The sequence below is a fragment of the Gymnodraco acuticeps genome, unplaced genomic scaffold, assembly GCF_902827175.1.
Source record: "Gymnodraco acuticeps unplaced genomic scaffold, fGymAcu1.1, whole genome shotgun sequence".
Classification (NCBI taxonomy): Eukaryota; Metazoa; Chordata; class Actinopteri; order Perciformes; family Bathydraconidae; genus Gymnodraco; species Gymnodraco acuticeps.
The window spans coordinates 8,846,402-8,918,490 of NW_022990271.1; the positions used below are offsets into that span (position 1 = coordinate 8,846,402).

Here is a 72,089-nt window from a genome sequence, read left to right on the forward strand (position 1 = left end):
ACACACACACAAAGAAAACCTTTTGAATTCATATAGAGTTGTTTTTTCTATTTCTTCTGAATTGTAGAAATCCTTGGTGTTCCAATACCCTCGTAGCACATTGTTGCCCTGAGGCAACAAACCAACCCCTGGTTGAGGGGTGAGGGGGGGTCACATTTTATAATTTATATAATATCAGGGACCCCTAAGCTCCTAAAACACATGGTGAAACATTTGTTTCCTCCCAAAATAAAAAGTCATGCCATCGAGGGTTTGTCCTGAGTTTTACTTTGACCCTCATGTTGTTTTGATGTAGTATTTAAGATATTCTATTATATTCCAAGAAGGGACAGTGATACATAATAAAAGCCTACACATGGTAAAACTAAAATGCTAGAATTTACCAAAATGACATTTGTTTGAGGGCCCTTGGCCAAGGTTTAACAAAAGGCTTCCTAAAGTACTCCATAGTAAAACCTAAACTTGGCATGTCGTTTAAAATGCTTATTTGAATACGTCATTATTGGCTTAAACAGTAGAAGTCCAAATTAATAATTTTGACATTATATCTGATTTGAATAATAATAATAAATGTTATTTGTAAAGCACCTTTCATTGCTAAAAGCAATCCAAACGTGCTACAAGGTGCATTAAATACATACTTAAAAACACAAGTTTAATATTAGTTTGATTTGTATCTACTAACTCAAAATCATTTGACCCAGTAAGTTGCAATTTTGCCTTAACATCTAACTTATATTTTTGGAGGTAATGCCTCATAATTAACTGACATTTTGAGTGGCCTAACTGTGTTTCTGCAACCATAAGATTGATTAGGTAAGTTGTTAATATGGAGCAGTATCTGAAGTTTCTTACTTAGGCTACTGTCATAATTTACAAATTTACATTTGTTTTTCTTTATTTTTGTTTTTTTTCTTGGAAGCCAGATCATTTACAGAAGACCTATACCAATACCCCTGCTTTTGATAACTAAGTGAATACATGATGCAGTATAATAACAATTGTAATCTAAAACAAATAAACATCATAACAATCATTTTTAAATCTCTCACTCATTATGACTTGTTCATTTTATTTTGTAGGTTTAACCGGAAGTGTATGTTCCTCGTGCCGGGTACAGCTTCACGGCGGGGTCGGAGCGGGACTCCGGAGTCCGGATAACACAGCTGACAGTTGGTAGAACTGGGCTAGGTTAGTTGTCTGAACACTTTCACACTGTAGTTCATTTATCGATCGTCCTATATTCCCAGTTCAACACTCCGAGAGGGCAGATTCTTTATGAATCTAACAAAGAGACTCTGCCGTCACCATGCTGAACACATCCACACTTTGCCTTTGTTTGTTGACTGTGTTGGGAACTGTTTTCTTGGGAACTTGCTCATCGGAGGCTAACCTTAAAGGTTTCGGTAAGTAACGTTACCTACCTCACCCTACTCCGACATTTTGCTTTCATTTCGTGTGTCCTTTTTCTTAATTGCAAAGCCGTTTCTACCTCTCAGTTTTTCGGCTCTGCGTGATATTTTAAGTTCGTCCACAGAAGCGCGATAATGAGTCCGAGGACAATAGCGTCAAACCTGCCGCAGCCACACGGCACACACAAAACACAGCATTTAGTTCAGGACTTGATTAGAAGTTTGAATTTGTTCCCATCCCCCAGTTAGTTTTAAGCTTGGTCATGTTTTGACAGGTCTAGCAAATTGCATACTCATCCCTCCCTCCCCATAGTAGCTCTGTGGGAGTCATGTGTAGTCTATCATGTCGGCTGAGATACAGTTTCCAGTGTGTCTTTATGCTCCATATTGAGCTGTTATAACCCATATTCACCCAGGTTATTATATGGCCCTATTTACGGTTAATTGTTTTATTGATTCAAGTGACTTTGGATTACCCAAGCAAACGATGTTTTTTATTTTCATTTTCGTTTTTACGCGTCGTATAATAATATATCTGATACAAATATACAGAGGGTGGGTGTATGTGGCGCAACTGTAAAGCTTCCTTTTGCTTTTTGTTTCATCTGAACTGCTCACTGCATGTTTAAATGTGAGGTAAAACAGATTTAATGAAAACAACTACACCTAAATATGTAGGTTATCTGTATATTACATTCCAAATTGGAATTGGCCTTAAAACATGACCTTCAAGTGTGAGTTTTTAATATGTTTAAGTCAATTATTTCCACTGTTTTAGTTAAATCCTCAGATTGATGGGCAGTTTCTCCATAGAGTTTACTTTGTTGACAAACGCAGGCCAGCCATCATTGTCAACCTGCAGACATTTCCTTAGGGTGGCTCTAACATGTATTTTATTTTATGATGTCCACCAACTTCTATTACAAATAATCTTTATAATCTCTTTGGCAAGACAATCTCTTCCAAATTTAAAGGAAGTAAAAGACCATAATGGGAAATAAGAAAATTGCCATTAGTTGTGTGGTCTCCCCTCTTTACTGCTAAATGTTCTAAAATCCTCCTAAAATAAATTATTTCAATATACTTAATTGTAGCTGCTGTAAGTATTTAGAGTTTTTTTGAATTTGTATTATGGATCTCAGTATGTGATTGTGTCCTGATGGCCTTACACGATCACAATAATGCACCGATCACTATAGACTTGAAAACCAATCTGCATCTTCATGGTAACAAAATCTGTCTGATTTCAAACTGTAATGTTCTCAATTTATTTCCCATCACCGCAGACGAGGATGCTTTCTCCATCCAGCACTCAGACGGCTGTCTGGACACAGTTGCTTTGACACAATTGAGTCTCGCCTCCTGTGACCCAAAGAGCAAGTCCCAGCGCTGGAAGTGGGGTTCAGGTCATCGGCTGTTCCACTTAGACTCGTCCCTCTGCTTAGCGTTCCACGTGAGCTCCAAGTCGCTGTACCTGGCCGACTGTGGCTCCAACATCCTGCTGTGGTGGCGCTGCCTGGATGGGGCTGTTTACACCGTTTATCAGATGGGCCTGGCGGTCAGCGGTGGGATAGTGGTAGCCAAACGGGACGCTAATGACAGTTGGGTAAGGGGAGGATCCCAGGACAACATCTGCCAGAAGCCGTACCGTGGTGAGTGCTGGTTATTTTGTCCCATCTGAGAGAGAAGATACTTACAGACTATAGATCTGCCTAAGTGCTTCTTGCTGTCCATAATGGAGCTCTGACTGAGTTATCATCTGAGAGGTGAAAGATGTGTTGAAGGCAGTTTGTGTTGAATGTGAAACTCCATTATATTTTATCAGAATCCACTTCCTCATATGAACCTTGTGATATGTTACAGCTTTTACTGACTGGTTGAGCTTTTACTGACTGGTTGAGTCACATCAAACAGGCTCTTGTGCATTTTAATTAGCGTTCCTTTCAATTTGTACTACTTTATGCTCGGTAACAAGAATTTGACACACCCATTGTGTTTCAAATTCTAGGTTAAGGAACACGAATTCTTCTGAAACCGAAGTGATTCTGTGTTTGAATTTTTGGGGAATTTCTTTTGCAGTGCTTTATAATATAAATATACAGAGGGTGGGTGTATGTGGCGCAACTGTAAAGCTTCCTTTTGCTTTTGTTTCATCTGAACTGCTCACTGCATGTTTTAAATGTGAGATAAAACAGATTTAATGAAAACAACTACACCTAAATATGTAGGTTATCTGTATATTACATTCCAAATGATCATACAGGTAACGTTTGAGGGGTAATCATTTTATATTTTTGAAAACTGCATATTTTTACTATCAATGGTAGTTAACTGACTTTGATAGAATTGCTGAATTTTAAGTGACAGCTATAATAATATAAAAATAATTGCATCTTTATATTGCTAATTCTTTGTCAATAAATATCGTTTTTTGTTAAAATATTAAAGCTGATAAAAGAACTGAAAAAAACTCACGCGCAGATTTCTTTGTTTTTGAAAATATCACTTACAGTATTTAGATGTACACTAATTTCCGAGGACCCAGAATATGAGTATGATTATAAGTGGTGCATGTTCTTTATAACTAAACCTTAATACTGTAAGGGAAATTGACTAGCATGACGATGCATGAAAGAGACGATTCTCATTTCCTATTATTAGAACTCGGTGTGTGCAACAAGACACAAAGCTTCCCCTTAACACACTGTCCTGACATGTTTTAGTTTTTTCTTAGAAATTACACCCATACCAGAAGCTAGAAACTAGTGGTTGACTTTGCTCTTTGCTCCCCTCTCTCTCTGTGCAGTTGTCCACACCACCGATGGGAACTCTGCCGGCTCTCCCTGTGTCTTCCCCTTCAGACACAACGGCAGCTGGCATCACAGCTGCCTCCCAGATGCAGATTCCCCCGGACTGTCCTGGTGTGCAACCTCACCGGACTATGACCTCCAAAAAAAGAGGGGACACTGTCTAATACCTGGCATGTTTTTTATATATATATATATATTTCACAATTGTTGGCCTTTTTACTAGACATTGACTATAGAGAAAGTCAACAGTACTTAGATCTTCACATTGACACCCTCACTGTCTCTTTGACCCTGCAGAGACGGGTTGCCAGACCTTGTTTGCCGGACCGGAAGGGGATTCCTGCTATGAGTTTGTTTCCAGTGTGGCAGTGAGCTGGCATGAGGCTCTGGATTCATGTCGCAGTCAAGGAGCTGATCTGCTCAGTGTGTCTGAGCCCAATGACCTCCACTCCAAGACCCGTAAGAGTGATACGCTGCTCAGTGCTTCTTCTTCACCTTCATCATCTTTTCTTTGTCCACTTACAAGCTGAACAAATTCAGAAACTCAAAATAGTCAAAGCAATTGGCTCGTAATGAAACGCTCTGATATGAGAGGAATGCTTCCCCACAGATTTTGTAAAAATTATAAAAGATAACCTCCAAGCTGTCTGGGCTACAAACTACCTTACCCTTGGTGGTTTAAAAAAAAAAAAAAAATCCTATCTTATATATCTACTGGCCTCGATATGTCGAAGATGAGACATTATATTTATGGTTTCATTGATATTGTTTCATTTTGAAGGCAACCCCTCCCCCATCTGTTTGTCTATTTTAGGAAACAAAACAGAAAGAGTCAAATAGATCTACATATTTTATATTCAAACAAAACAGGTTCAAGATTAGCAATGATATGAGTTATAAAATGTATTGTTATTATTGCTAAATATCAAATTATCTCAGTGAATAGTCTTTCATTACAGTATTTCTTTACAGTACATCATGTTTTCCAAAAATAAGGTTAAATCTCTTTACCCACGTGTTTGTGTGACTTGAGTTTTCTTTTCTCTTTTGTCTTCTGTTCACTGTCTCACTCATCTGCTGAGAACAATTTAGATCGGTTGAATGTTTTAAACAGTGTTGTAGGCTGAAGGATACATTTGAATCATTAGTCATGTAGACTGTACTAGCTGTTTCTTTTGTTTAAGATCATCCAACATATCTCATGTTCTTAAGATAAAGCCCTTAACTGTTTAGAGAGCAGCAGCAGTTGGAAGCAGCATGCTCCATTTCCATTTTGCTGTTGACTTGTTTAAGGAAGTTGAAAACCACATGAAAGTTAATCCACAGCCGAACTAGTTCCCTTTATCAGGCTGTCTATCCTGAAGCTACATTTAACTCTGTGCAACCAAGTTTATTGAAACATCCATCAACAAGTGTTAGTTTTATGTTCTTGTTTGGCTTGTTAGCTGTATGTACTTTTCTCCTCAACAATCATCAGACCGCATGGTCTTCATGATTCATTTTGTCGAAGTAGACTAATCATTGTTTATGTAAAAATGTCTTTCCCTTTGTGCTGTGTGGTTGCATTGTGCAGTTTTGGAAGGCCTCGACAGAATGCCTGAGAGGATGTGGATCGGCTTGCACCAGTTAGACACGTCTCACGGCTGGCAGTGGTCCGATGGTTCCCCTCTCTCCACCCTGCGCTGGGAAACAGGTGAAGCTGGAAATGTCTATTTTTCTCTCTAAATAAATGTCATGTAACCACAGCGATCTAAGATGTACAAAATGAATAAAGAACGGATATAAAGGTCAACAGTCCTGCAAACAAGAACAGATGTAGCAACTTAACTTGTGGATATTACACCCTGCATTGTGTTGTGATGTGCTGCTGCCGATGTCCTTCTATAAACTGGGACTTGGTGTCAGTCAGAGAAACAAAGGGGCCTGTGTTGTAAAGCAGCTCGTTGTGCCTGGTTTTTGGGCGCAGTGTGGCATTGGGATTGTTACTGTTGCTGAATAACTCATTAATAGTACTGAATGGAAGGCTTTATAGGCCCTCTAGCTATTGTAATATGTTAGTGTTTTCTTGTCAAAGGGAAGATGTTGTTCTTACACTGCAGTGTGAACCTGAAGGCTACGGTAGCCAGCTGGTCTTCTGCTGATACGAGCACATTGTGGTTGAAACTTACAACGTGTCAGTTTCTCAACAAGCAGCACTGTTTGGGACCGTTATTGTGACATTTAGTCTTTTTTAATTCCACATCTCTTTGTGAAACACTTTTGTTTAAAAAAGCAAGATACCCAGATGTAAATGCAACTCCTGGGATTTTATTTGTATTCATTGTGTGTGTGACTGTGTTTTCACAGGAATGCCGTACCTCCCCATCATTCGTGAGTATGACTGCGGAGTCCTGAACTCTAAACAGAACTACGAATCTGAGTCGTGCAACCAACAACTACCATACATCTGCAAGAAGAGTTTCAACGCCTCTGGAACGGAAACCACAGGTGAGTAAGCTGCCACCCGCACTCTCTGTCTCTTCTGAATCATATAAGTATTATTAGGAGTCTACAATCATGCTAGTTGCTCTTTAAGGCTGTACTAAATGCATGCTGATAATGCTAATGTTGATATGTTAGGCAGATGTTATGTTCACCACCTTAGTAACACAAAGTGCAGCTGTTGTCCTGTTTGTGTTTTTATCATGTTCTGTTGCCTATTAACGTTTTAAAACAAAAAAAATGTTTAACAAATTGTACGGTGTCCTTGGGTGTCATGAAAGGCGCCTAAAAATAAAATGTATTATTATTATGTCTGTTTTTTCCTCGCAATCTGTCCAATAGTTCAATACAAATGTAATTCAAAGCCATAAAATGTCAACTTCATGAACCATCCAATAGTTATTTGAGTATTATACTGTCCAATACAACAGGGCCACTGTGTCAGATGCAGAAGTTCCATGCAGCTTGTAGCTATAATTCATCCAACATCACCAAAGTGGGTTTGTCCCCACATTCCCTGGAAGGTTAAGGGCAAAATTGATATGAATACTTTAGGCAATGCTGTTGTTTTGCTTCTCCTTTTTATTTTGTAATTGCGGGTGGCAATCAGCATATCAGGTGCAAAAAGCCTCCTGTATTTTTGCTCACTTTATATAGTGTCAGTGCTGCATTTTCTCTCTTTTAAATTCCATTATGTGCCAGTGACCGCATTTTTGCAATAGCTCTGTGACTCTTTTGTCTCCTTTGATCCAAATTTGTGATTTCTGGAGACAACATCGACCTGACTTCCCCTAACAGCCTCTATCTGTCTCGCTCCCTCTCTACAGGCTCTTTTGATTACAGTGAAACAGAGTGTGCAGAAGGTTGGGTCCCGTGGAATGGCTGGTGTTACAAGTTATTAAAGGATAACCCTCACAACTTTGCCGATGCCCAGATGCACTGCAACCACACAGAGGGGGGAGGCTCTCTGGCCAGCTTTCACTCAATTGACAGCAAAGAGATGATCAGCACTAATTTCAACGCAGGTACATTTAAACAAAATTCTCTATGGTTGGCTTTACACCCACGGCCCTATCAGAAACGTCGCTATCAGAAGCCATGCCCGATGTGTTTTGGAAGTAATATGGTCTTTATTTACATTAGCAAGCATCGCTAACACTCAGAGCTAACGCTGTACTGGAGAAAGTATGTGTAAAAATTATGCGGGTTTACTCGCCTTGTGGTAAACCCGTGAGAGTAAAAGCATTTGAGTTCCATACTGTTCCAGAAATAATCCTTGATGTGGTTTTGAACATGATTTTAGCTTTTTTTCAATTATGGACCCAGAATCAGCACTTTAGTAACAGGGCTGAAATAGAGGGGTATGAGGCATGGCTAGAATGGGTGATCTGTTTGGTATTTTGAGTAAAACACTTCATATACATGTTTTTTTATATATCTGAGACCTATAATACATGCCCAAAAATAGTATAATAGGAGACCTTTAATGTTGCTATGTTTGCATCAGGTGGCCAGATGTTGGATGTGTGGATCGGTCTGGTCGGTTCCGGCATGAACCCCACTGTGTTTAAGTGGATTGACCTGGCCCCCGTCACATTCACATACTGGGACCAGAACCAACCAACCCAGCCCACTGTGGATACCAGCTGTGTCTTCTACTCTGGACAGGTGTGTGTGTGTGTGTGTGTGTGTGTGTGTGTGTGTGTGGTGTGTGGTGGTGGTGGGTGTGTGTGGTTGTTGTGTGTGGTGTGTGTGTGTGTGTGTGTGTGTTGTGTGTGTGTGTGTGTGTGTGTGTGTGTGTGTGTGTGTGTGTGTGTGTGTGGTGTGTGTGTGTGTGTGTGTGTGTGTGTGTGTGTGTGTGTGTGTGTGTGTGTGTGTGTGTGTGTGTGTGTGTGTGTGTGTGTGTGTGTGTGTGTGTGTGTGTGTGTGTGTGTGTGTGGTGTGTGTGTGTGTGTGGTGTGTGTGTGTGTGTGGTGTGTGTGTGTGTGTGTGTGGTGTGTGTGTGTGTGTGTGTGTGTGTGTGTGTGTGTGTGTGTGTGTGTGCGTGTGATCAGGTTGTGCGTGTGATCAGGTTGTGCGTGTGTGTGTGAGATCAGGCTGTGCGTGCGTGTGATCAGGCTGTGTGTGTGATCAGGGCTGTGTGTGTGTGTGATCAGGCTGTGTGTGCGTGCGATCAGGCTGTGCGTGTATGTGATCAGGCTGTGCAAGTTTGTTTGTATAAGGCCTGCAACATGAAATGAGTGTCCGTGCTCCACAGGCTCATGGTTGGCGGGTCGGGGACTGCACACAGAGTCTACCTTTTATGTGTCAGAAGAAAGGGAAGTTCAACGAATCAGCGAAACAGGCCGCATGTCCCGAGGATGTGAGTATTGTCTAAATCAGTGATTCTCAAATGGGGGTACGCGGACCCCTAGGGGTACTGCAGGGTACGTGAGATTAAAAAAAAAAGGTTAATTAAAAAAAATACCATGCATGATTACAAAAATAATCTTAGTACAATAAGTGAAATAGAAAACACAATTGTATATAAAATATTTCTAGAACCACCAAGGGGGTCCTCATATAAACATGTCAAATGTGTGTATTGTATTTTATAGTTTTTCGTAATATATATAATTTTGTTCATTGGTTTGTTAAACATATATTACTTCAATTGAAAAACTCCTTGGAAAAATCGTTATGTATGTGTTCTTTTTTTGTTCATGCACAAAGATGAAAAAATCCTTAGTTTGTTGTAACTCATGCATGAAGGAGTTAATAAATCACACACTGATGGAACATCACTATATTGTAATTATGTATATAGGCTTTTTCTATCAAAAATGTTCGGGGTCGGTCAGGGGGTACTCGGCTGAGAAAATGTTTAAAAGGGGGTACATTACTGAAAAAAGTTTGAGAAGCACTGCTCTAAATGACTTGATGTCCCAAGAGAAGCCTGCTCTGTTTTTATGTAAATTGTTTTTGCTTGAAGGTAAATCTTTTGTTCATTTATATTGGGGGTGTTGCAGTATTTTTTTTTATGGTAAAAAAAAATGAAATATTGATATCATAATACTATCACATATACAGGTATAACATGTAAATCAACCAGCACTCCTGAAAACATAGGTAACAGACATGATCATAGTAATAGATGTATCCCTCGCTAAAATTCTATAAATTAAGTGTAATTAATTTGCCAAAAAGAGACAAACAGATATAAAAAAAAAGTTAAAAGTAAAACATTTAACTGATTGCCTTCTATTTTTTCTCTTGTTTTGTAAAGATATAGCAATAATATTGTTATCTTGGCCACGATAATGCTTTGAGGAAAATCTGATATCTGGACAGCCCTAATTCATATCCATGATGTTTGCAAGTGATATCTTTACTTCCACACATGAACATCTTGCAATTTAGGTGCAAATAATAATGAAGTCATGGAAAAGAATGGTGTGGCCATCCACAAGTTTATTTTAAGGATTACTTGCTGTCATTATGATATGACAAATGGTCTGTTTTTGAGTTATAAAGAGGCTATAGATAAATCTTGGCTGTATCAGCAGCTATTGCCTGAACGTAAAGAATGTGTTAAAGCGAAAACAAAACTATCATGGTTGACTATTGATCTTAATTATTACAGTCCCACCACCAGGACTGGATGTGAATAAGAACTTGTACTTTGCATGAAAATGTCGTGCTTGTAAATTAAATGTAGCTGAAGTCTTATTCCTGTCACCTGTCCCCAGGGTTGGAGTAGACACGGAAACTCCTGTTATCAAGTGAACACCAAACAGGTGTCTTTCAAAGATCGCTGCAACGTCACTATAAACAACAGGTAAGAGTTCAGCTGGTAACTCTACTGCCTGATCAAAAATGTATTTATTTCCAGTATTCTCATGTTTGTCTTCTCTTTCCAGGTTTGAGCAGGCCTTTATCAGCCGTCTACTTGGAGAGCACATCACCAAGGGTCCTCTGTTTTTCTGGATTGGGCTGCAGGACATTAAGAACTCAGGAGAGTACCAGTGGATGGGTCAGAACGGGTCCTCGGGGGTCGTCACATACACCAACTGGGGCTGGTTCGAACCAGGTTGGTAAAACTCGCTTATGCTTCTCTTGGTACATACTACATACATAGCACAAGACTGGAGGACAAGCCCTGGTTTAACAGAATAATGTTTCTTTTATTTATTCAACAGAATGTATTAATTGAAACTTAAAGGGTTTAGGCTTTATCACCAGCACTTACAATAGTTTGGCTTAGTTGAAGCAAATATTCCTGCATTATTCTTGTTGTTGTGAGTTTTTATTTTGTTTATTGCACTTATTGTAAATCACTTTGGATAAAAGCGTCAGCTACATTTAAATGTTTAATCAACAGAGGAATTTTTCATCTGCCTGCCCCCTCTCTCACCTTGACATTACACACAGAAGCTTTCCTCCATATTATCCTGCATATAGACATAATATTACTAAGTGTCGCTTTTGAGAGTCACATCAAATGTAACTTCTCACATTAGTGATTGCATAGTGAATCAAGTTGAAAACAAAGCAGATAAAGACAGAGTTAATTCTGGGTGTGTGAGACTCATGGCTAATGATATTATTATGTGCTGCATTTCAATTTGGAGCTCTCAAAAATATGGAGGTTCAGATTTACTCATACAATAAAAACCTTTTATCATTCTCTTTTTCACGTGCAGTATATTAACTGTAGGTATGTGAATGTCTGCTGACGCTCTAAAGCAGGGGTCTGCAACCTTTTTGATATGAAGTGCCATTACAAAAAAAAATTGTTATTAGCGTGCCGACGATCGTGAATTATCAACGGGGGGGGGGGTGAGGAGCTCGACGCTCGTGAACTGTCAACAGGAGGGCGGGGGAGCCTCGTTGCGGGGAACCAGTCTGTGGACCTGTCAGCGCAACTTACATGATGCCGAATTTAACAAACACATTTAAATAATTGGTTTAAACATAATAAGCATAATAATAAGGACGATCGTCCGTTCTGTGATTATCCAGGACACACATGTTATGATATTAGGGTCATGCAGAGTGAGATGAGATCGCTGTCCCTTTAAGAGAGAGATGTGTGTGTGTGTGTGTGGGTGGGTGGGTGTGGTAGAGCGAGAGTGTGTATGTTTCTGGAAGTGAAACGAGGCAGCAGAAAAACAGGTCTGTGATGTTTTTGTGAAACAGAACAACTAAATAAATGCAACGGCCTCCCAAGAAGAGCTCGCCTCTCTCTAGTCATTTAAGCTAAAGTGGGTTATTGAACCTGAAGCTTGTTGCTTCTCCCCTGGGAGACGGTCTGGGAGCCGACAGGTATGAAGTGTGACTTGTGCCAAAGAACAGATAACTATGAGGTGTGACTTGTGCCAAAGAACAGATACCTATGAGGTGTGACTTGTGCCAAAGAACAGATAACTATGAGGTGTGACTTGTGCCAAAGAACAGATAACTATGAGGTGTGACTTGTGCCAAAGAACAGATAACTATGAGGTGTGACTTGTGCCAAAGAACAGATAACTATGAGGTGTGACTTATGCCAAAGAACGAACTCACTGAGCTCACTAACGTGTCGATCGCCGTGACTATGCCGCGAGAGAAGTATGTTTTGCCGGTTTCTGGTCACTGTTGGCTTTTGTTGGCTTTTGTTGGCTTTTGGTTCCTATTTCGAATGTTGTAAATAGTTTTTTTTTTACATTTTGTTATTATCTGTTATAATATATAAAGTTATTTTTATTGCATAAAATTCAAGATGTTCTCTATCTCTCTTTGCTTGATATACTGAAACATAACACCCATACACTACACACATTACTGATTAAACTGATATCACAATTTAGTTACTTAAATAAATATACTGTAATTGGAAAATAATCATCTGTGGTGTCCTTGTGTTGTCCGTCCTTGTAGGTAATTCAGTAATGGTGTGTGTGTAACACAGAAATAATACATCATTGGATAGTGTTTCTCAAATGAAAATAAGGAAATAACGTTATGTATCAAGAGTCAGTGCGAGTTATTACTTTACTTTGCATTCTTCAAAAATACACAGACATTGCACTACATCGTGTCACGTCTTTGTACAGCCTTTCTCAGCAGTAGAGTGCAATGTGTTGGTGAACCTTTGTTTCCTCCTGACAGCTCACTTAAAGGTATACTCAATTCAATTAGCATGACCTCAGTTACATATAGTATTGCCAAAGCTCTGTATAGTTGCAACATCTATACAAAATATAAATATACAATATATATATATATATGTATATATATTAGGGCTGTCAGTCGATTAAAATAGTTAATCGCGATTAATCGCAAATTAATCGCACATTTTTGATCTGTTCTAAATGTACCTTAGAGGAATATTTTTCAAGTTTTTAATACTCTTATCAACATATGAGTGGACAAATATGCTTTTTGCTAATGTTTATTATCATTTGAACAATGACAAATATTCTCATGAATATTAAACACAACAACCTCTGAACCAATATTCGCCTCAATTCAACCTGGAACCTCTCGTGTGTGTGTGTGTGTGTGTGTGTGTGTGTGTGTGTGTGTGTGTGTGTGTGTGTGTGTGTGTGTGTGTGTGTGGTGTGTGTGTGTGTGTGTGTGTGTGTGTGTGTGTGTGTGTGTGTGTGTGTGTGTGTGTGTGTGTGTGTGTGTGTGTGTGTGTGTGTGTGTGTGTGTGTGTGTGTGTGTGTGTGTGTGTGTGTGTGTGTGTGTGTGTGTGTGTGTGTGTGTGTGTGTGTGTGTGTGTGTGTGTGTGTGTGTGTGTGTGTGTGTGTGTGTGTGTGTTGGAGAAAAAAATACACATGCGTTAAAATAATTAGGGGCGTTAATTTTTTTTGCGTTAACACGTTATTAACGCGTTAACTTGACAGCCCTAATATATATATATATACTCCCCCTTGTGGCCAAAGGCGGACACAACTCTTGTCTTCAGATGTATGCTTGAGTGCAGCAAAATGTAGCACAGTGACTAAACATAAAACAATACATATTTAAATATATATTCTTGTCTGTGGTTGTTTTTGCGTTCAGGGCATACAAGGGGTGTAACATTATTTTAATACCAAAACTATATTGAAATAGAGTCTCGCTTGAACAGCAACTGCGTAGCTGTAACATTACTGGGTTATTTGGTCAAAGTAACTTCAGACGCAGACGGGTGGCGACGAGAGTGTCACGTTACTTCTCTCGCGGCATAGTCACGGCGATCGACACGTTAGTGAGCTCAGTGAGTTCGTTCTTTGGCACAAGTCACACCTCATAGCAAAGTTCAACACACAGATGGCCAGTCTGCCCCTGTGTAGCATGTTATTTCGATGAGAGACGAGCAGATCGCCACTGGGCTTTCAACTAAATACACAGCCACGCAAAAACTGCGGCATTTGTACAGCTCCTTATGGGTACAGCAATTTGTGAAGTGCTTTCCTCTGTGGTGAAACGATCAGCACTGCACCACGGAGGGAAGCGGCAGAAAGTCACCTGGAGATAAAGGGAGCGGGGCTGCGATGCGTGCATGGCTTCCTTCTGCAGGTAACGGGGGGACGCGCTCTGGCGGCGGTCTCGTTCAGGATCCGAAAATAAAATTTAAATATTTTGCACACTTATTCCTAGTGTGCCTCTGGTTACGGTGCCGCGTGCCAATGGTGGCACGCGTGCCAGGGGTTGCCGACCCCTGCTCTAAAGGTTAACTTGCATCAGGACAACAGGCCCACAATTGAATGAGCTAAAATATGCATTATTTAGAAATCTTAATCTAGCAGTCAAGTGCTTTGATGGTATATTTTCAAAAATACATGCAATTCATATGGTCAGGAATGAACTATATTAGCAATATTACACACTTGATTTAACTTTCTGTGTAATTCAGATCGGCATGGAGGCTGTGCAGTGATTTCAACTGAAAAACCGCTGGGCAAGTGGAGGTCGATGAACTGTACCAACTTTAAAGCCGGCAGCATCTGTAGAAGAGACCTCAGTCCTCCTCCAGCACCAGAACCAGAACCAGAGCCAGAACCAAACCCCAATGCAACGTGTGCTAATGGATGGGTCTCCACACGAAACAGCAAACACTGCTACAAGGTGTGTGTACTGTCACAGTTCATGTGTGTTCACGCAAACATTTTATGCATCAATATCTGTTTAAAGATTTGCTGATGTGCAAAAAAAGGTTGTGTTAAGCCTTGTGATAAAATCCCTCAAGTGATGTAATTTGAGTCAGTGTTGTTTTAAAATGTACAAAGTAAGTAATCCTGCTCCTGTCTCTGCTCAAGGCTAGCAGCTCGAGGCAACATTAGCTGCTACTAGCACAATTCACCTTGGGGTTGCCTTGTGGGTAATGTAGTCAGCAGGTTATGACAAGACAGAAGAAGACTATATTTCTGACTCTAATGTTTCTAAATCTATTATCATGTGTTCATTGGGAACAGATTGTTGTATTCAGTTTACCATAAAGTCGTATATAAAGTACATTTTGAGTATGTTCTGCTTTTTCATTGGACAAATCACAACAATTATCTGTCTTGTGTTTTTCCCATGGTTTTCTTATCGTAAACATTGTAACTACACTCTAAATCACAGGAGCGGATCGTTCAATTGGCTTTTTTTACAATCCGGTCTGTCACTTTACTGGCACTGTTTTAGCAGCTGTTGTAAATATTTGTTTCACCTTGTCAGGTGTTTCATGAGGAGAGGCTGAGCAGGAAGCGCTCCTGGGAGGAGGCTCACAGGTTCTGTGAGGCCCTGGGAGCCCACCTGCCCAGCTTCACAAACAACGACGAGATGAGGGCCCTGCACAGCATCATGAGGCACAGCATCAGGTATACACATACTCCAGGGGCCTATACTACGAAGCTGGTTCAACCTAACCTGGATATGTTTGAGTTAGCCGGTTGGCCTAATCCAAAACATACGCGCTCTCGCTAAACGGTCCTACGACGCTGGTTATCAAGTGGATCGCTCAAGCCAGCCGTGTCCTATCTAGTTAGGTGCGCGTTCACATGAAAGGGGTGGTATTTGGAGCATTCGACCAATCACAAACATGGAGAAGCGTACTGACAGCTCAGCGTCATACTTCCTGAATGAAAAGTCAACTATAATATTAGACATATGAAGAAGTTAAACTTTAAACATCCATGACTTAAACACTTTATCCAGGATAAAAGCCACATAGTTGCACCTGCAAGGTGAATACAGCTGGCAAAAGAAAAAGTGTTTGAATGCGTACATTAACAGGTTTATGATATCACTGCCCCGTCTAAAACACGATCTGACTTTAATTACATTTGTCTCGAGTGTTTCATCAACTTAATGTGTTGCTTAAAATAATACTTCTGCATACAGTATGTGACACTGTGAGTGTTGCACGGCCAGATACGGCTCAGCTGACTCAGATAAGGAGATATATGATACATTACGAAGTGATATGCCGCGGACTGTACTTAATGTTACTCTGATCCGGTTACTTATGTTGTGGCATATATTTAAGTAAGCTTTCTTAACGCTAATGTTATAATAGTCAGATTGCTCTGAAGATGGAGGTGATATTCTATTAATGTTCACGTTCACACAGTCGGTGATTTTTGCCGGCCGTCTTTCCTGCGACGGCAGCTTTTCTGTATTTCCTTTGTCCTGTAATATGACTTGATCGCTTTAAACTCCGCACACTGAGCTCTGATTGGTCAGCAGGCAGTGCTTTCACTGAGTTGAGCTCTTAGCCTGCAACCTAACCTGGTCCCGACCAGGTTAGCCGCTAAGCATAAGTTACCATGGAGATCTAGCCTGCTAAAAAGAGAACCAGCTTCGTAGGACCGGAAAGCCGGAGTTTTCCCTGAATTTAGCCGGCTAAGCGAAAATCCTGCTTCGTAGTATACCCCCCTGGATTCAAGCACTATTAGCATTTATTTTTCCTTGTTTGTTTTTGGACATAAACACATACAAAGTCATTGTTGCTTTAATTTGGCTTCAACTTTTATACACACTTCATGAAAAAAAAACTGGAAAAGGACATCCCTACCAGTGACTTAAGTTACCAGTAAGATAATAATAATAATACACTGTATTTGTATAGCAGCTTTCATGCACAAAGCAGCCCAAAGTGCTTTACAGAAAACATAACAACAATATTAAAATAAATACAGAACAAGATAAAACATCAACAGTGATCCTAATGAAATTCCTGTGAATTGAAGCTGACAAGAAATACAAATATGTTAAAATAAAATTAAAATGTAAGTTAAAAGCAAAACAGAAAAAATACAGTAAAACATGGACTATGATACTAGTGAGAATTGAAAGTTAACCCAAATTAAAAGCCATATTAAAAAGATAGGTTTTTAATTAGCTTTTAACCATTTCAAGGGAGTTGGCTGTTCTAAGATCCACGGGTAAGATGAATGCTAAACATGCGATGTGTCTTCATAAGCGCATACCGCAGAGCTAAACCTCCTCTCATTGTTGGCATAAACATTTTACACTTCACTTGAATGTTAGAAAAAACACATACCATCTCCTGGATCAAATGTCACACTTGTTCAGTGGTGTCTCAAAATAAATGCCAACATCCCTTTTAAAAATGTTAGTGCTCTAAAGGATGTTTTATTACCTTGCGTGTTAATAATAATTGGTTTGCTCTGGTGTTGCAGTGATAATAGGTACTTCTGGGTTGGGCTGAACAGGAGGAACCCGAATGATCGCTCCTGGCAGTGGAGCGACGGCAAGCCTGTGAGTGTAAACCCAACCCTGAACGCCTCCCTTTTCTTTTCTTTTTACATCTTATGGCATACAAACGGGAAAGAAAAAGCTAAGACAAGCCCAGACAAATTAAAAATTAAAATGTGGTCAATGAGTCACTTTGGTATCATTTGTAGAGTTGAAGAGAAGCAGCCAAGCAGGGGAGTTGTTGCCATTCCAGTCTGTGTCTGTTTCTTTTTTGTATCGTCCTGTCAGATCAGTTTGTGTCAATATGTTTAGCCTGCCTAAAACTTTAAGAGAATATTATTATATATTTACAATATTATATTGTTGGTATGTCAAACAAATACATTCTGTGCTGGATTAAACAACTTTCAAAAGTCATAGTGTATAATGTTGGAGCTCAAACTGCACATTTGTTAATCTTAAAGCACATTGCTGATTTACATTTATATTCATTGCACTGTATAAATGTTTTCACAACAGGTATCTATGGATGTTTTACAACGAGATTTCCATGAGGATGATGCATACAGTCGGGACTGCACTGCATTCAAGGTGGGCTGCAAAGATAAAGGAGACTTTCAAGGGGACGTATTATGAAAAACATATTTTCACTTATCCACCCACGGCTTATGTTTTTCTTATCTTATATTTTTGCATGTGTTTTGTTATGATATAGTAATATCTGAGGCCTGTACTACGAAGCTGGTTCAACCTAACCTGGATATGTTTGAGTTAGCCGGTTGGCCTAATCCAAAACATACGCGCTCTCGCTAAACTGTACTACGACGCGGGTTATCAAGTGGATCGCTCAAGCCAGCCGTGTCCTATCTAGTTAGGTGCGCGTTCACATGAAAGGGGTGGTATTTGGAGCATTCGACCAATCACAAACATGGAGAAGCGTACTGACAGCGCAGCGTCATATTCCTGAATGAAAAGTCAACTATAATATTAGACATATGAAGAAGTTAAACTTTAAACATCCATGTCTTAAACACTCTATTCATGATAAAAGCCACATTGCACCTGCAAGGTGAATACAGCTGGTAACAGAACAAGTGTTTGAATGCGTACATTAACAGGTTTATGATATCACTGCCCCGTCTAAAACACGATCTGACTTTAATTACATTTGACTCGAGTGTTTCGTCAACTTAATGTGTTGCTTAAAATAATACTTCTGCATACAGTCTGTGACACTGTGAGTGTTGCACGGCCAGATACGGCTCAACTGACTCAGATAAGGAAACATATGATAGCCTACATTATGAAGTGATATGCAACGGACTGTAGGCTATTTAATGTTACTTTGATCCGGTTACTTATGTTGTGGCAGATATTTAAGTAAGCTTTCTTAACGCTAATGTTATAATAGTCAGATTGCTCTGAAGATGGAGGTGATATTCTATTAATGTTCACGTTCACACAGTCGGTGATTTTTGCCGGCCGTCTTTCCTGCGACGGCAGCTTTTCTGTATTTCCTTTCTCCTGTAATATGACTTGATCGCTTTAAACTCTGCACACTGAGCTCTGATTGGTCAGCAGGCAGTGCTTTCACCGAGTTGATCTCTTATCCTGTAACCAAATCTGCTCCGGACCAGGCTAGCCGTTCAGCATAAGTTACCATGGAGATCTAGCCCGCTAAAAAGAGAACCAGCTTCGTAGGACCGGAAAACCCCGAGTTTTCCCTGAAGAAAGCCGGCTAAGCGAAAATCCTGCTTCGCAGTACAGGCCTCTGGTTTTACAGCTTAATCTGTGACTCAAGCTGTTTGTATGAGTCTTAAGAGGGACTACAATAAAAAAAAAATGCCTCTATTGACTCAGTAATGTCATGCCCTACATATCGTCTTAATCCCCCAAAAGACAGCTAGTTAAACAGTGTTTCTTGTTCATTTGACTCTTCTGATTAACACAGAAAGTAGCTGTTTTCTTATCTCACTGCTCAGAATCTGACCTTTTAGGTTGTCTCAGTTAGTGATTGTGTTGTCAGAAGGAAAGACACTCTCTTCTCAAACTATCACTGAAGTCCAGGAAAAAACAAGATGTGCCATGTCACAGATATGAAACTGCTTTTGTTGTATATTTCCTTCTTGATAATGTGTGCAAACAATCTGTGTGTTCATCAGACATCGAAGAGCAGCTTGAAGCACCTCATTGTGTACCTGATGCACGACTTATCTCCCATACCCTTCTTTGCCACGCCGTTTCACTGTGACGCCAGGCTGGAGTGGGTCTGCCAAATAGCCCGCGGTAAGAATACACATATAATAAGCACCTCAGTGTGCACAATGCAAAGGCTGTTGTTTGTGAAGGCACCTCTCACCAAGGCTGCTTAACAAGAGGGATGTGTAATGTCACTAGAATTCTGTGGTCCAAACTGTATTTGACTTATTTATACAGGTTTATAAATCACAATAACAAAGTTTAAGAAAGCGATTTCTCCACATGGGATTGAAGAACTCAACATGATTTCCTGATGTGTGGGTTTACGGTTACATTCTTCCTCTAACTCAGTCTTTGTTAATGCTTGGACAGGAAAGACACCAAAGACCCCGAGCTGGTACAATCCAGGTAATGACCAAATCTTTATAGATTCTGTGTTGAGAGTATGAAATCATATCATCCTTGCATTTCTGTGTGTATGATGATGTTTATTGTCACGGGCTAAGATATGTCCTTGTTTTGAGGCATGTCTTTTGTGCTTTTCAGACGGACACCATGAGACATCTATCTTCATAGATGGAGCAGAGTTTTGGTTTGTAAAGGAGCCTAAGCTAACTTTTGACGAGGCACAGCTCTTTTGCAATGGCAATGGCAGTAACCTGGCTATACCAAGCAGCTCATCTGCTGTTGAAAAGATCCGGAAGCACATAAGCGAAGTAAGTTTTCAAACGTTTTCTCATTTCTAACTGTGGCTTTTGTACTGATACTATGCCAACTGTCAGGCACTAACCCTAAACCTAATCAACTGCAGACACCTAGCATAAGCTAACCCTAAAACTGTGGTTTAAGTGGTCTCCAGGTGATGTTTTGATATTTATTGTATAGTTATAAGAATGTACCCTCTTCTTCTGCCTCCTAGCTAACCTCTTAAAAAAATACTAATTTCTTAAAAGCATTAATTTCACATCTCGGCCTCAGCTGCATAAATGTTGACGTTTTTATTCTGTCTTTTGTGAGTCCTCCATCTAAATGGAAGTGCAATACTAAATCACTGGAGGGCTTCCAAATACGTTTCTGACACATACTTGAACTTCGGACAAGCAGCAAAATATTTGTTGAATACCATATGTTATATTGATGACATTATTTACTTTTAGTGAAAAAAGGTTGCTAGTAAAGCTTGTGTGTTTTCAACAGTTGTCAAGTTCTGCAAAAGAAAGCTGGTGGGTCGATTTGGAAGACTCTGAATGGATACTGTCGTAAGCCAGCATAGTCACACTATCATACAGTAATCTGTTATTGTACAAGCACAATAAAAAGAGAATATCTGCACATATCACTGTGTATGTGATGAAATGTCATGTTGATGCTAACTGATACTCTGTGTGTTCTAGGCAACCCTTTCACTTTTATCATAAAGCTTTCCTGGGCAGATGCTCCTACATGAGTTCTGAATCCTTATTTCAAAGTGAGTCATCATCATAGTGTTTCTAGACAGCTGTGGACGAGAAGTTGTATTTTATTATTTTTTAATATATTGTAACGTAAGAAAGCTAATTCTAACTCACTCAAACTTCCATCAGTTAAAATAATCTTACATATTGGTCACAGCTACTTTTGCCTTAGTTTTATAATACTGCTTATCAGACATTTCGGGAGTCATTGTTTGGTTTTAGTATCACACAGCTTCGGGAGTCAATGATATGCTTTAAACATAAGAGCAGGCAAATGTACAAATTCTTTGTTTTCTTGACCAGTTTGAAACTTTAATAAAAACTTGATTGAGTCAACATAAAACCAGAAACAAAGCTCCCAGCAGGTCTAATCCCTAAAATAACATAACCAGAAATCCTATTCTCCCCAATTAGTTTCTTACCATGACAGAAAGGTTCCTATGTGAAAACATAAATTAAAGTTCTATATTTCATGTTATTAAGACATTCCTAATATTTGAAAACACATTTTTAGGGCCATTACATTTGGATTTATTTTGACTGTTCTTTTGTTAGGAGTACCATGTAAAAACAAGGTATTGGTAGGTTACTGGGATAACAACTATGACATGAGAAATTGCTAAATAATTCAATATTTCTGGAATTGTATAGTATAAGAGTATCATTAAGTAAGGTAAAACTAACACGATTGTATCTGAATGGAATCCTTCAGAGAGCTCTGATGCACATACCTTGTTTGATTGATAACTGACATGCCCACAGACTCTTTTACTAACTTACACATTGACTGTCCTGTTTACCTGCAGGCCGCGAGCTCAGCTGCAGTCAGCGGTTTTCTTTTGTGTGTGAGAAACAGAACATCACGTCAGTGGAGATAAACCCTCTGGAGCCTCGGCCTGAAGGACTGCCCTGCGAAAATCAATCTCTGCTGTTCAGAAATAAGGTCTGATCCTTGAACACATTTGATATCTACATTTTAGTAAGTGCATGATGTTAAAAAACAAAAAAGATTAGGGCTAGGAGAATTTATTTCAAACTAAAATCAGCCTGGACACTCTTTCAACATAGACTGATTATTGTGAGTTTACATAAAAAAAGGCTGAAAACAGACAATTTGTACAGTGTGAGAGGTGTCAAATCATGTGCAGTTAAATAGAAGTTTAAGTGTCACTCGGGTTGTTTGCAAATTAAGAATAATATCTTAGCAAGATGAATCCACATTAAAACAAAAATGTGCTTGGCATCTGCCCGCTCTATATCTCTTTGTTAATTCTATTCAACCTCCATTTAAGTCTCTTGAGATACATTATCTCTGTGACAAGTAAAAACAGGGTCATTGAATAGCATGTTGTCCAATGACAAAGTCATATGAATCTAATAATGTCTTGTAGTGCTACACTCTGATGTCAAGCTTGAAGCCTGTGCCATTCGGATATGCCAATGAGGACTGCCAGTCGGTGAAGGGAACCCTGGTGACTATATCAGACCAGGTGGAGCAAGGTGAGGACCTTTAGTTGTGCTTCTGTTTAATCACCAAGACAACCATACATGCCTGTCAGATGATTATTACCGTGATCCTTATGTGTGGTTAAGGTCAAAGCTTGTTGTATAAGAAATGTAGCCCAAATGCATCCTGTACTGAACACAAGGCATTGTTGTACTAAATCTGTGTTCCTTTTAGACTTCATCACCACCCTTTTGCCAAGTTTGAGAAACATGGCAAAGACATGGATTGGTCTGAAAATGAAACATGACGACCCAGAGTGGGCGGACCAGTCCCCAGTTCACTACATCAACTTTAACCCCCTGCTCCTGGGCATGCACAGGTCTATAAAAGTCAACGTGAGTTCCCCTTAACTGCAGAATCAAATATGAATTTAACAGATCTAATTTCACAGGTCATTGGGGGGAAATATTGTATGTTTATAAAAAAGTTGTATAAAGCCTCCAGGGGGAGGTATACAACATCTGATATAATTAAAGTGATGTGTGTTAGGCCGAAGGAAACATTTGGAATTGAAAAATATGTGGATGTTCAGTTACAATCAAGTGAGGTTACCAAACGGCTGAAGCCTGTTCTTTACGGATAGCATTGGCCAGTGGTATCACAAGAAAAAAGCCTTTAACACGTTTAAATTCACAATTCTCTGTTTTTTTCTTGACAGAGATGGGACAAAGAGAGTATGGATTTGTGTGTGTTTATGATCAACAACCCAAACTCTGCCATGCTCGGAACCTGGGACTATTCTTCCTGCACAGATAATCAAAATCTGGCGTTTTGTCAGCACTATGCAGGTAAACCCCCGCTTCAAACACTTACAGTAATGCTACCTTTGTAACCAAAAGGTCACAGTGGCAAGCTAAGGTCCCTCTTAAGATTTTTTCTTGATTATCGTTTTATTAAGGGCAGTAAATAAAACATGGCTTAAACAACTTAAAGGGTGTTAAAGGGCCTACCATTGCATGTCATTCTCTTCATGTCCTACCCTCCATTTTCTTTCATAAAAAAAAAGCTAAGATTTTGGAGCAACATATTTCACTGGCACAATTTACATGACATGATGAATTTTGAACACAAAGGCTTACTCATTTCAGATAAAGTGGAGGGGCCCCACGTCCCAACAGAGCCCTTCCACGTCAATAACCACACCTTCCTGCTGCTCGCACAAAATCTCACCTGGTTTGAGGCCTTAGAGCAGTGCGGGAAACACAAAATGGACCTGGCCAGTGTGGCCGACACCTTGTTGCAGGCCACCCTCACTGTGCATGTGAGCCGTGCACAAACACCCATGTGGATCGGCCTCTTCAGTGAAGACGTGAGTGTGCCAACGAAGGGCTGCCGTAAATACAACAACCATTACAGCATTAGACTGAAATCGTACTTTTTTTGTTTTTAGGATGGAATCCACTACCGCTGGACGGACCACAGCCACACCGTGTTCAGTCGCTGGTCCTCTGATGTCACCAGCGGCTCGTGTGTCTACCTCGACACCGATGGCTTCTGGAAAGCCACAGAGTGTGAGGAGATGCTAGGAGGCGCTATCTGCCACAAACCGCATGGTGAGAGAAAATCTGACAAACAGAAATGCCCTGTGTTTCTCACCATGGCAGCTAATTCCTTCTAGTGGTGGCGTACCAACATTTAGAGGTTATGCTGTAGCTTTGCCAGTTCTAGCTCTAGTTTTATGGCAAATGGTTTTATAACCCTGCTATGGACTCCTCTGTGGTAACAGGATGCACAGTCTGTTGTAAAGGAACATTTAAAACATAGAAAATAAAGCCATAGGCTTCCCTATTCGGTCTGATGGCGAAACAAAGCACAAGCAACATTTGGCCGTTATTGTGGAAAGAGTTGTGGAGTTTTAGGATAATAGAGGCTTTTAATATGAAACTATGGAACATCAAGAGTTTTTCTGTTAAAAAAGAAAGGATACTGATTTTATGAAGGAATTATCTTTCTTTTTTTTCAAATCCCTTTTTGTCACCATTGTTATATTTTGTATTTAATCTTTCTTAAGTTTGATAACATAGTAGACTTCATAATAAATGTTCTTCTTCATGTACACCATTTTCTGTTTAGTCTTGTGGTTTCACAGGTTTCCTCTCCAGTTTAAATCTCTTCCTTCCCTTGTTGGCATGCATCGTTATTCTTGCAAGTTCAATCATTTGAAACTATCTTAAACTTATGTATTACAGAAGAGATCATCACCACACCAGAGGATGTCGCTGTGAAGTGCCCCCATAAGATTAATGGTCCCAACTGGATCCCCTTCAAGAACAACTGCTACTCCTTCCAGCTGGTCGCCACCAGATGGGACCAGTTTAACCAGGGACAGATCGAGGAAACCTGCAAAAAACTTCGTAAGAATTTCAAACAACATCGGGCATGCGCTGTTATTTGGAGATCTGTTTGGAGAAACGTTTCTATAGCAGATGATGCGTTTATGTTCCAGATGCAGATGCAGACATCGTAACCATTCGAAATGCAGAGGAGAACGAGTTCATTAAGCAGCAACTCATACCCTTTAGAAACTTGGTCCAGTTTGTTTGGCTGGGGATGTTCAAAGATGAAAATGGTAGGTCATTTATGCACATTTGTCTTTTTTCTTTGTTGCTTTTAAGGCTGCAAAAAGTTTGTTACGTTACAGAAGAAGACAATTCTTCTCTAATACAGATCTCAAAACCTAAACCTAAGCTAGATGGTATCGGCTGACACCAGAGAGATCTTTTTTGTCTTTTGTATCAAATTCCTTGCGTGTGTTCACAAACTGAGACTGACATCATCAGTACACTCACAGAGCTCGTTGATGTTTTTATGGATGCTGTGAAGTTCTGCTATAGCCTTCTGCTGGGTGGCTTTGTTGTAGTACCGATGCACAATACTTATATGAAATGTATCTTAGTGTAATTGAAGTGGCAATAATTGACAGATGGCAGGTTCTTTTTTCTTCATAAGGTTATGTTACAGGGTTTTGGTTGGCTTTTGAATAGGATTATTAGTCTCTCTTGTTTATTCATTATATCGACATTAATAGTGGCTTTTAATTTGTGAGTATTTATGTCACATTGCAAGGGTTAATAGTCATGTTTGGATACGCTCTAGATAACCAGATGAAGTGGTATGATGGCACCAATGTCCAATATTCCAACTGGGCCAATGGCAGACCAGAAGTAGAAGGACCGTTTATGGCCGGCCTCACGGTCGACAGCTACTGGATTCTCATCTCAAAGCAAAGATTATTCCCAGAGTTCAAACAGAGGAGCATCGTGACCTGCAAACTGGACAACGGTTGGTTTATAACACTTCAAATCATGATCTTTATTTCTCTGTCCAACTCTGTCGTCATGATCTTTCGTTTTTTAATCCTTCCCTCCCAAGAACCAAAACACGAGTACAACCAGTCATCCACGGACTTCCAACATTACGGCAACTTAACCTATCAGGTGCTGACCCTTAAGATGAGCTGGCACCAGGCTCTGGAGGAGTGTAGTGAGCGGGGGGGCCACCTGGCCAGTGTGCACGACGTCCAGCACAGCGCTCATGTGAAGCTCATCGCCAAGACAGACGGATTCCCCCTCTGGATCGGCCTATCGAACCAGGAAGTAAGAACATTACTGAACCCAAATATTCTCATAGCTTACACTGAGTACATCCCAAGTTTATCTCATTTGGATTTATCTCGCATGTTTTGCGCAATAATTCATGGGATAACATTAGTGTCTCTTTCTCTGTGCAGGTTAGTGGATCAACCTTTGAGTGGTCCGATGGAACGAGATTTGACTACAAAGCCAGCATCTCTGACTCACTGGAGGCCCCCAGCTCAGACAAACAAGAGCCCAGCTGTGTTATGGTAACCCCTGCTGGGGCCTGGGTGAGGACCAGCTGCAGCACAGTGCTACAAGGAGCCATCTGCTACACCACCTCCATCACCACCACCTCCCAAAGTAAGACAGCAATAACTTTTACCACAAGAGCCACATTCTTATGTAGGAAAAGGGAAGTGACTGAGATGGTCTTATTTGGCCAATCGGCAAGTCATTCTTACGACTTCAATATGTTCATGATCTTCTATTTGAAATGTTTGTTTTGTTGGACTCTACAAAGAAGTTTGTTTTGTTGGACTCTACAAAGAAGTTTTTTTTCTTTGATTCTACAAAGACAGTTTTTTTGCTCAAAGTTTAAACATCATGTTATCTGTTTACAATATTAGTGTGACATCAAAGAGCAATGAAAAGAGATCTATGTTATTTTGTCCACGACTTGTTGCTGCTCCCTAAAACTAATGAAATATGAATATACCTGACATGGTTATTGCTATTATTGATGTACAGCAGGTGAATGAATAAAGGTTTCCTTGCATAGTCATGATCAAAATGTTAACAAACTTCAAACTAAGTTTTCAGAGGAACTTTCACATGAATTTTCCCAGTTGAAACTCTTTTTCCCACACTACATGAATGCAGAATTTGTGTTGAATGGTTTAGTCTGCAGAAATCCTTCAGAGGAAAAAGCAATATTATGATATATTAAGGCTTTAAACATCTTCTGGTTTGTGTTATAGTGGCATTGAGCGTTGTTGTTTCTGTGTTATGAATCAGGAGCCAGACAGCTGTTTTCCCCGGTGGCCAATCACTGCCCTCAGAGCAACGGCGTGTCCATGTGGGTGCAGCACCAGGACCACTGCTACGCCTTCCACATGAGCTTCTACAACTTTAGCGTGTACAGCATGCAGCAGGCACGGAGCATCTGCCAGAACCTGGGTGAGACGTTGTTCTGTGTATGAAGGGTCATAATCCGTATTCATCTGATCAACTGCAGTCCGCTTATTGATTTTAATTATTTTCACAGATGCTCAACTGCTGACCCTCAAAAGCAAAGAGGAGAAGGACTTTGTGTCGAAGCACGTGGTCGATGACCCCCTAATCACCAGCCGAGTGTGGCTCGACATGGAGCTCGATACTCAAGGTACACCACAGCACTTTAAAGGGAATAAAGACAGTGACACATAAAATATAGTTTACAGGGCCATATCTCAATTCTGGTTATAAGCTATTCAGAGTTCCCGTTAGCCGGTAATTACCGGACTATGACCGGTAAAATATGCTGAAGACCGGCAAATCTAAATCTCTCCGGTCAAAATGTCCGGTCAAAAATAATTTCCCCTTAGCAAAATACTGCATCAGTTGCGCCACTTATGTGACAGACAAGAAGAGTATGTGACAGACAAGAATAGTCAATTCTAATGTCTAACACTTAATGTGGAGAAAGAGATGTCCTGTATGGGTTGATTGTGCGTTGATCTGTTGGTAATGCCTCAGGGTTCCGGTGGGCATGTAAACAAATGCATAATGCTGTGCTATACTTTGTGGCCTCACCCGGTTGCATAGCGACACTTATTGTTTAGGTGTCTTTTAATAAGCAGGTAGTCATATCATTAGCTAGAACTAGCTGGATCTGATCGATATGGACATAAACGCGAGTGAAGTCTAATCTGACGGGAGAGAGAGATCAGCTGCTGCTGACGAGTCGACACGCAGCTCTGCATAATCACACGCAGCGGTGAGCAGAACAAAATTCAGGTTAGAATATCACACGTAGCTATTTTAATGACCTCTCAAACTACCTAAACTAGTTATAGATACGTTTAGTTTTACTGTCGGGTCACTCATTACTGATCCGCGAGCTGCATGATACTGATGGGCTGTCAGGAGAGGGAGAGTGCGCTCCGTTTATTATTCCTGTGTTATTGTAAATTACTGAACACGTTTTGAATAGTTAATTAATCTAATATGATTAGTTTGTTTAATATCGAATCATATCAATTTGTTTCAAAGCTCAATAAATAACAAAGAAGACCTTTGACCGGCACTTTTCTAATTTTGTCCGGAAGATTTAAACCGTAACGGACATTTTGACCGGCAAATAATTATTCTATTGCCTATCATTTAGGTCGAGCTGGCATTATAGATAACAAATCAGCATGTTGTGTTTTTGCTTTTTTGCATTGCTTACAAAAAATGGTCAACTGAAAACATTACTTACTTGGATTTTGAATGTTTAGGGTGCTCAAGTCTGAGTATTTAGAAACCTGTTAATTAATGTGGGAGTGAAAGCTGATTCCAATCCACTTTCAAATTATAATGTTGTATTGATTTAAAGAATGTAAACATCATAATCTTAAAGTACGCTGCTCCAAGTGGCAAAAAAATCAATGATGTTGTTTCAATTGATCCGTGTGATATCCGATGAGTCTAGTCAGATATTTCTCCTCAACATCACATAGAAACACATTATTTGGGACATTTGCGGTGCTAGTCCTTCTCCCTTCACGTCCCACCATCTTGCTTATGCCTCTCAGGTCAGCCTCTGTCCTGGCAGGACGGCTCAGCTCTGGATTACTCCAACTGGAAGTCTGAGGCTTTGGTTGCTGGGAAGAAGTCGGAGCCCCACTGTGCCGTCATGGTGGCAGGAGATGAAGGAAAGTGGACCCGCGCCAGCTGCAACACGAGCTACAGTCGGGTTGTCTGCAAAACTCAAACAAGTAGGTATTGCGATTTTGGGAAATGCACTTATTTCCTCTCTTGCTGAGAGAAAGAAAGATAGATGCTGCTCTCATATGTGTATGGTAATTATAAATGTGTGTGAAAATATATCCCGAGGCGGCAGCTCGTTAGCTTAACTTGGCACAAAGAAACAAGAGGAAAGTTAGCCAGGAGGTTGCTGATCCTGGCCAAGCAAATGTGTGGCACATCAGCACACAAAAAAGTCTCTGTGCTAAACTAACCTGTCTGCTCACTGAAGCTTCAGAATTACAAAAACAGTGGAAACACAAAAACATCTTGTTGAAAACTGATTGATGACAGATCAACTTCACTTTTGCGTCCTCAGAGTCCGGAGGCTCTCCTGTGGCGTTGGGTCTCTTCATCGTGGTCATCATCACTCTCCTTTTAGCCATCGGCTTCATCCTCTACAAGAAGAAAAGAGCCCACTTCTCTTCCACCGTCCGCTACAAGAGAACCTTTGATGAATCAGACAGCACCAGTATTATCACAGAAGCTGAATAAGTATCAGCCTCAGGGAGTGTTTATGTGCCTTGTGTGCATTTTAGTACTATTCAGCAAAAGCAGATGCAGCCTTTCCCTTTTTTAAGTTATTTATTTATCATGTTCAAGCCTGCAAACTTTCTCAAATGTCTAAAACTGTAAATATATTGTGAATGTCTGCCAATTCAACTCTTTTCTGGGATACTCTAGATTGTGTTGATGAAGAGTGAAGCGTTATGAACATACTGGGGTTGTTCTCTGGTAAATGTTGATCATTGACATCAGTGCGATGTTTTTGTTTTTAAATTGTACAAAGATTAGGAGTTAAAATATGCAACCAGAAAAGACACTCCCATTCAGGCCCTATAACAGGGGTTACATTGCACTGATGTATAAGTGACTCCAAGCTATCAGTAACAGAACATAATGTACTGTATATACCATTACTCAATCTATTCCAATGGGGCTTTAGTTAATTAATACAATAATAGACTAAAAGGCCAATTCACCTAAAATTATATTAGACCTGTTTTTGTTCCACTTGGAGTTGTATTTATATTGAGATAATTTCCGTTTAAATACTCACAATACAGCCCAGATCTGAATCGTTTGAGAGCTGGTTTTCTACAAAGGAACGCCCCATACCGATCTATGAGCAAAAAGGAAGAAACTAAAGATTGTAAAATGTAAATGTGTGATCATGTTTGATAAGCAACTTGGCTTTTGAGTTCTCTATATTGTTTAAGTTGTTTTACTAAGCTGCACTTCATTGGCCTGAGCAACATCTATCTTTTTCAAACCTCAGTAAATCAAGTTAAAACTATCTGTTTTAAGAGCTTGCACTCTGGTCAAGAAACTATATTTGTTTTTTTATTGGATTGTGCCTTTTTAAATAAGTAAGAAAATGTATGATTGATGAAAATGTCACTCACTGTGCCTTTTTCATATAATAATTCAGAAGAGATGGGAGATATTAAGCCACTGGGTAGTGTTATTTTCTGTGTATACCTGATTCAGTGTTCTTATTAATACTTAACATTGTGTTTTTGTTGACAATACATAATGATTCAAGAGAAAGTTGTAGTCCTGCTGATCAGTTGTGTAAGTGTAGACACTGGCTTGCCTAAAAATTACTCGGACATGTTTGTATAAAGTTTGTGTTGATTTAGATCTGACTCCCCTATGCACTTACTACTGAGCAAGAACGCACTTTAATATGTTCCTACTATGTTTAAGCACAATGAGGTTAAGGGTTTTAGAGACATTTAAATTGCACTGGCGTTTGCTGTGAATGCTTTGTAAATACGTTTTATAACTGAGAATGAACCAAAGATTCTGAGTTGTTTGAATGTCAGAAGCCTGATCTTTCTTTTTATTGTGTGGAACTGCGTCAATACGGCTTGTAGACCCTTCATATCAAGTTGTAAACCAAATGTAAGTGGGTTTTTTTATTTTACTTATCACTCTTAAACAGGTCTATCAGCTCAATCAGGTACATTATCCTTCCAATAAAATTTCCTGTCACCAAATACTTGTTTGTTTCTATTTCGTTCATTATAATTAGTGTATGCAAAGATTTATTTTACTATACGGTTGCTATTTATCCAATCCAAATTCAACCATCATGACATGTACAAAAGTGATTGGAGTCACGGGTAACAGAAGCTATTGAAAATGACGAGATGTTTCAATTAATGCCACCTTAAAGGTCCCATGTCATGCTTTTGCGGTTATTACCCGTCCCCTTGTGTGTTATGAAGGTTTGTATGCATGTAAACGGTCTACAGAGTCAAAAACCCTCAAAGTACGTGCCCTGTAAAACTCTAACACAGAAAATAACTCCCCAAAACGCCTCGTTGGAGATTTGAGATTTCTAATTTTCTTCCTGGGTATCGCCAGAGCCCTAGAGATACTAGGTATGGCTACGTAGGGATACCCAGTAGCCACGCCCAGAGCTATGGCCGCACCCTTTCAAGAAACAAAGCTTCCCAAACCTTTCAGCGATTCATGCCGTATATTATGTACAGCGTAGGGCAGTGGTTCCCAAACGGTGTGCCGCGGCACACTGGTGTGCCGTGGGATTTTGTGACAACCATACGTTATTATTGCAATATACAACTACTCAAAAATAATTATTTTTTTATTTACTATATCAGTACTTTGTAGGTTTATATGTACGTAATCTGCGCGACTTGCGCGTCCACATCTCCACGTGCAGTGCTGCATAATACATGGCTGAGTCAGCGATAACTTTCGAGGGGTGGAGGCAGGGCCGGCCCTAGACATTTTTGTGCCCTAGGCGAGATTATGATTTGGTGCCCCCCCCCCCCTCCAAGCAATACACTAGAACAGTGGTTCCCAAACGGTGTGCCGCGGCACACTGGTGTGCCGTGAGGCAAGTCCGGGTGTGCCGTGGGATTTTGTAACAACCATACGTTATTATTGCAATATACAACTACACAAAAATAATTATTTAATTTTAAATTTACTATCAGTACTTTGTAGGTTTATATGTACGTAATCTGTGCGACTTGCGCGTCCACATCTCCACGTGCAGTGCTGCATAAACATGGCTGAGTCAGCGATAACTTTCGAGGGGTGGAGGTATGCCCATTATTTTGAGTTCGTCCGAAGAATAGACAGGAATGTGACGGTGAGGTGCAAACTGTGTCCAGGCCAGAAGCTGTTATCCACTGCTGTAAACACCACGTCAAACCTCAACAAGCACCTGCAAAAAACACATGCTAAGGTGAAGCTAACGCACACGCTATTTGTTGTTTGTTTATATCACGTATATCTTCTTCTCTGTCTTCCGGTTGTTGCCTGTTTTGAATGACAAATACACACTACCGCCGCCTGCTGGTAAGGAAAGTTATTGCTACTCACACATGTGCAGTTCGTACGTGCTCGAGTAAAGTAACGAGTTACTTTATGTAGATAGTAACGAAGTAGTGTAATATATTACTTTAAAAAAAAGTAATATGTAATATATTACATTTTTTTAGTAACGACCCCATCTCTGGAGTTGGCGTTCTCTACTCTGGTTTACATGAAGAACAACAGGAGGTCACGGCTCTCTGTTGAACAGGACTTGCGAGTGGCCCTCTCCTCAGTGCCACCAAGGATTACAAAAATATGCGCGCCCCGACAGGCACATGTATCTCACTAATTTGTAAATCGGCAAAATATTTACAATAGCACATGTTTCAATGCTGATTGCTGAAATGTTACATTTATAATTTGTAGTTCAGGACCATGGACAATGCAGCTTCCTTGCATTGACAGTTCTCTGTGCTGAGTTTCTGCTGAGTTTCCTTTGCCTCATTTTTTTATTTTGTGACCTGTCTGGTTTAAATGAGTGTGTTGCTGCATTGATGAAGCCTAATTTGATAAAGTTTCAAATTAATTTCTGAAATATTTCATGAGTAATATAGTTGTCTTTGTCACATTTTATTTGGCATTAGTAAATAATTATGCACATTTACCGATATTTTACATGATATGAGTGATAACACGTGTTATAAGGGCTAGATGTGCCTTGAGATTTTTACTTGTCCTTTGGTGTGCCTTGGGCACAAAAAGTTTGGGAACCACTGCACTAGAATATATAAAGAATAAATAAAAAATCTCTACAAAAGACCAATACACTACAAAAACAGAAACTTATTGACATAGATAATATACATAAAGGTTTCAAATGTATTCATTATTGTATGAACATGTTTTAATTGGGGGATGGATGTCACATTCTCTGGGGGGATCCGGGGGTTTGCCCCCCGGAAAGATTTTTTTTTTAAACATTTTAAAGTAAAATGCTTCAATCTGGTGCACTTTCAGCACACAATTACTAGAGACCTGATAGGAGGTACAACTCTAAAACACCCATATGAAAAAGATCGGTTTACATTTTAATAACCAAATAAGTATGTGAACATAACCAATAATCCACAGCCAATAATAAATAAATGTAACCTATTTATTTATTTTATCCTTATTATTAATATTGTAGTTATTAAATGAAAATCACTCATCAAACAAAAGTAGCTTCTCTTAAAAACTTTAAGAAAAGAAAGTGCAAACGTGGACACAAATATAGCCAACGGAGCTCTTACAACTGAGGTTATTGCAAATAAATTAAGAACAACATTACACACTATAAATCAAATGAAACAGGCAATCAGAACAACAAGTCTCTGCTATGTTATTGTGTCCTTTAATTAGTCCACATCCTTAAAGTCGGACACGTCTGGACTTCCTTGCTGCAAATTCATTTATTGTATCGTCAAATTATATTTGCCCCGAAACCTCGCGATTGATGCTTATTAAAGCTAATCCATTGAGGCGTTCTTGAGCCATTGACGACCTCAGGTATGTTTTAATGAGCTTCAATTTGGAGAAGCTCCTCTCCCCAGCAGCAACTGTCACTGGAATAGTGACAGCGATCCTGAGGGCCACCCACATATTTGGATACATTTCATTCATTTTCTTCTCCTGTAGTAAAGTCAGAAGTTCCAGGGTGGTCATGTTGGCTTTTGGCAAAGCTGAGAAATTCTGCATCTCCAGTGCAAGTTCCCTCTTATCCAGGTCTGACTGTCCACCCCAGCTCAGGGTGTTGTTGAGTGTTTCACACTGCTTCGTCAGATCTTCCTTTGGCAGGTCAGGGAAGTTGAGTAGCACCCCAAACTTTTCCTCTACTTCACCTAAGGCCTTGAATCTGTCCTGCAGTGATGCAATGGAAACATCCACCACCATATTGAAAAAAGAAACTTCAAGTTTCTTTAGTGCATCACTCACTTGCTCCTTCGGGGACTCATAGGAGAACTGTCTCTTGGTTGTTCTCAGCCTCTTCTGCTTGAGAACAGCTTCCACATTCATTTGGCCACAAATGTCTTTGGCAGATGCTTGGGCAGAAGCAAATCCATTGCTTCTGTAGCTGACCAAAGAAACTTCTGTTTTTCTCAGGAGGTCAACAGCAATATCCAGCTGCATTGACACTGATTGCAACATTTTGCTGACATGTTTGATGTTGGTCAGGATGTCATACCATACCACAGTGCATATTGCAAAGCGGTATGATCCAACCTCTTCAGCCAAAGAGTGTGCCTCAATTTTTACAACTCCATCTGTGGCTTTATCCCTCACCTCTAGAAGTGCATCTCTGACTTCTGCAGCCTGATACCTTACAGCCTCTATGCTGTTGATCTGACTCTCCCATCTGGTATCAGACCATGATTTCAATGTGATGTTCACATGGCTTTTTAGGATGGACCATCTCTGAGTGGAGGCAGAAAAGAGTGTGAAAAGCTTCTGCAGGTAGCCAAAGTAGCTAGTTGCTTCTGCAGAGCTTTTTGCTGCATCAGCTACCACCAAGTTCAATGTATGTGCTCCGCATGGCACAAATAAAGCCCTTGGATTGATTTGAAGAAGTCTGGCTTGGAATCCTTTCCTCTTTCCTTTCATATTTGCACCGTTATCATAAGACTGCCCTCTACAGTCTTCAAAAGGGATATCAAGCTGTTCTAATCTCTTTAGAATCAGGGTTGAAAGGCATTCTCCAGTGGACTGTTCTACCTCAAGGAACCCCATAAAATGTTCTTTTATTTGGGGCGTGTCCTGGGTTGTAACTAGTCTAATAATGACTGATAGTTGCTCTGTATGGCTCAAATCTGGGGTGCAATCCAAATAATTGAAAAGTATTTGGATTGTTTGATTTCATTGACCATATGGTCCCCAATCTTCCCACTGATGCAATCTATCAGTTCATTTTGAATTATTTTTCCTAAATAGGAAATATTGGTGGTTCCTCTTTGGACCTCAGCAACATGCTGATTGAGGACTGGGTCGAACTTCGTCATGAGCTCTACCTCCTTCAGGAAGTTGCCATTATTTGGCTGGTTAAGTGTTTCTGTGGTCCCTCTAAAGGCAATATTTCGCTCTGCCAACGACTGAATTATTGCCACCAACCTGGTCAGGACTTCATGCCACTTCCTCTTTTCAGCCTCCATAAGTGCCATTTCTACCTTGTCTATAGTTAGGCCCTTTTGAAGTCGAGTCTCCAGTTCCTTCCACGACGTCATGTGCCTAGAGTGTTCTGGGCTGTTCTCATGTGTTTTTAGTTTGTCAGTGCAATTTTTCCAGTCATTTAGTCCACTGCTGATTAGTTGGTACTCTTTTTGGGAGAACAGCTTGCAGCAAAAGCAGTAAATACTTTTGTTTTTCTTGGAATACACAACCCAGCTCCTCTTGATTGTCTCTCCATTCACTAATCTTCTGTAAAAGTAGTGATGATGGCAACTTCTCCCGTCCTCCTTTTTAGGAAAAGTGAAGTCGGATTTTAAATGATATGGCCCTTTCAACAACAAGGTGGAGGGGAGAACTCTCTCCTGTCAGACGGAGAGTCTCAGATAACCTCAGCTCAGGTGAAGTAAAGGACTCTCAGTGTTTAGATAGTTAACTTTAGTCTAGTTATCTCAGTGGGTCTCAAACGGTTTGTTTTAAAAGGGGAGTGATTTGTAAAATATCTATAAAGAAATAGAAAATCTGTTTACAGTTCTGTTTCATATGTATGTTGAGAGATACTGTATATCCATAGATCTCTTCATTTTGGCTCTCAAAGTGCACCAGATTGATGCTTTTAACTTCAATATTTAAAAAGAAATCTTCCCCACTAGAGGAGGTGAGGACCCTCCTAGAGGAGGTGAGGTCCGCTCCCCACTTGTAAAAATAGCACTTTACCCCTGCTTATGCCGTGAGCTGATTACAGAGCCTTCATTGTAACAGTCGCGGTCACACTGTGTGTCAGAGGCGGATTTAGGATTGTAGGAGATCCGGGGCTTAGCCCAGGAGTCGTTGGGTTGGGGGGGGGGGTGCAGGGGTACAGTGCTATTTTTTATAAGTGGGGGGTGGACCGAACATCCTTTAGGGGGGTCGTCGCCTCCTCTCGGGGGGTCCGGGGGCATGCTCCCCCGGGAATATTTGTTTTAAAATATTGAAGTTGAAAGCATCAATCTGGTGCACTTTGAGAGCAACATTAACCCTACCTTAATAACACCTTAAAGCGGACAAAAGGCACTGGAGAACACTCATTAACACCCTTTAATGAAGCAAACTAATGCCTTAACTCACTCAAATAGTCGTTTACTTATTAAGGTGTAACAAATGTGCGTAGAGTTTTAAAAGTCTCACCTTGATTCTGGCGCATTGCTTATCGTTTTATAGATCTATTCTCATCCACCATCTTTGTTTGTGACGTAAAGAGTGTAACCCCCTGATCCCACCGGAAGCGTCTGCGCCGCGCTGCGACCTCCTCCTGCGTCATAACCCACCAGGCGCGTTTCAAAACGTTGCGGAAGCGGAGCGTCGTGTGTGCAGCCTCGCAGTTGTTGGATGAACGTTCCACTTCCTGCCTGCGCCGCGCTGCGTCAAAAATAGGATTCATCCTATATTTTAGAAATTCCTTGCGGCGAGGAGCTTCTGGGACGCTTCGAGCCGCGACGCAGCGGGTCTGGTGGAATAGCACCCATTGACTAGAGTGGCCGCGATCGCTAAAAACGCTGCAGCCGCAGCGCAACGCAGCGCAGACGCTCCTGGTGGGATTAGGGGGTTAGAGTCACGTTTCTGAATCGGACACTCTGAGTGGATGCAGTCACAGCCAATCGGAGTCTGATTCAGAGGGTTGCCTGTCAGTTCTGTTGTTATGTGTACTGAAACGAGAGCCGGTATAATTCCACGTGTGAAAACAAAATACAAATTGGAATACGTTATTTTAGTGTCTTAAAAGTAGACTGAGTTATGAAGGGTTAATGTTACATCTTAGGATAACTTTTAGTCATGTTCTGTATACATACTAACATATAAGGGTATACTTAGTGTGGTTACTCCATGTTTACTAGCTATAACATTAACGTTACATCACTCTTTTTCACTTCTTACTCAGTCAGCCAGAGTGCAGATATCACCATTAGATTAACAAACCTGAAACATCATCCATTTCTTGACTGCTGGTGATGACATTGTTGTCAGCTGCTGATACTGCTGCTGCTGCAGCTTGTGGCCTGCTTCGATGACAATAACTTTCTAATATCCATAACTGTATAGGCTATTAGCTTAAAACTCGTCAGGCACTAGGAAGGATCACTTCCTCTTCAGGGCAGGCTACGCAGTACGCAGGCTAATGTCCCACAGTGGCTGCCTCTCTGGTGGACTCCGGTACTGCACATTACTCCCGAGACGTTATAAAAAAAAAAATTTTTAAAAAACATTTTTTTTATTTATTTTTTAAGTGAAACATCCGGGGCTTGAGCCCAAGTAGCCACCCCCTAGCGCCGCCACTGCTGTGTGTGGGGAGTGTTGCAGTAGAACATTCAACTGTAGCACTGGTGCATTAATGGGAAACCCTTAATGTTTGAGCACCCTCTATGAAACGTCAAGCTACCCCACAGCACCCCCTAGAGCAAATCTCTGGCGCCGCCACTGCCCGACAGGCACATGTATCTCACTAATTTGTAAGTCGGCAAAATATTTACAATAGCACATGTTTCAATGCTGATTGCTGAAATGTTACATTTATAATTTGTAGTTCAGGACCATGGAGAATGCAGCTTCCTTGCATTGACAATTCTCTGTGCTGAATTTCTGCTGAGTTTCCTTTGCCTCATTTTTAATGTTGTGACCTGTCTGGTTTAAATGAGTGTGTTGCTGCTTTGATGAAGCGCATGCGCACCTCCGCCACACTAAGCTAGATATTTTACATGATAAAAAGTTATGTGCACCCCTGGTTATAAGGGCTATTTTGCACAATAGGTGTGCCTTGAGATTTTTACTTGTCCTTTGGTGTGCCTTGGGCACAAAAAGTTTGGGAACCACTGGCGTAGAGCACTGAAGAACGATGCTGTTCCTGCTTTGTTTGGACCAGCGGGAGATTCAGATACACAACCTTTAAGTATTAATTGTTTGTGCATTTATGATGTTCAAAACAAACAAGGTAGGCTATCTACCACGACTGTTTAAATGGGTAAACGTTTTTCGGGCTACTACGTTGGGATCACGGAGAAATGCTCTCCGCAGACCCATGCTCACAGCGTTATACACAGGGGTGCACAAAACTTGTTTGCCCTGGTTCTCAAAGGAGCAGGAGATGTTGCTTGGTGCTCATCCTTAAAATGAAATAAACCGTAACTTTTGAGGGGGTCTTGACTTTATTTGCCAGACACACGGCATTGAACACACATGCAGAGGTGAACACAGAACACACATGCAGAGGTGAACACAAGACAACATTAGCACGACCAGTAATCCTACAAGCTGTCATCACTACCCTCCTGACTGTTCTCCTCACTGTCTTCCTCTCTGTCAGACATGGTAGCTGATGATGTAGGCCTACTACTTTCTCTCTGGTTGAGTCTGTGATTAGCTGCTTGCATCCACAAGTCAACAGCTGGGTTTGGGTCGAAAGTCTCTGTTGTCATCTTAGACAAGTGGATGTAATCAAATAAGTATGTGAACATAACCAATAACCTACCATAGCCAATAACAATTTAATGTAACTTGTTTTATTTATGTTGTTCATTCATATCTTATTTTACCTTAACATTTATTTATTTATGCATATTTTTTTATCTCTCCAGTTTTAAAGGATATTTTTGGTTACTGTCCTATAGTATACATTGGAATGATTTCAAACCTGTTTATCCCAATAATTATAAAGGAGTGCCTTGGAAATATGTGTTTACATAAATTGTGACCAAACCGTTTGAACTTAGACTAAAGTGAACTATCTAAACACTCAAAGTCCTTTACCTCACTGAGCTGTAGTATCAGCCTCTCAGTCTGACTGGAGAGGACTCTCCCTCCACATCATTGTAGAAACATCTTCTTCTTCCGTTAGAGCAGCTAGCACCAGATGCTAATAACAACAGCGCCGGAACCGGTGACCACGCTCACTCGCAATTTGGCTGTCAGCTGCGGGCGCCAGATAAGCCAACATCCCCCTATATGTCTTAAATGTCCGGTTAGGATGTATTAGAATGAAATCTAAAATGAAAATTGTAAATAAGCAATCTGTATGTAAAAAACCACCTGTATGTAAATTGTAAATAAGCCATCTGTATGTCAAATATGTCTTATATGTCTTAAATGACATGATGAATTGGAAATGGGGGACCCTGATGTAAACAAGACGAAAGTCTTTCTCTGGTCTGCATCCCCTTAACAATTGTATGTTTTGAGCTGTACTGTACTCTACCCAATATACAAGCTGTTAATAAACTTTTCAATCAATCAATCCCCATTTTCATCACTTACAGCGCCCATCGTGCAGGGCAAATTAAACGTGTAACCGGGGTGAAAAGGGTGTTACATTTACTTAATTGTGAATATTGTTACATCAAGGCCGAAGATTAGGATGAGCCCCAACGGTCAAAAATGTTTTTTCCCCTCCCAGAGCTGCCAGCGCAGCGCCTCCACAGATCTGGCGCCCAAGGCGAACATCAGTGCTACGGGCCGGCCCTGGGTTCATATCATAGGTTCATATGCAACTCGCAAATATATTTCTCTCTCTCTCTCTCTTCTCTTTTCTCTCTCCTCTCTTCTCCCTTCTCTCTCTTCTCTCTCTCCCTCTCTCTCTCTCAATGTTGGTACGCAAATGCGCCTTTTTTCAAATGACACGGTGCACTTTTTTTGGCGGAGGTGCGCACCTGCGCACGAGTTATGTGCAGCCCTGGTTATACACCTTTTTCTTACTCAATATCAAGCCACACTTATTGTTTTTACTTCGGCTGTGTGTGTGCGTGTGTGTGCGCGCGCGCTCAGGATGAGTTTCGCTTGTTCTCGCTGTATCTGTATAGAGAGGCGAAGTCACGCCCATCTACTTCCGGTCCATGGGACCCCGGAAGCGAAAAATTATACATTGAATTCAATGGAGAGAGAAAACGTATCTTTTGATCCCGTTTGAATTGTGCCACGAACTACACATATGATGTTTGTCAATCTTAAACAATCATTTCCATGTAAAAAAAGTCACATTTTGTCGTAAAACTGTTGAAATATAAGACTATGAAAAATACGCGACTACAAATCCCAAATCCCATTCTGGGTCGCGTAAGTGATGTCACCGGCGATAATGCTCCAAGTGGTTGGTTCACTTTTACAAGATGCCTTTGTGCTTTGTACCAGGTTGTAATCACAAAAGTGATCATACCACTTGCTCGTTCTATCGCTTCCCGTCTGATGAAAGGACCAGGAGTCGCTGGATCAGACATATCAGGTAATATCATAGGTAATATACATGTTGTGCATCAGACCCGGCGTCATGGGCGGGCCCCATGGGGCCGGGCCCCGCCCATCCAGGATTTGGGCCCGCCCATTCAGGATTTGGGCTCGCTGTTTTAATCAGGGCTGAATACAACATTTTAACTGTTTCATTATTATGTTCAGTGGCGGCGCTACAGCCATACCAAGAAATGGCTTAGCCCCACCATGAAAAATGATTTTAAAGTAAGCTAAATAAAGTCCGCCAACTCGCGCGGAGTAAATTGCACAGACAGCAGTAAATACCGAAGACTATAAACGGTTTGAAATGTTTTGTCACGTAGTGATCATCTTCTCAATAGAACATCTTTGATAATGTCTTCTGGCCAATCAGAATCACCATAACGACGTTGTGTTGTTGCAGGAAGTCCCGACGGAGAATACTTTTGCTGTAGTACATCTCTATATACATCGATACAACATTACGTGTTGATAGAAATCAACACATAATGAAATGAGACTCCACGGTTTGATGATTCATAGGTGTGTGGGCTGTCTTTCATTTTGACACACAGAACACTGGGGGCTATCCACCCTTATCCACAATGTAAAGTAATTCACAGCCTCTTCCCTCTTCTCTCTGTGAGGAGCAGCAGGTTCAGCTTTCAGAACAAAGTAACACAAAACTAAAATGGCATTCATTTTTTTTAAATATGTCGTGTAGTAATAGATTTATTTATTTGTATTCTCAAGAGAGTACCAGAATGTGTATTTTATGTTAGTATTTCAAAAAATCTCCTGGGGGAGAATCCCCCCAGACCCCCCTACAGAGGTTGGGTTTTCAGCATGTCAACTCTTTCACCTGTGGGGAAATTGCAGGATTGGCTCCAGGTCGCCCTTTTTATTTACTACAAGACAAATGTGCCTTTTTATTTCATACAGTTCAATTTGGATTGAGACAGGGAAATAATCTAAACCTCACGCGTGGCGTTTCACTGTCAAGGGGAGCGTGTATGTAATTACATTGCAAATACTGACTTGAGCCCCACCACTATGGGTTAGCCCTACCATAGATTACCCAACAAAAACACTCTGGAGCCGCCACTGATTATTTTTATTGTTGTTATATTTGTAGGGCTTTGTCCTAATATTTATTTTTGTTTTAAACTATGTTGAAAGATTAGTTTAATATCATTTTTTTTATTTTGCTATGATATTCTGAATGAAATTCTGAATGAAAGGCTGCGCGCGCGACTGGTTTTTCGCTGGGTTGAGTCGTGTGGGTTTTTGAGTGAGATGCGGCACAGCAGCCTGTCACTTCACTCTTGCTAGGTTAGTTTGGCTATTATCATTTATATGTATCTGCAACAATGGATATCAGAAAGTGGTTCATGAAAGGAATATGGCAACTCAGCGCCAGATGCAGGCACATTAGAAGACATCAGCTACGTTACCAACGAGTTAGCAAGCCAGCCAGGGACAAGGGAGGCTGGCAATCAATTATATTTTGAAGAGAAATTGACTCTCAAGCCGGCTCTCTCACAAACTCCTGCTCTGTGGGCAAGCAGACCGCTGCACACGCTTTCTGCCTCGCTCAATATCTCTCTCTCTCCCTTTCTCTCCATCGCTCAACCTTACTCCACCTCTCCACCCTGTGTGCTTGCCCAAGTTGGCACAGCGTTACAAATGTGCCACAAAAACAACCAATGGATGTAGCCTATAATAAGACTGTCAACAGCCTTGGCAACCTAAACGCCCCCCCCTTGACAAATCTCGAGATTTCCCGGGAAACGTACGTTTCGGGGTGGGCCCGCCCTGGTAAATCAAATGCCCGCCCAGAGACGTATGTCTGCCGCCGGGTCTGTTGTGCATGGAACATAGTCAAGTTAGCTACTTAGCTAGTAGCGACGAGTAGCGAGCACGTTAGTTAGCATTACATTACTTAGCCTTGTCATTTTTAGTAGCCTTACCATGAAGTTATTCTTTTATTACATGAAGTAAACCAAAATGTTAAACAGTAACCAAACATGATGGTAAGTATTTCGTGAAACTTTTGAAGAGTAGCCTACTGCGCCCTCCACCGGGTGCTAAGCGAGCAGTTCAGGGAGAGTCGAAGGCAGGCATGGAGCTTTGCATGACATTGTTCTGGACGTGTTTCATTGTGATGACAGTGAGTCAATCTGTTTGTTGGTAAGACAGTCGTTGTGTGCTTATTGAGAGAAAATTGTTAGAAGAGATAATTATTCAAAGTGTTGTTACTGACCTTTTTCTCTTTTATTTTCTTTACCTCACCTGTAACTGCCGAGACGTTGAGGAACATGCACACTGACCTGCTCTGGCAACCTGATTTCCACTGTACGTAATAGTATTTGGTTATGGTATATTATTTATATTAGGGCTGTCAGTCGATTAACATATTTAATCGCGATTAATCGCATGATTGTCCATAGTTAATCGCGATTAATCGCAAATTAATCGCACATTTTTTATCTGTTCTAAATGTACCTTAGAGGAATATTTTTCAAGTTTTGAATACTCTTATCAACATATGAGTGGACAAATATGCTTTATGCTAATGTTTATTATCATTTGAACAATGACAAATAATTCTCATGAATATTAAACACAACAACCTCTGAACATTACAAATATTCGCCTCAATTCAACCTGGCACCTCTCATTCAATAATACAATTGTGTGTGTGTGTGTGTGTGTGTGTGTGTGTGTGTGTGTGTGTGTGTGTGTGTGTGTGTGTGTGTGTGTGTGTGTGTGTGTGTGTGTGTGTGTGTGTGTGTGTGTGTGTGTGTGTGTGTGTGTGTGTGTGTGTGCACCTTTGTTAATTAAGAGGACTTTTGGTATGAATACACACCGACATTAGCCAGACATTTTGTATTAACAGGACAGGGTCGGTGTCCTGCTAATAAATAAAAATTCTAAAAGCGTAGAAGTGTTTCTATAGGTGTAGAAAGCTTAAATACCCAAAAAAAAAAAAAAAGACCTTTTTATACACAAAACCCAGAAATTGTGTATTTTCTGTGTGTCAGAACAGCGCTCATACAGCTGGTTTTTGGTATTGCACCCGCTCATGAATATTCACACAGAAGGAGCTCTGATTGGCTGACTGCCGGATGGTCCTGACAATTCATGTTTCTGTGAAAAATGTTGTGTGTGTAATAAGAATAAGAATAACATAGTAATAATAATTAATATTATTATTATGTTATTAATATTATTATTATTATTATTATTATTATGTCTAATACTACCTACATTTCATTGCAGTTTAGAGATGTAATTATCAGGCTTTTGTTTAATACTATATTATATCATTATGTCTAATATTTCTATAATTTCATTGCACCTTTACTATAGCTTTTATCTGATAATATACTTTAAGGTACTCAGTGTTTTAGGAGTCCATATCGGTCTTTGTCTCAAGACCACTTTTTTGAGGTCTTGTCTTTGAATTGACTGCATTTTACCATTGTATTGTTTCGTTCTTAGACAAGGCTGAATTTATTCCAAGACTGCTCAAGATCTTAACTGCGGGGATATTACATAACTTCCATTGTCAAATGTAATTGTTTATTTGTTATTTATTGTTATTGGATATAAAAATGCATGCCCAACATACAGTACTCTACCTTGTGCCCTTAGTAAAAATGTTGATTTTGTTTAGTCAATATGAATAAATGCTCACAAAATGGTTCAGAAATGTAAAATCAGGATATACATATCTCTCTCCGCACACATATCTATCATTGCACACATAAATGTGTATTGTTTTATATAAATCTGAAAAATTCCACATTATCCAAATTTTTTATCAACACATGAATATTTATTGCTTTTCATGTATAAAGTGCTCTGCATTTCATACAAAAAAAAGGTGAGTTTGTGAATGCAGGTTGAATAGTTTATGTATAAATGTAACAACACAAAATATATCTTTAATGAAAATTGCTAACACTTTAATTAAAATACTTGTGGATATCTATTACAAACATTCTTGTGTGGATCAAAAACATTTTTAGAAATAAACCACATTTGTGCAGATAGAGACATTTATATATAAATCCTAATTCAAAGCATGATTGAACAACTTGTGCACCTTTGTACATACAGTTTATGCTTTAATACTGTTATCCAGAGTGACGTGGTACATTGTTTACCACTATTTAAGTAGCATTTGCCGACGGCCGTGCTCCACCGGCGTTTCAGCTACCGTTTGCTAACTGGAGAGGAATAATTCGCTGTCTGACTGTCACACAAGCAACGTCCCCTGATACATATTCCCCAATACATTCACATGTTTGTTAGCTTTAAATGTACACTGTTTGGTAATATAGCACTGAAAAGAGTTTCTGGACAGTGATAGCTTAGCCACCGCAGACGTCTCGCTGATTAATAACAAGCTGCTTTTGCTGTACCGGCGTATTTTCAATATAATCTAACTTGTGCTGTTCTGATATAACAACATGTTTAGCCTAAGTATTAATAACAGCTGATAATCAGACAAGCCTGTATAAAACAACAACAGAAGAACGGCTTGTACCGCTGTTATGACGGTCAATGATAGTAACGGATAGTCAGCTAAAATGTGGTGGAAAATGTATGGGTACTGGTTAATGTTACGTAACATTACTACATATGTACATTAATATGTGGGGTTGTGTTATAATCACTGCGTTATCGGCTCTACTGCTTATGTAGCAACTGTATTGTTTTCTCCGTACTCGCTATATAGTTACATTACATTACATTGCATTTAGCTGACGCTTTTATCCAAAGCGACTTACTTACAAACTTGAAAAAAAACAGAATCATATAAGTACATCAGGTTTCATAGAGCCAAATCATTTCAAGTGCAATCTTCATCCACAAGATTTCCACTGAGGCAGAGACTCTGCATGAAAATGCTGCCATGACATCTGAGTCCCACTATGATGACATTACACAGGTGAGTTAACCACAACTCAATGTTCGTAATAGTTACATGTTTATTTCAAGTTATAAACCATGAAGACTGGATTTGAATGCTGAGGTTCGATACACGGGTCCTGTGTATCACTCTACTGGACCGCTTTAGACACTAAGAGGACTGTGTGTCAATGCTGTTTTTCTTCTTAACGTTAAACTGAATGATAATACTCTTTAGATATTAAATACTATAATCAGTGTCTTTCTACCTGATTGTGTTGTTAACTCACAACAAGAGCCAGTAAAGCATTTTCTAGAGCCGCCATTTTATTATCCTCGCATTAGCATTATTAGCATTAGCATTAGCCCAGCGCACAAATGCAGAGAGACTAATTTATGGCAACACAAAATAAAACATGAGAGCGGTGGGGATGAGGAGGTGTCGGCGTTCTGGCGATTTACTCGGAAGGGTTCAGTAGAAGCTGCTGGGAGTCCCAGCAGCTTCTACTGAAGCCTTCCCCAACTCCGGGGACTTCCGGCCGGGGACTTCGGGTGGCAGTATACGCCGTGAAGCTGTTTGCAGCCTGCCAGTAAACCCAAAGCAGAAGAAGACGAAGTGACGTCAGCGGCTCATTTGCGTAATCTTCCCTCAGGGAACTTATTCCGGTGTGAACGCGATCTGTACTAAGTGCCGGGGCACTAAGTGCCGGCACTAAGTACGGCAAAGTACTTGGTGTGAACGCGGCTAATGTTGGTATTAGTTACATATTTCTTTCCAGTTATAAACCATGAAGACTAGATTTGAATTGTGAGGTTCGATACACAGGTCCTGTGTATCACTCTACTGGACCGCTTTAGACACTAAGAGGACTGTGTGTCAATGCTGTTTTTCTTCTTAATGTTAAACTGAATGATCATACTCTTTAGATATTAAATACTATAATCAGTGTCTTTCTACCTGATTGTGTTGTTAACTCACAACAAGAGCTTAGTGCCCTGGGGTACTAAGTCCCGGAGCACTAAGTGCCGGCACTAAGTACGGCAAAGTACTTGGTGCCGGCACTAAGTACGACAAAGTACTTGGTGCCGGCACTAAGTGCCGGCAAAGTACTTGGTGTGAACGCGGCTAATGTTGGTATTAGTTACATATTTCTTTCCAGTTATAAACCATGAAGACTAGATTTGAATTGTGACGTTCGATACACAGGTCCTGTGTATCACTCTACTGGACCGCTTTAGACACTAAGAGGACTGTGTGTCAATGCTGTTTTTCTTCTTAACGTTAAACTGAATGATCATACTCTTTAGATATTAAATACTATAATCAGTGTCTTTCTACCTGATTGTGTTGTTAACTCAGAACAAGAGCTTAGTGCCCTGGGGTACTAAGTGCCGGCACTAAGTACGGCAAAGTACTTGGTGCCGGCACTAAGTACGGCAAAGTACTTGGTGTGAACACAGCTAATGTTGGTATTAGTTACATGTTTATTTCAAGTTATAAACCATGAAGACTGGATTTGAATGCTGAGGTTCGATACACAGGTCCTGTGTATCACTCTACTGGACCGCTTTAGACACTAAGAGGACTGTGTGTCAATGCTGTTTTTCTTCTTAATGTTAAACTGAATGATCATACTCTTTAGATATGAAATACTATAATCAGTGTCTTTCTACCTGATTGTGTTGTTAACTCAGAACAAGAGCTTAGTGCCCTGGGGTACTAAGTGCCGGAGCACTAAGTGCCGGTACTAAGTACGGCAAAGTACTTGGTGCCGGCACTAAGTACGGCAAAGTACTTGGTGTGAACACAGCTAATGTTGGTATTAGTTACATGTTTATTTCAAGTTATAAACCATGAAGACTGGATTTGAATGCTGAGGTTCGATACACGGGTCCTGTGTATCACTCTACTGGACCGCTTTAGACACTAAGAGGACTGTGTGTCAATGCTGTTTTTCTACTTAATGTTAAACTGAATGATCATACTCTTTAAATATTAAACACTATAATCAGTGTCTTTCTACCTGATTGTGTTGTTAACTCAGAACAAGAGCCAGTAAAGCATTTGTATACTACTCTGGATGTCTAGTGATTAAACTTGGTCCTTCTTCATTCACAATATTTCCACTGAGGCAGAGACTCTGCATGAAGATGCTGCCATGACATCTGAGTCCCACTATGATGACATTCAACAGGTGAGTTAACCACAACTCAATAGCTGCGTTCACACCGGACTACTTTTCCCCGTACTTTTCACATTTAGTTCCGTTACTACTGCTTATGTGGCGTTCACACCAAAAAGAGTACTTCAAGCCGGGAACTTTTATCCCCATTTTTAGTGCCTGCTGAGAGATGGTACTTTCCTGGGGGAAAAAAGTGCCCCAGTTCTGATTGGCTGGGCGAATTGCAAACCCCGCCCCGTAAAACTCTGAAATGTTTTGTAGAGCCGCCATTTTATTATCCTTGCATTAGCATTATTAGCATTAGCATTCGCCCAGCGCACAAATGCAGAGAGATTAACTTATGGAAACACAAAATAAAACATGGGAGCGGTGGAGATAAGGAGGTGTCGGCGTTCTGGCGATTTACTCGGAACGCTTCAGTAGAAGCTGCTGGGACTCCCAGCAGCTTCTACTGAAGCCTTCCCCAACTCCGGGGACTTCGGGTGGCAGTATACGCCGTGAAGCTGTTTGCGGCCTGCCAGTATACCCAAGGCAGAAGAAGACGGAGTGACTTCAGCGGCTCATTTGCGTAATCTTCCCTCAGGGAACTTATTCCGGTGTGAACGCGATCTGTACTAAGTGCCGGGGCACTAAGTGCCGGCACTAAGTACGGCAAAGTACTTGGTGTGAACGCGGCTAATGTTGGTATTAGTTACATATTTATTTCAAGTTATAAACCATGAAGACTGGATTTGAATGCTGAGGTTCGATACACAGGTCCTGTGTATCACTCTACTGGACCGCTTTAGACACTAAGAGGACTGTGTGTCAATGCTGTTTTTCTTCTTAATGTTAAACTGAATGATCATACTCTTTAGATATGAAATACTATAATCAGTGTCTTTCTACCTGATTGTGTTGTTAACTCAGAACAAGAGCCAGTAAAGCATTTGTATACTACTCTGGATGTCTAGTGATTAAACTTGGTCCTTCTTCATCCACAAGATTTCCTCTTTTTCTGTTTGTAGAGTCTCTTGAAAATGCTGTGGAGAGGAATCCCAGGAGGATGCAAAAACAGAAGTGGTCTCCAAAAGAGGTGGCAGCAGTTTTGAGACACTTTAATGCACACCAAGGGGAAAGTGGCCACGATGATAGACTGCAGACAGTGCAAAGCTGCAGAGCATCCTATTCTGGCTGGTCGCTCTTTGCAAAATATTAGAGACTTCGTCAGGAGTCACGACTCAGAAGAAAAAAGCACTGCTACACAAATGATGATGAAATGTAATCGAACATGCAATGAGGACAGTTCACAGTTCAACTTCATTATTATGTTACATGTAGGAGCAATGTTTTATTATAAGGATAATTACGAGATTAAAGCTGTTATGTTAGTAGAATAAAGATGAAATCATTCCGGGGGCTGAGGGGTCGTTGCAGCAGATAGTTATATTGAAGGATTGGAACTTCACGGATCAAACACTCATAAACAAAACGTTGCTAAAACAGAAACTAACTACCGTTCACACCCGCCGCCCTCTGAGCTGGACACATCACACAGGTGTCCTCTGTCTGCAGCTGGAGGAGAGAGGAGGGGTCAGGGACCGTCTACGAAGTGCAACACTGAATAAAGATATACTCAATAACTCCTCTGTTATAAAGCTATAAAACATCACATTTTAAATCACACAATAATATACTGTTGCTTAAACTACACATGCAACTTTGCGAAAATAGGTGGTTTTAATAGTTTATTTGCAGTATTTTTTTCAGTGTTGCACTTTGTAGACGGTCCCTGACCCCTCCTCTCTCCTTCGGCTGCAGACAGACACCTGTGTGATGTGTCCAGCTCAGAGGGCGGCGGGTGTGAGGTTGTTTTGATTAAATTGGATTGTGGATAGTTGTTTACCTTATTACGGTAGTTAGTTTGTGTTTTAGCAATGTTTTGTTTATGAGTTATTGATCCGTTCCAGTTCCAATCTGTCAATATAACTTTCTTGAAGATCTGCTGCAACGACCCCTCAGCCCCCGGGATAATTTCATCTTTATTCTCCGAACATAGCGACTTTAATCTCGTAATTTTGACTTTATTCTTCTATCTTTTCTTTTGTGTGGCCCTAATCCTCTGTCGTTCCAAGGTAATGCTGGAAGGAGAGTTATATGTTTAAAATAATAAATATTTAGTCTTAGCTCAATATTCATGTGAGAAAATGTTATGTGAAAATAACCATTAAACTTGGCTCATTGTTCACTGTGCAATGTGCCATGTGTCCTTTTCTATCAGCTTTTAAAAGGTAATGCTCCAGTAGATGAGCAGTCTTGTAGGGCAAATAGCATTTTGTATTAGTGATAAACCAGTTCGGTCACTTTGCTATAATGCTTTATAATGCTTTTATGCTTTAATTAGTCTCGGAAGACCTGCTTGTAGTATACCACTGGAGAGTATTAGAATGTGGTTCTACATTTGCATGAAAACAACAGATTGCAAACAGGAGGCAAGCAATAACCAAACACATTAACATACTTTTAAGCTATATATCTATGGTGCACTATATTGTCTATTAAAATATTACATCACAAATCAGGTATTCCTATGCTGTATACATTTTGTCCGTTTATAAAAGGTTTGTTCTTGTAATGCACAATCCAACACTTGTCTGTGTAAAGTTATGTTCCATTTAATCATGTTTGTCCCTTTAATACACTTCAGTGACATGTTTGTGTGTTGTATAGCTACTGTCCTCACAAATAACAATTTTGTCATGGGCGGGGCTTATGCAGCTCATTATCTGCTGTCCTCATAATTAAGCATGGTGTCAGGTTGTTGTATTTTGAGTTGTGATGTGTGTATTGGACATTTGAAGTGGGATTTGTGTTGTATGGCTCAAAATAGATTTTTTGATATTCAAAACATCTTTGTAAAGCTAGTGGAAAGGGGTGTCCTTCTAATGAAGGAAAAAACGTGTTTGGGTCAAAGTGTCCTTTTAGTTCACAAAAACCCGTATGTGTGTGTGTGTGTGTGTGTGTGTGTGTGTGTGTGTGTGTGTGTGTGTGTGTGTGTGTGTGTGTGTGTGTGTGTGTGTGTGTGTGGGAGCTATGTGCAACTCAAGGCATATGCTCGAACGGGAGCTGCCTGGACGCTGCAATCATGTTGCGCACTATCCGTGCTGAGTGTGCTGACTTTTCGTACAATGTCCCACTGTCTGGCTTCCTGCATAAAGTCAAGTGCTCGGCGCAGTTGTGGCGAAATGTCGCTCCTCTGTTTTCATTTAAACAGCTCCATATCCGTTAGCGCAGCTAGCTAGCACCAGATGCTAACAACAACAATGCACGTAAGGTCTCTCTCGCTCGCTCGGCCCACACATACACACACCCTCCCGGTCCTCCCAACAGCCAGTCGATGCCTGCCGGTGAGCGTGGAAGTGTGGTCTGCCACAAGTGGGCGGCAGGAGCGGGCTGTCAGCATCAGCTTGTAGATGGTATTTTAAACTCGATGCGCTCTGAAACTATGGGGCGGCCGAGGACAAAAAATACACATGCGTTAATCGCGTTAAAATAATTAGTGGCGTTAATTTTTGTTTGCGTTGTTAACGCGTTAACTTGACAGCCCTAATTTATATACATCAAAGGCACAATGCACCCCCCAGAGACACACATGTATTGAGTGTGATATTTTGCATAGGTCATGTGAAATCATCTTTACATACTAGAAAACTGTAGGAGCGGCAACTTGTTTTGAAATTGAATTTTTAATATCCGATAATAAAGTTGATCTGTTTTCTTTATTCTTCTCTCTTCCCAGCTCCATCCATCACCATTCTCTGTTCCTGCAGGTCCTGCTTGCTAATCAATGCTCATATTTTTTTACACAATTACAAATAAAGTCATTGTATTGTATGACATGAAGTTGTGCTTCATTCGGAGTCAATAATAAATTCATTCTGCCTTCAACTGCACAATGATTGTGGACTGCACCGACATCCATGTAGCTGCCCCCCAGTAAGATGAACCAAGCAAAGAGGGTCACCATCATGCCCAAGGACATCCAGCTGGCCCGCAGCATCCGCGGAGAGGGCTAGCCTTAGACTGACCTGAGACCAGCACACCCAAACACAACGGCTCTTTTAAGAGCCACCTACAGTTTCAAAGAGTTGCAATCCTACGTTATTATAATGATTAAACTGGTTCATGTATCACTTAGTTTACTGAACCGTGATGAATGAAATAAATTAGTGAGGTAGTGGTTTACTGAAGTTACAAAGACATTAATATATGAGTAACAGGTCAGTGTAAACACAAGCTTCTGTCAATTATGGATCATTCAAACTAGGGCTGTGCAATTCATCGTATTTTAATCGCGATTACGATTATGGTTTGCGACGATTATGAAAACAGCATAATTGACAAAATACGATTATTTTGCTGGGTGCGCTTTCGCCCCTCCCTAAAAGCCCACTCGGCCACGTGGGAGTGACATGTGTTGTGAGTGTTCAGCGCGAGCGAAGATGTCAGAACAAGAGCAGCAACTCGTTAAAAAGAAGGGTAAAACTATTTCCACTATTTGCAAGTACTTTGCCATTACATTCCACATCGCTAAAGATATGTGCCCAGTTAGCACTGTTAGCAACCAGGGCTTTAAGCAATTTGTCAACACGTTGGACAAGCGTTACGCGATGCCGTCTCGGTATTATTTCAGCAGGTCTGCGCTGCCTGCGCTATGTGACAAATGCCGTGGGGAAGTTGAGAGAGATGTGGCTTCAGCTGACTACTTTGCGACCACAACGGACCTATGGTCTAGCCCAGGGGTGCCCAACCAGTCGATTGCAAGATGTGTCTAAAAATAGAACAACAATATTCTGTTTTATCGTTAATGTCCTGTAACATAATCTTCCTGTGCCAGAATAATGCACTTGAACGCATCAAAGCTTTGTGATTGGCCGGCGTCACCCCATGTGTCGGGGCGTGGCTGAGGGTCTTCAGTACAGGTGGCAATATCGTCACCTGCCTGCGCTCATCTCTGAAACCAGACCATGTAAACAGGCTGTTGTTTCTTGCAACAAATCTTTAAGAGATGACACGAGCAGCCCTACCAGCATTTGCCATGGTGGCCTAAACATTTTTATTTGGTCTTAAATTGTAGTTCAACATTTATTTCCTGTTACTTTTGGACCATGACGGTTGGCCAGCCTTCAACGTTTAACTGAGTGGAATAATTAATATGTTTTACCAAAATGTTGGCTATATGTTAAGGAGTTTTCAGTAGGTTGTGACAGTGCACTGCAACATGTTTGATTTAATTTATTTTGGTCTAATTTATTTTTATTTATCATATTAATAATATATGTTTAGTATGGTTTTGGAAGTGTGCTCCAACATATTTGTTGATCTTGTTTATTGGTAAAATATTATTTGTTTTAAAGTTCAATAAATGGTCAATGAATAATCGTCAAAATAATCGTGATATCAATTATTGACCCAAATAATCGTGATTATGATTTTTGCCATAATCGCACAGCCCTAATTCAAACTATTTATATAAAAATATGTAATAAAGTTCTAAAACAAGTATTCGGTATATTCCTTGATAGCTTTTGGAGAAGGTTGTTTTTAAGTTTACTAAAATCTATCGTTTCAACTGTTTCACTTTATAAAAAGGGAACAGGTGAGTAGAGCATCATTGAGTTTCTTATTCTGTCAGTAAATTATCCAAATTAAATGTTTTTCATTATTTTAGTTAACCCTAAACAAATTGATTGTACCTTTTTAATAATGACCTTACATGGTCGGCAAAGTTAAATTAACTTCAGAAAATCAAATCTGTTCTGAGAAAAAACTAATAAATGTTTAAAGATAGGAACTTGCCATCCCACTGAAAAACAGTCCGTAGAGATTTAAAGGCGCAGTTGTAGTTCAGTCCAACGTTTCATTTGGATTCATTTGACAACAGTCAACTATTTTCTTAAAAAAAAATAAAAAATTTCAAAGTCAACTTTATTGTCAATCTTACTCAGTTTGTGTTTATAGACAGAGATCAAAAAGACGTTTAAATAAAATTATACAATTTACAGATATGTATACAAATATATATATCCTATATACACCATCATGTATAATGATGGTGTATGATGTAGAAGGAAGTGTGGTAGATAACAAGTAAATATAGAGTTACATACAGATCCATGTTACAGCAAAAGATGGAATAACTAAGAAGCACGCAGTATAATAATAATTACATGCAACAATTAAATAACTGCTCAGCATCTCCACCACAATCCCAATCTGCTGTGTCCTGTTTTCCTCCCCTCTGCATAACACCCCATCACACATACGAAACACAACGCAGAGTCCGAGGGTGTTAAGAGTATGTTTATTGAAATGTCCTCCTCTCTACTGGCCAACACAGGGAGCATATGCTGGGTGCAGGGTTCTTACACCTTTTCCAAAGTCAAATTCAAGCACTTTTCAAGCATTTTCAAGGTGCATTTTCCAGCTTTTCAAGCATCTTACAGCTGTTGTAAATTACATATTTATATACACATACTCAAATGATTATTTCCCTACCTCACATTAAATCAGATGTTCTTTATGCTATAAACAACCAAATGTGTGTTTCGTGATAGCCTTCTACACGAGGATGAAAAATTAAAGAAAAGAAAACTAAGTTTAATATTTCAAAATGAGTGACCCATCTGTATGTCCCATATAACCTGTCTGAGCCAATATAAAACAATCAGCCAAATAACTTTTCAATACATTATTGATTACTATTTTTGAGGTACTTTTAGGTTGGCAGTCAAGTCAAGTCAGAGGTACATGGTGTACTTCTACTCCACTACAGTTCAGAGGTACATGGTGTACTTCTACTCCTCTACAGTTCAGAGGTACATGGTGTACTTCTACTCCACTAAATGTATTTAATACCTTTAGTTACTTCACAGATGTGGATGAATGATGTGAAATCTAATCAAGTGTTAAATCAGACTTTAGTTCCACCTGGAGTAAATCCACAAGCTACCCTGCAGTATACAAAGTCATTCAAACTAGCTGCACCTTTACCAGCTTTGAGAACACTTTCATGATCAATCATTATAAAACATATCATATATTATGAAATGGACCAATCTGCTCAATCACTACTTTTACTGTCGCTACTTTAACTATATTTGGATGAGAATACTTTTCTACTTTCACTTGAGGAATATTTTGAATGCAGGACTTTTACTGTGACAGAGTATTCCTACACTCTGGTACTTCTACTTTTGCTAAGTACAAGATCTGAGTACTTATAATTTCACTACAAGATCTGAGTACTTGTACTTTTACTCAAGTACAATACCTGAGTACTTATTCCACCTCTGGTAGTGTATTAGTCTGAATTGTAGCCACAAAATCACGCAGAGCTGCATAGAAATAGACTCACAATGGTAACAAGTGGAAAATAATATTTACAAATGTGTACAATGATTTGTAGGTAATTTTGACTACTCAAGACACCTTACTTATACATCTTCAAAGGAAGACTGTGTTCATTCTACAATTACATGGGATTAAAGCAACATGTAGTTTTACTTGTATAATACTTCAATTTTATATAAAGACAGTTTGTTTTCATCTGTTTTCAAATAAACTATTCTTGGCTTTCAGAATATTAAACTTGTTTCGGCAAATTCAGATGATAAATACAACTTTGAAGCTTCGGCATAATTACAAGCCGAGAACTGAGTAACTTAACGTCACAGCAAGCATAACAACAGCTGGTGTTTCTTGTAAGTGTTTCCCCGGGAAACAAACGCAAAAATACACAAATACACTCGCGAGCTTCCCCCAGACCAGTAATACAAACGAAAATGTGTCTTCGGGTCAATGTGACTGATTTCGATAGAGCAAGTCACATTTGGTTTAGGCACGAAACATACTACCAGTAGAAATACATTGCTTTCAAAATCGCTCTGTGTCGAATCAATAGATTATATTTCGTGACTATAACACGAAATTCCGTGAGTGCTTCATCCTCTGAACACCACAGGATGGCGACTGTAACGCACATATTAACATAGGTACGCTCCTCTGAAATGATAGTCCCCTGCAATTATTATTATACCTCAATCGAGTTCGCTATTCAGCTCGCTAACGTTAGCTTAAACAAACGTAACATGCAACGTTAGCCTAATCTAAAATGCTCTACTACGGCGTACCTTTCATGTGGCTCGTCAGCGCAGACTCTCGCATCATTATTTTTGCAAACTTTGCAGGAGGCTACTCGTGGGCTTGACCCTCGTCTTAGCCATGGCTTGTATTTGTCTTCTGCTAGCCAACGCTCGTTGAAACGGCAACCTCCTGGCACACAGTCATCTATCACTCTCATCAGAATGCCCAGGTCACACATAACACAAACACTTGCAGGTCGCGCGCATAGCGCGGGAAGGCCGCAGCGGAGCTGTTTTAGAAGCGAAGCAATTATTTTTCTTTTAATCTAAAAAGCGAACTATTCAGTCAGACAGCAATTTATTGTAAAAGTAAAGCATTTACATTTTCAAGCACTTTACCTCAATTTCAAGCACCATTCCCAAAATTCAAGCACTTTCCCAACCTTGAAAACACCACGTCAAATTTCAAGCATTTTCAAGGATTTCAAGCACCCGTACGAACCCTGTGGGTGTAGAATTTTTCCAGGAGGAGGAGATTTCCATGCCATGCAGGGTCTTTGGGGATGGGGATGATGATCGCCTCCTTCGTGGTCCACACAACAAAGTAGCAGAGACTCCGGTCTGTGATGTGCAGCTGCCCTTGGACCTGGTGCCAGTATGGGTGATTCTCCTTGAGAATATATGACCCACCCTCCTCACGAAGACAGAAGGATGGTAACTGGACTGCCTCCGCGATGGTCATGTTCCTCTGGGTGTGTGGACACTTCACTTCCAGCAGGGCAGATGGCTGCACAAGTCCATCGGGTGATGCTCCCAAAACACCCGACTCACTCACAAAGAGACCAGACGCGATTCGAACACTGTCACTTGATAGGCCTCCACAAAAGCCTTCATCCCTTCGGCCTCGTACAACCCCCCAGTTGACAGTTGGCGATGTCTCTGGCCAGTGGGTTGTATGTCTCCTCTCGCTGTTGGTAAAGTTGAGACACAGAATGGACTACTTTTTAAGTGCCAGGCTTCCTCCACTGGCACTCAACATCTGTGGAGCTGATCTGCCACATGGCAAATATTGCCAATGCTGCAGCGTGGCTGCATTTGTACATCCCCCGTGCACAATCACAGACAGCGCTCTGCATTGCATCATCGTCTCCCATGCAGATCTGTACAAATAAAGTAAGTACCATTTGTTAGCATGCTATAATAGATTGAATGAGCAATAATACAAGGATGGTCCGGATCTGGGGGTGGGAGGGTTTATTTTTCCATAGTTTTGTCCTCTTGTCTGATTGTTGTTATTGTTTGTTTTTTCTGTATTTTTTGTAATTTGTGCTGTATTGGTTATGATTGTACATTGTATTTTTCTAAATGTGTATGAATACATTTTTGAAAAACATTTGATCAACAATAAAAAAGGATTTGGTCAGGATCTAGACTCAGTGTGTAGTTTATTAATTAATCAATGCTCTCTACATTAAGAAAACACATACCAGTGTACCAGAGGGAGTCACACACAGCTGTGCCTAGATAACCAAAATCCTTGAATCTACACACAGCAAATAAACTCAAATGACACAACGAGAAAAAGGAGATCACACATACAGTATAGTCGATATAAAACTGGCCGCTTCAATCTGAAGAGCAACTAAAACAAAACACGGGAGTGTACCTTGTTCTTGTGAACACTAATGTTATCCACAGCATACACAGAGACCACGAATTTCTTAAGGAGAAAACTAGTTACTAAAACAAATCACGTTAGTGTACCTTGTTAGCTAATGTTAGCTAGCTGACATTAACGTTACACATTGCACTCATATTACTCACCGAAACCTTGTAAAGCCGGTCCCGCTGCTCTTACAGAACCGACTAACTCCCCTTTCGTGTATGTACAGCTCTCAACATGCCCAGACTTGTAGTGATGTTCACCTCATTTTATACTTTTCGCCTCATTCTGAAAGAAACAGGTGAAATTTGCTAACGTGACGGCCGTCTTTGTGATGGTGACGCGTTTTGTGCGAGACCAGAGACCTGTAGTTCACTGAGCGGTTTGATTGATTGATTGATTGATTGAAAAGTTTATTAACAGCTTGTATATTGGGTACAGTACAGTACAGCTCAAAACATACAATTGTTAAGGGGATGCAGACCAGAGAAAGACTTTCGTCTTGTTTACATCAGGGTCCCCCATTTCCAATTCATCATATCATTTAAGACATATAAGACATATTTGACATACAGATGGCTTATTTACAATTTACATACAGGTGGTTTTTTATATACAGATTGCTTATTTACAATTTTCATTTTAGATTTCGTTCTAATACATCCTAACCGGACATTTAAGACATACCAAGTCTACAGATATACAGTTAGTAACAGAGTCTAAAATGCGAGTATATACATAGATGGGGGGGGGGAGGAAGCTGTCCATTGAACGACAGGTTGAGATTTGTACCATTACCGGGGCCAGTTTTGCAATGCTCTCCCCCGAAGGTGCTCTTTAAGAGAGGTTTTGAAGGTAAGTATAGTTTTACTTTCCTTTACAGTTGTGGGAAGAGCGTTCCACCTTGATGTGGCATAATTGCGAAACGTGTATTCCCCCTTTTTTGTGCCAAATCTGGGTTTCACATGATTTGTGGAGCTCCCTCTGGTGTTATGATCATGGTATTCCTTGACCTTTGGGAAGAATTTTGACATGTACATGGGTACCATAGAGGTGTAGTGGATCTTGTAGACCAGGCCCATTGCAAGTAGCTGTACTCTGTCGTCTACTCTAAGCCATCCTAGGTTGTCAAAGTGGGCAGAGGTGAGGTGGGTTCTAGATGAGAGGTCAAGCAGTAGTCTGACCAGTTTATTTTGCGATGTTTGAAGTTTTATTTTTAGCGCCTTGGAGGTGCTATGGTACCATGACGTGCAAGCATAGTCATAGTACCCTTGAATGAGTGCTCCTGCCAGAGTTTTCAGGGTGTTTTTGTTTACCAGAGAGGAGATCCGGTATAGGAATCTAGTTCTTTGATTGACTTTTTTTATTACATTGGATGCCATTTTGTCACAGGAGAGGTTTTCCTCAAGAATAGATCCTAGGTATGTAATTTCCTTCTTACTTGTGACAATAATGTCACCCACTGCAACTGAGAAGTCGTCGGATTTGCTGAGATTATGTTTCGAACCGAAGAGAATGGACTCTGTTTTACCCAGGTGTAATGATAATTTATTATCGGCGAGCCAGGTGCAGATTCTGCCGAGCTCGGAGCTGAGGGTTTTTTTCAACCTGCAACCTGTTCCTGTCAGAGACCAGCAGCAGCAGTCGTCCGCGAACAGGAACAAGTTGTAGTCACATGCTGATGACATGTCATTTACATAAATTAGGAACAGTAACGGACCTAATATGCTTCCTTGTGGAACACCACAGCTCACTGGGAGGGGGGGGGGACAGAGTACCGTTTACCTCCACCATCTGTTCTCTCCCCTCCAGGTAGGATTGCATCCAGCTCACCGATAGTTTATCAAAACCAATTGCTTTTAGCTTGTCAATCAGAATGGGGTGATTGACAGTGTCGAAAGCCTTTTGTAGGTCCAGCATCACCATGCCGCAGTACTTGCCCTCGTCCACCTCTTGTTTGATGTGGTCGCTCAAATAAAGAAGGCATGTGTCAGTGGAGTGGGATGTTCTAAAGCCAGATTGAAATTCATAGATTAGTTTATTTTCCGAGAGGTACTTTTCGACCTGTTCATATACTATTTTTTCCATGACTTTCGAGATGGAGGTAAGTATAGAAACAGGGCGGTAGTTGCCTGGGTCCAATTTGCTGCCCTTTTTGTGCAGGGGGGTTACTCTTGCAATTTTGAAGTCTTTGGGTACTTTTCCCTGTTTTATGGAGAGGTTAATTATGTGAGCTATGACTGGTGAGATGGCGGTTGCTGTGTCTCTGAGGAATTTGGAGGGGATATTGTCGTGGCCAGTGGCCTTGTTAGGTTGGAGGGCGCTCAGTTTAATGAGTACCTCTGCTGTTGTTACCCTTGCTAGATTGAAATCATCTTTGCGTACCCCTAGGTTTTTGTAGTAGGTCATGATGTGATCTACTCCAAAAAGCCCGGAGTGGGAGGGTAATTTATTTACAAGAGTTGTGGCTATGTTTGTGAAAAAAATGTTCAAGTACTTGGCCACATCCAGTTTGTCTGTGATGAGCCTGTTATCTGTCTTTATGTTTAAGTTAGAAAATCTCGTTTTGAGTTTTTTACTGCAGCCAAGCTGGTTATTGAGTAATTTCCAAAGTTCACAGGGTTTATTTTTGTTTTCCTCAGTTTTGACATTGATGAAATTCTTTTTGGCAGTTTTGATCATGGAGCTTACGTAATTTCCTTTACATTTTTAGTTCAGTCACGTGGGCCTGGAGTTCACTGCTCGTGCTTTTGGAAAGCATTGACTGACTTTTATGAAACTCAGAGCATTTTTTGTCTCTGGTTTTCATGGCGGTCAGTATGCCGGAGTGCATCCACGGCTCAGCGCGACTTTTTTACCCTGGTTGTTCTTAGGGGGGCCAAATCATTGAGTATTGCAGAGCATTTGTTTTTTAAACCAAGCCATGTTTCTTCAACTTGTGTACCACTGAGCTCATCTGACCAGTCCAGGCTCTCCAGTTCTAGGTTAAAGGCCTCGCTAGAGTAGTGTTTGAGGTCTCTAGATATGACTGTTTTGTGACAGCCGGCCCTTTGTTTTAGCGGGTACAGAATATCATATAATGATCACTTAACCCGCATGCTATAACCCCTTTACTGGAGATCCTGGACTTGTCAGAGGTCAGAATGAGATCAATGGTAGTTTGTGTTGTTTCACATACCCGGGTGGGTTGGGTGATTAGCTGGCTGAAGCCGTGCAGATCACAAATCCTACTGAAGGACTTGAAGACGGACGTGTCTTTACGTTGCATATCCGTGTTCCAGTCTCCAATAATAATTGTCTCTACATCCCCCACATCAGCCAAATACCCATCTAATGTATCATAAAAGTCACTCTGTTCCGGTGGTCTATAGATTGTCCCGACTATTACAGATTTAGCATTGTCAAAAAGAATTGCAACCCACACAGATTCAATATTTTCATGATGCAGGTCAGTACGGTTTTTGAAATTGGTGTCTTTATGTATGTACATGCAGACACCACCTCCATTCACGTTCCTGTCCCTTCTCACTACAAGATAATCTTCAATTTCAATCTCTGAATCTGTAATGGAATTGTCCAATTTGGTCTCAGAAAAGCATAATATGCTTGCCTTACCGTTCATGAATAGCTGCCTGAGTTCAGCCAGTTTGTGTCTCAGGCTGTTAGTGTTCAGATGAAAAATATGTAGTCCATTTTTGTTGCTTAAATGCACAATGTCGTCAGCTTGCAGATATTTGTCTTTGTCCGTTACAGCAACCGGCTTGAGGCCTGCCGTGGTGTTTGGAGAGGTGGGGTGGTGGGGGGGGGGGGGGGAGGGGGAGGGAGGCTCCGTTGTAGCTTTAGCCGTTGATATGCTAGCAGGGTGGCTAACAACATGGCGGATATTTGTTCCCTCGGATCTCGGTTCTCTTCCTCTCGTCACTGCCTCATGCGTGTCTGTCTGCCGAGGCGTCCCCGGGGGAATCTCGAAGTCTCCGTTAATTCCTCGGTCTCCGCTGTCTCCACGGTCTCTGTTGTCGTCGCGTAGTTGTTGCTGCAGCGGAAGAGATGCTAATTGTGATGCTAGCTCCTCGAGCCTGCAGGACTGGCTTCTTGTCTGCACCGGGCCCGGATTCAGATGGATGTCTCCCGCTAACAATAAGACCAAGACGATCATACTTCTTCGGCCTAGTTTGCCTGACGGGGGCAAGTACTTTCGCGTCGGGTTTGCAGTTAATAATGCATGAATGCTTGCACTTCCAAAAGCGAGGTGTTTCCTTTCCCAGCCGTTGAGAAGGTAAAAGTCATTGTGGTTCATTTTATCCCCGCTTTCATAAACACACAAAAAAATGTGTAACTTCACAGTTTTACGACACATTTTAATTTTTTTGACTTGTAAAATGTTCTTTTAAATTGACAAACATCATATGTGTCATTCGTGGCACAATTCAAACGGGATCAAAAGATAACCTTTCTCTCTCCATTGACTTCAATGTATAACTTTCCGCTTCCGGGGTCCCATGGAGGCTCCCGGAAGGGGAGGGACTTCGCCTCTCTATTGCCGACACGGAAGCCCTGTCTGCTCCTCACAGGGAGGGGGGGGGAGGGGGCAGGAGCTCCAACAAGCCGTTTAGGACAGAGTGAATACACATACTTTACAGAGATGCTGTATGAGAAATCAATGTGAGTTTGGAAAATTGCACAGTATAGATCTATTTTAGTATACCTCAACAATGGAAATGGAATTATGATCAGTAGAAATGGCCATGACATGGGACCTTTAATATCAAAAACATTGAACTACAAGTATAAAAAAGGAGTTTTCAGTCCTCTACAGATATTTATTAACAATAAGCACCTCAATATCCATCTTGTGCCAGCAACATTTATAGACAACAGTCCGTTTATGATAATAAAGAGAAACTAAACATAAATGGCAGTTTGCATTAAATCTTTATTTCCAAAATTGAACTACATTTGTACATACATAAAGCATTTAAAACACTGACACAACAATGATTACATTTATTTGCATGGGGTTAAGTTCTTCTTTTTCTTCAACCATATTCTCAGAGGAAAACAGACGATAAAAGGAAAAATCACCACTTTTTATATTTTCTCGCAAAAGTTGTCATCACAACAACATCAGACCGACACGTGTCACCGCTGTCCCTCTGCTTTTCCATTCACACATTAAAGCACTTGTGGCATAAGGGTTGAAAAGAAATTGCATTTTATTTAATTACAATTGAATAAAGTGCACTCAAACAGAAATACAGTGGTGTCAACCAAAAATATTTATCAAGTTTGCATATCTGCAAAAGCCACCTGCCACAAAGGCGAGGCATCTTCTGAGCACTTGGCCTTCCTCGCTGCCGATGCATTTCAGATGAACATAACAAATTCAAAGCATGTGTGAAAACTGGGTGAACTACCATATGGCAGGGAGTGACCCACTTCTTTTTTTACCCTCAATCCACCACTCACATCATTAGTACTCCTCTTCAAGACCGTCGTCCAGGTCAGAAAACTCAATAGACGGTCTGTTGTCTCGCAGCTCCTCGTCACTTTCCCCAGGAACTGAAATTCAGACACATCAAGTCAAAATCTGTCGTCACACAATAATAAGGATAAACAAAGTAAATCATTGACAGTATGCTACAGCCTTGATGACTATTACAAACGGAATCTCACTTTTTAACAAACAATAAGCATAGAAGAGAAATGATTGATCCACATACTTTCAAGATTGTCCATGTGTTCATGAAGGATTCTCACCAGGCTGAATAACTGGGTGAGAGAAGGAAGCAGTTTCTATTTTCAAGATTTGTATTCCACTTCAATTCATTATTTAAACATTTTCCAATTGTGTATAAAACCATTGACCTCAGCATCTGTGTTCAATGTGTAAGAAGCTACAGTATGTAGTATACATTAGCCTTAAGCTGATTGGGAATCAGATCGTAATTAAACACTGTTTTTTCCTAATCTTATATTAAGGCAGTTTTGACTTATTTACTATAAGCACTTGAACGTAGTAAACATTTTCTGTAGAATCTGCGCCCGGCTGTTTATTCAGAGGTGTGTTTGAGCGCAGTCAATAAGCGTGAGCGACTTTTTAAATCCTTTATTAAACCATTTTCCATGATTTTACACTCTGCATCTAATTTCTATACATGCCCTTTTATCATAACGCTGTTCTATGTGTATTGATCGTAATGGACATGATTTGGATTGTAATATTAAAGACAACATTATAACTGAACATGACGCTACGTAGCTATTTAATAATGTTTTTGTAAATAAAATGTTCACACACACTTTTAAAAATTGCGTATCTTTAACTGTATTGCTTGAAAAAGGTTTAGAGGTTTGATTATTTCATAGCTCAGTCTGAAGATAAGCTGAGCTCAAGATTATTAATAAAACCTCCAAGATGAAAACAGAAAGGATTCCCAACCCTGGTTTAGACGGAGTAAAAGATCCCTGTACACTGGGATGAAGTCTGAAGAGGTTCTTCCAGACAACGATATGATCAACTGTAGTCACGCACTAGCTAGTGAACTATGGGAGGATCTAGTAAGTGTGTTTGTTTGTGTGTGTTCTCACCCCAGCTGCATCGACAGCTCCCAGCACATCAGAGAACCTCTGCTCACAGAAATGCAGCAGCACCACCAGGTAGAGGCCGCTGCTGATGAACTCATCATATTCTGACTGTGAAGCAAGGAGAATAGCTTTCAGTAAACTCTTGTTTTATATACCATCAATTTACTCTCATTTTGCGGGTTTTACTTCAATAGAAATGTATTGTTTGTGGTAAATTGTGAAATTCAAATCTCCACAGGAAGTAAAACGGTGACTCACCTGCACATGTGTCTTGTATAACTCCTGAATGTCGAAGTTGTCAATGTTCAAACGCAGCTTCTCCTTGCAGAGCTCACAGGTTGCAATGGCCTCCAGGTTTGTGCCTAACAGAAACAGAAACATGTCAGCTTTGTTGACAAGACGTAGATTTGGTTAAAGCTGCAGCGGAGTGAGGGGTTGGTATTTACCGGAGCCAATTTTGGAGCGGAGCCACCTCTTGATGCAGTCCTGATGGACGAACTGCAGACTGCCGATGCAGCGGCAGGGCTGGATCAGGGGGTTGGTGGCTGCCTCCTCCCCCATCTGGCAGATTCGGCACAGGTCGCCTTCCTCATCGTCAGACTCTTCCAGCAGCAGTCTGTCGCAGGAAGGGGATTAGTACTTCTGATGATACAGTAACTATTACATACATCCATTTTCTTTGTACTGTTTCCGTTCTGATTTGATGTAAAGGGTCTTTGAGCATTAGGAAAAGCGCTAGAAAAATCCCATGTTTTATTATTATATAAAAAACATTTACTTTTAAAAAGTACAGTAACTAAATTACTGAATATGTACATTTTAAAAAACACATTGATGTTTTTGGGATAATAGTTTTCTGTTGTCTTAGAGATGGAAACACAGTACTAATGTATCATTGGTCCAAGACTGTTTTGCCTAGCTTGAGAAGCTACGGAATATCTGACAAACTAAGGAGATGTAAAGCCCAGAGTCTGCAAAATGGACTTAACTGTTCCTCAAATGATGCAAATGTGGAAAAAGAAAAAGGGCCTGATAAAGCAGTGTCACTTTAATTAAAATACAAAACAAACCTATATTCATATCATCCAGCTCTTAGTAAGACAGCAGTTAGCCACAGTGACATATAACTGAAATACCTATTCTAAGTGGACAAGATGAAATGCGTACGAGTTAGATAGTACTCCATTACCTCTCCTTGATCTTTCGCAGCTTCTCCTGATCCGCGATGGGTTTCTCCCTCTGGCTCTCAGCTCCCAGAGCTACCATATGAGACGAGATGTTGTCGTACGCTCTACGGTGTAGCGGAACATCGAATGCTGTGTCCTCGAGTTCAAGGATTGTTTCGTCCTCGAGTTCAGGTAACGTTTCATCCTCGAGTCTGTAGGGACGACCTGCATTAAAGGCCTCCAAACCAACTGCTCCTTCATCCTCCTCGTCATCTTCATCCTCCTCATCATCTTCATCCTCCTCATCATCATCATCTTCCTGTGTTACTTTGTGCTCAAGATTGTCCCACCTTCTCAGTAGGTGCTGCGGGCGGCTGTAGCCTTCTTCCGAGCCGGCAGCAGAGTGAGCATTTTGCCCCAGAGTATGTCTCCTAAGGCGGGAGATGAGGGGAGGGCAGCGGCCGCGGAGGGAGGAGGAGAGCCAGGAGTAACTGCTGCCTCCCCCCCCGCTGCTGCTGGTGTTACTACTGCCCACACCAGGCTCTCTCCACTGCGTCGTTCTGGACAGAGCCTGTGCGCTGCGATTGTTGTTTTCCTGGATCGGGGCGAGGTCTGCTCTGCGGTTTCTCCCCAAGCCCCCCTCTGAGCCTCCAGCTGCAGGCTCCACACTGGACACCCTGGGCCCCTCCTCACTGTCCACAGACTCTCCACCTGTGGACGGGCTGTCATCGTCGAGTGAGCGGACACTGGAGGAACCGCTGGAAGAGTCCTGGCTGGAGCGGCGTGAAAAGAGGCGGGACAGAAGGCGTCGGGTGGAGCTGCGGCTGTCTGACTCTACACCTTCAGGAGCCGGTCTGGCAGGGAGCGGGGCCGGCCTGGCAGGGAGCGGGGCCTCTGGTCTGGGCAGGTGGGTCGTGAACCTGGAGGTGTGTGAGGAGTAGGAGGTGGAGTTCGAGGAGGGGACAGGGTTTCTCGTTGGTTCTTGAGATGAGCGGAGGGTGGATGAGCTGCTCAAGAAGCGGGACGGGGTTCTGGTGCTTTCGCGCAACAGAGGGGAAGATCGGTAGGGGGAGGAAGCTGAGAGGTGGCTATTCAGGGTGCTTTCTCGAGCTGAGGAGGAGTAGGAGGAGGAAGAGAAGGAGGGGGTGTAGGTAGACTCTTTAGGCCGAGCTCCCTGCGCATATGTGGAGGTCCTGTCTGTTTGATCTGAAATGAGGGAAGAGAAGTGTGAGTATATGTCACAAAACATTTGGAGGTTGTGAACATCACAACATGTGCCTACATGATGAGGAAGTCAATCCAGAGGTCCTGTTCCTTCTTTCCGCCAAACTTGAGAGAACGGGGTCATTCTTGGTCTCTAGCTCTCTCCTGGACAGGGGATTGGAGGAGGAAGACCGTGAGAGTAAACGGCACGAGCTCCACGATGAATCATAAGTGTCCTTCTCTAATGTACCTGCCGGGAAAAGAAGAGACAAGCTGTTTAGAAGTCTGCCGAGTTCATTTTCAAATCACTCTTGTTGGGAGTTATCAGAATTATAATAATATTTGAATCCAGAAATGGCAAGGTCTCACTGTAATGGTATTGAGTTTGTAAATAGCTGCTACAACCTAATCCTAGAGTTGAAATGACAACAAACTCAAGCAGCATCTAGTCCCAAAGGTAAAGTAATTAAAAAGGATGTGTCCCCTTTCATAAACGACTAATTATATCAATATAAAATGTACTGTGTCTGCTTTGTAGCAAATTAACAACAAATGCCACCAGTAGCACTTGCGTTAAGAGCCAGATCATTTCAGAACCAACAAATAGGATTTATTATAGCTTTCCAAATGTTCTTTTACCCACTTAATAACCTGTGTAAGGATAAGGCAACAGCAACTTAGGGTACATTATGGTAACAGCGTTTCTCATGACCTTCACAAGTCTAGTATCATGTACCTCTGCCACTGCTGAGCCCAGTGCTGGAATAAGTGGATCCTGTAACGGAGGTGCTGGGAGTTCTCGTGTACAGTCCTCTGTTGCTGTACGACAGTTTTGCCCTTTTAGAATCGCCATCATCAGTGACGTTCAACAGACTGGAGCGCATCCCCAACCTGGGCTCAGGAGCAGTCTGGGGAAAAGCAGGCAGACATTTCAAATGTGTTTGATTCAACAATATTCCTATAAACTCAAATGTTTTCGAAAACATGTAACCCAGACTGTATTTTGCCACAGCTTCAGTACCAGTTTGCTCCTGCTGCTGAGAGAGGATTCAGCCCAGGGGCGCTCATAAGATCTGCTGGAGGACGTCAGGGAGGAGGGTAACTTCCAGCTGCTGGAGCGACTGTCAGAGCTGCTGTAGTCTCTGGAGGAGCTCAGGAGGCGAGAACTCTTTAAAAGGAGCGAAAGTAAAACATGTAGCATTAGTAGGTACTCACACATGGAATACAAAAAAGGGTTAACTTCTCTTGTACTTTAGTAGTTGCTATGGAACAACATTCTGATTGTTAACTTGTAAAATTGTTTCCCATCGCATCTTGTAAACGTTTCAGAGCAAAGGTTGAGAACGAAGACGACTGCAAGCTGATGCTAACCTGGACGCAGGAATTAGGGTTTTAATCATTCAGAAGATTGGCTTTTGAAATGTTCAATGAGGAAGGATATGTATTCCACAGTTTGGTGTGCTGGCAAGAAACACTGAATGTAAAAATGGCCGCTTGTTTCCAGGAAAAGCCTTGAAGGATTACTTCATAATCCTGCAACTGCAGAACATCAAAGAGCAAGGATTATTTTATTATTATTCTGGCTAATTTTCAATTAGTCATATAGTACAGCCTGAGACAAAAAGGAAACGAGAGGGGGTGACATGCTGATCGGACAGTGAGCGGTTGGCTGGGTCTTAGCAACTAGCTTAGAATATTCTAGAAAGAGCAGGAACTAGACCGGGCCCAGGCCAACAGTAACACTATCTTTTGAGATGGGCCTTGACGAGCAGCAGGACTAAAATACTCACAACGTGTGCCAAGGAATCTAGGGTGCCCTATAAATAAACCTCCAAAGGGTCTGCTGTTACACCTCGGTGATGCTGTATAGCTGCCGCAACATGTTCCTGAGGGAACCTGTGAGAAAAGAGCTTACTCCTACACCCTCTCTCTCTGGAATACACCTGAAAGGTAGACTCAAACCCTAAGCATAATCAAAACACAGATACAGCAGGATGTCGCAGACCCATGCCCAGTATAAAGCTGTTGTATACAATGACAGCTGAAAGGCCAACTCTTAATAAGCATACCGTGAATATGATAAGAAACTAGAAGCCACATTTACAGGACACCAGGACTATTGCACTACAACAAATGAGGTTGTGTAGTCCATATTAAATTATATATTCTGTATGTAAATGTTGAGGTGGGTGTGCATTGTGTATGAAACTACAATGCATGATTCCATTATAATAATAATGTGCAGTCAGCCTACCTGGTGGTCAAGGTCTGTCTTGTAAGATGATGAGGCTCTTGGAAGGCGGTCATTATTGAGCACAGAGTCCCTACTGTACAACCTGCTGGAGGACAGTGATGAGGAGGAGACAGTTGGACTCGATGTGTAGGACGACCTTGAGCTGGGCAGACAGAAAGGAAGTCTGCGAGACCTGGAGTCCATCACTGATTGCCTGTAGTGATATAAACATGAGAAACCCACAGGTTATATCACACGGTTAGTTGAGGTGAGCTGGAAGGAAGCAGAAACCTATTCATAAATGCATGTTTTACTCCACACCCAATCGCGAGAGAGGGCAATAAAGTTAATACCTTGCAGCATTGCTTTTTTAAATGGCCTGCTGCAACCTCTTGAATTGGCTAGTAAAAAAAGGGTGAAGGGGCGGTGTATGAGCATGTTTGTTGATGGAGCGCACATGACAGTGTGTCTGTAAACAGTAAAGTTGCCATCATGCTGCTTCCTGGACTTGGCATCAAAGCCACAGTGCCTATCTTTGGGGCTATGAACTCTCACATGAACATGACACTTTCATGGAGCAAGCAGTAGCACTCTGAGCTCTGACTCTCAGCAAGCAAGGTGCACTATAACAGCTATGAGATAATTTATTATTAAGCTGTAAACTCCAATACACATTAAAAGGTGGGGTAGGTAATTTCGGAGAAACCACTTCGAGTGCGCTAGAATTTGAAAATACACAACCGGAGAAAATCTGCCACTTCCTTACAGAGCGCCCCTCCTCCAACACACACGAACGCGCACATGACCAATGAGGGCACGAGATAAGTTTGTGCACAGATGGAAGGCTGACAGGCAGGTAGGCCATCCAGTTATTTTAGCCGGGCCTGCTACAATTATTGGTCGTGCTTTTTACAGTACTACGGCTTCCACAGATGACATTTTGTTATGGATTTTATTGTCAAAGCACTTAAGACAGTGGTTCCCAAACTTTTTCTGTCAGGCCTCCCCTTTGGAGAAAAAAAGTTAAATTGTTTCGTTTATCAACGCGATAACATAGCGTTCCGTGAGTCGGTTGTCGTGTGAACAGCAAACAGCCGTTTGCTGCGGAGCACAGCGCGTGCAGGCTCCTGTGAGCGGGAGCGCGCTCCTTCACTACAGACTATCGCGCCACCTAACCATTCGCCATAATGTTTTTAATACCAGCGGTAGCCGGGCAAAAAACAATCTTCAAATAAAAGAAAGTCACCGGAGGAGTTAAATGAGAGTGACAGGGAGCAATGAGAAGAAGAGGGAGAGAAAGTTTCAGCCAGCTTGATCGATGGAGTTGGCTTCTAGTGGTGCAGTGACGCATCCTAAAACCCTTTTATAATCTATCGATTAGATTTATGGTTCGAAAATTATAAAAGTAGGGTAGACCTGTGGAGATTATCCGGCTGAACAAAACGTGCATTTATCAAACAGGTTTGTTTTCCACAGACCTTATTTCCAGCTATTTTCCAAAACCCTGTGGAGAAATCCCATTGCTTTTTGTGGAGGGAACCAGCAGCTTACTTCCTGGATTTAGGACGAGTCACTGGCTGCACCTCTCAATATGATGGTAATATAAACAAGGTCTTCTGTCGGCTCTGTACATCAATGCCGACCTATGCTGACAAGTAAGTGAAGAGTAGACAATATAAAAGGTATTGTCGAAATGTCCCAGCAGTTTAGGATAATGAAGGTTCTAATCAAATCAAGTATATCAAATCAATATAAATACGCCATTTTCCTGGAGGTGCAAATATCCTGGAAGTGCAAATATAAACAGCTAGCTAACGTAGCCAGGCAGAGCGCACTAGGTTTTTTTTCTGAATTAACGACCGAAGAAATCGCTGCATGTCTTCGGATTACATCTCTGGACTTGAGGGGTGTGCTCTAGGTCGTTACCAGCGTAAACTAGAGCTGTGTGGATTGTCGGATTGCCCTTCCAGACTGCCTGCAGATGTATGGAAAAACGACCCTCGAAAGTGGCCTTCGTCGATTTTGACTGCATCTACGTCTAATTTCTGGAAACACCAGGTGAATACCCCACTTGTCACAATAATATTATCATGCCATTGCATATATGTGGTATTTTAGAGTTGACTAGATATTGATTAAGGCAATAGACTATGATATTCTGCTTGCACCTCGCGTCAAATGGCGGATACCGGAAGTACGGTGTCGCCCTCGGCCCAATACCCGTATGTGTGTGTGAAAGAATAGCCATTACATGTCTAACTCTTAATGACAGGAAGGCAGAAAGTGCATTATACAAATAATAATACTCATAATAGCAGACATTTTTTAACAATGACCACAATATCATTATTTTAATAAACCAAATATGAACAATTGAGGAAAATGAGGAATAACTGATGATTCAAATGTTGTAGTACAAGTAGTAATGTAGTTAGTGCATAAATTAGGCTACTATTGCAACAAACGTGTTAATTTTCTTCATTATTAGTCGATTTTTTTTTTGGTGGACGAATGCTCCGGGCCAGTGGTTACAATGGTGGGCCAGTGATAATACAATTCCACCGGCCCGGAGGGCCAGTGGCATTTTACCCTTAATGTCTACCCCTGTCACTACAGTGGAATTTTCTACTGCAACAATCCCCACGCAAATACACAACGTACCCGCAACTGTTACAATGAAGGCTCGATAATCAGCTCACGGCATATAGGTGTAAGCAGGGGTAAAGTGCTATTTTTATAGGTGGTGTGTGGACCTTACATTTATTTTTAAATATTGAAGTTAAAAGCATCAATCTGGTGCACTTTGAGAGCAAAATGAAGAGATCTATGGATACATCTCTCAACACCCATATGAAACAGAACTGTAAACAGATTTACTTTATGGATATTTTACAAATCACCCTTTTAAACTTTATTCTTTTTTTACTGTCTTACGGTGTGTCCACACAGCAGCTTTGACCAAATCTTGAAAATCCTGGAGCTGGGCGTGTCTGACAGCTTGGGGATTTCGCGACCAACAACCAATCACATGAATATCACAGGAATATCCCGCCCCCGACATACAAAGCTAAAAAACCCGGTTCTTCTACACTATTGTCAAATAGGAAGGGCTATGATGAACATTTATTTTTTTAACATTTTGAACATTTATGAGATTAATGTTTATGGTGCTATTTTATGCTACATTCCATGCTGGCTAATGATACTGTCTAT

At 40.9% G+C, this 72,089-nt stretch overlaps 2 protein-coding genes across 3 annotated transcripts in view; one reads left to right on the forward strand and one right to left on the reverse strand.

The window, feature by feature from the left end:
* Positions 1-1,127: 1,127 nt before the first annotated feature.
* ly75 (lymphocyte antigen 75) lies at positions 1,128-31,084 on the forward strand. The gene is made up of 35 exons (XM_034220937.1): positions 1,128-1,406; positions 2,699-3,064; positions 4,219-4,392; positions 4,520-4,681; positions 5,796-5,915; positions 6,569-6,709; positions 7,531-7,728; positions 8,211-8,371; positions 8,961-9,065; positions 10,432-10,520; positions 10,603-10,772; positions 14,568-14,779; positions 15,374-15,516; positions 17,341-17,419; positions 17,876-17,947; positions 19,519-19,642; positions 19,928-19,963; positions 20,102-20,271; positions 20,753-20,814; positions 20,950-21,023; positions 21,816-21,952; positions 22,401-22,509; positions 22,691-22,851; positions 23,175-23,304; positions 23,605-23,825; positions 23,907-24,069; positions 24,706-24,870; positions 24,963-25,085; positions 25,613-25,798; positions 25,889-26,112; positions 26,247-26,454; positions 27,109-27,270; positions 27,359-27,475; positions 28,869-29,051; positions 29,399-31,084. The coding sequence occupies exons 1-35, from the start codon at positions 1,310-1,312 to the stop codon at positions 29,572-29,574; spliced, it is 5,220 nt and encodes a 1,739-aa protein (XP_034076828.1). The 5' UTR covers positions 1,128-1,309; the 3' UTR covers positions 29,575-31,084.
* A 31,518-nt stretch (positions 31,085-62,602) lies between these two features.
* The window catches only part of march7 (membrane-associated ring finger (C3HC4) 7), a 14,334-nt gene continuing 4,847 nt past the window's right edge, over positions 62,603-72,089 (reverse strand). For both annotated transcript variants that reach the window (XM_034221317.1, XM_034221318.1), the window contains exons 2-11: positions 68,898-69,090; positions 67,665-67,811; positions 67,380-67,551; positions 66,723-66,893; positions 65,464-66,646; positions 64,721-64,890; positions 64,533-64,636; positions 64,278-64,382; positions 63,410-63,458; positions 62,603-63,248 (exon numbers count right to left, since the gene is read on the reverse strand). In XM_034221317.1, the coding sequence (XP_034077208.1) occupies positions 63,160-63,248; positions 63,410-63,458; positions 64,278-64,382; positions 64,533-64,636; positions 64,721-64,890; positions 65,464-66,646; positions 66,723-66,893; positions 67,380-67,551; positions 67,665-67,811; positions 68,898-69,080 (2,373 nt within the window). In that variant the 5' untranslated portion in view covers positions 69,081-69,090 and the 3' untranslated portion in view covers positions 62,603-63,159. The remainder of the gene's footprint in view (positions 63,249-63,409; positions 63,459-64,277; positions 64,383-64,532; positions 64,637-64,720; positions 64,891-65,463; positions 66,647-66,722; positions 66,894-67,379; positions 67,552-67,664; positions 67,812-68,897; positions 69,091-72,089) is intronic.

What these genes read in the sequence shown, in the direction of transcription:
- ly75 (XM_034220937.1), top strand. Translation starts at nt 1,310, where the DNA reads ATGCTGAACACATCCACACTTTGCCTTTGTTTGTTGACTGTGTTGGGA. An exon ending in CAGCACTAATTTCAACGCAG is followed by an intron (nt 7,729 to 8,210) that starts GTACATTTAAAC and finishes TGTTTGCATCAG; the next exon opens with GTGGCCAGATGTTGGATGTG. An exon ending in TCCGGAAGCACATAAGCGAA is followed by an intron (nt 20,272 to 20,752) that starts GTAAGTTTTCAA and finishes TGTTTTCAACAG; the next exon opens with TTGTCAAGTTCTGCAAAAGA.